Raw genomic sequence first — 72,089 nt, 5'->3', positions numbered from 1 at the left:
GACTTGCTGTGGATGGATTTCATCTACATAACTAGTCATTTTAAAAGTTTTGAGACTGACAGATCTTGGTTTTCACAGTTCCTGCTTTGTGTTTTTTCGATTATTAATCAGATGTGTCTACTGAAGTACAGTTATCAGTATTTTATAAGCTTTTAAACTTTTATTGACCAATACATCAAGTTTATTAAAGACTCAATATTTACAAGGTAGTCCCTTATTTTTCATGATTTCTGCCTCTCGCCCCCTGGCATGTTGGATATCATCTTCTGGGCCATGTCCTGACTGATGATGGCCCATTTTTGCCTAAGCAAGGCTGGGAGTTGGATCACAATTTCTGTATTATCGTTAGTCATCCAGCTTTTTGAGTATTGACCACAGTTTCTCAATGGGATTTAGATCTGGGGAGTTTCCTGGCCATGGACCCAAAATTTCAATGGTCCCTGAGTCACTTAGATAGCACTTTAGCCTTGTGACGTGGTTACTATCATAGTGGAAAAAGCATAGTTCATCACCAAATTGCTTCTGAGCCGTTGTTCTGGGAGGATGATTCTTTATATTTTCTGAAGGTACTTTATTAGAGAAGATATCTAACCTCGGCAACTGCAGTCCAAAGCTTGTACTTCCTGCAAAGAGCATTTCAGAAAAAATAGCCTTTGGAGACCATAGCCAGAGAAGCCTAGTCCAGCTCTGCCCCTTGACCGGCTCTTACCAGCTCTGCCCCCTGGCAGGCTCTTACCAGCTCTGCCCCCTGGCCGGCTCTTACCAGCTCTGCCCCTTGGCCGGCTCTTACCAGCTCTGCCCCCTGGCCGGCTCTTACCAGCTCTGCCCCCTGGCCGGCTCTTACCAGCTCTGCCCCTTGGCCGGCTCTTACCAGCTCTGCCCCCTGGCCAACTCTTACCAGGCTCTGCCCCCTGGCCGGCTTTTACAAGGTCTGCCCCCTGGCCGGCTCTTACCAGCTTTGCCCCCTGGCCAGCTCTTACCAGCTCTGCCCCTTTGCCGGCTCTTACCAGCTTTGCCCCCTGGCTGGCTTTTACCACGTCTACCCACTGGCCGGCTCTCACCAGCTCTGCCCTTGGCCGGCTCTCACAAGCTCTGCTCTTGGCCGGCTCTTAAAAGCACTGCTGCAGGTGATCGACAGGACTCATCACATGTACATGCAATGGAAAGAGCAATCAATGACTTGTACTGGCAAGAGCCAGGTAATCTGCAAAGTATGCTCAGACATGCCAGAGCATTGCAGAGAGCAATCATGAAGCCAGGCTGCAGGGAGATTATTACATTTTCTTCCTTTAGCTGCAGCTCCAGTAAATCAGCCAGATACACTGGAAGTAAAACACTATAGTTCTGCAGATTACCCTTATGTTTGAAGGTAACATTTTTTTTGTAGGTTACAGGTTCCCTTTAAAAAGTGTCAGCAGTTTTGTTCCTGTATGACTGCTTACAGCGCTGGATAGGAGGTCTGTATCATACCTTCTGCAGGCTTTGTAGCAGCAGACTTAAGAATGTATAGTTGTATTCTGTCCGTACTGCTGCTCCCACGTGTGCTTTGAAGGAGATCCCCAACTCTGCATTATGGGCTTCATAGCCTCTTCCTCTGCTTTTAAAGAGGATCGTTCACTTAAAATTTTAATATTATAACTCAAAAGTACCGGTAGATGAGAAAATAAGCAACTTTGTAATACAGTGGGGCAAAAAAGTATTTAGTCATTCAGCAATAGTGCACGTTCCACCACTTAAAAAGATGAGAGGCGTCTGTAATTTACATCATAGGTAGACCTCAACTATGGGAGACAAACTGAGAAAAAAAAATCCAGAAAATCACATTGTCTGTTTTTTTATCATTTTATTTGCATATTATGGTGGAAAATAAGTATTTGGTCAGAAACAAAATTTCATCTCAATACTTTGTAATATTTCCTTTGTTGGCAATGACAGAGGTCAAACGTTTTCTGTAAGTCTTCACAAGGTTGCCACACACTGTTGTTGGTATGTTGGCCCATTCCTCCATGCAGATCTCCTCTAGAGCAGTGATGTTTTTGGCTTTTCACTTGGCAACACGGACTTTCAACTCCCTCCAAAGGTTTTCTATAGGGTTGAGATCTGGAGACTGGCTAGGCCACTCCAGGACCTTGAAATGCTTCTTACGAAGCCACTCCTTCGTTGCCCTGGCGGTGTGCTTTGGATCATTGTCATGTTGAAAGACCCAGCCACGTTTCATCTTCAATGCCCTTGCTGATGGAAGGAGGTTTGCACTCAAAATCTCACGATACATGGCCCCATTCATTCTTTCATGTACCCGGATCAGTCGTCCTGGCCCCTTTGCAGAGAAACAGCCCCAAAGCATGATGTTTCCACCACCATGCTTTACAGTAGGTATAGTGTTTGATGGATGCAACTCAGTATTCTTTTTCCTCCAAACACGACAAGTTGTGTTTCTACCAAACAGTTCCAGTTTGGTTTCATCAGACCATAGGACATTCTCCCAAAACTCCTCTGGATCATCCAAATGCTCTCTAGCAAACTTTAGACGGGCCCGGACATGTACTGGCTTAAGCAGTGGGACACGTCTGGCACTGCAGGATCTGAGTCCATGGTGGCGTAGTGTGTTACTTATGGTAGGCCTTGTTACATTGGTCCCAGCTCTCTGCAGTTCATTCACTAGGTCCCCCCGCGTGGTTCTGGGATTTTTGCTCACCGTTCTTGTGATCATTCTGACCCCACGGGGTGGGATTTTGCGTGGAGCCCCAGATCGAGGGAGATCATCAGTGGTCTTGAATGTCTTCCATTTTCTAATTATTGCTCCCACTGTTGATTTCTTCACTCCAAGCTGGTTGGCTATTGCAGATTCAGTCTTCCCAGCCTGGTGCAGGGCTACAATTTTGTTTCTGGTGTCCTTTGACAGCTCTTTGGTCTTCACCATAGTGGAGTTTGGAGTCAGACTGTTTGAGGGTGTGCACAGGTGTCTTTTTATACTGATAACAAGTTTAAACAGGTGCCATTACTACAGGTAATGAGTGGAGGAAAGAGGAGACTCTTAAAGAAGAAGTTACAGGTCTGTGAGAGCCAGAAATCTTGATTGTTTGTTTCTGACCAAATACTTATTTTCCACCATAATATGCAAATAAAATGATAAAAAAACAGACAATGTGATTTTCTGGATTTTTTTTCTCGGTTCGTCTCCCATAGTTGAGGTCTACCTATGATGTAAATTACAGACGCCTCTCATATTTTTAAGTGGTGGAACTTGCACTATTGCTGAATGACTAAATACTTTTTTGCCCCACTGTATATCTTATCAGAGAAATCTGCTTTCTCCTCCTGGTGTGATCATTTGTTCTCAAAAAAATCAGTAAAATCTGCATTCAGTGAATACAGAATGTTACATTCCTGAGATAGAATCTTATCAGCAGCAGCTGCCATTTCCTATGTAGATTGAGGGGGAGGGGAAAGAGGTAGAGCTCCTCCCTGCTCCATAGAATCTTATAAACACTAACTGTCATCGCCTATCTCCGTAATGTCACACTACACTGTGTTCCAAATTATTATGCAAATTGGATTTAAGTGTCATAAAGATTTAATTGTTTTGTTTTCCAAATAAACTCGTGGATGGTATTGTGTCTCAGGGCTCAATGGATCACTGAAATCAATCTTAAATACATGTGATAATTGGTTTTCCAGGTGATTCTAATTAAAGGAAAACTACTTAAAAATGATGTTCCACATTATTAAGCAGGTCACAGTTTTCAAGTAACATGGAAAAGAAAAAGGATCTCTCTGCTGCCGAAAAGCATCAAATAGTGCAATGCCTTGGTGAAGGGATGAAAACATTAGAAATTTCCCGAAAACATAAGCGTGATCATCGTACTGTTAACAGATTTGTGGCTGTATCTGAGCACAGATGTGTTTGTGCTGATAAAGGCATAATGAGGAAGATTTCTGCCAGGCAAGTTCATCGGATTAAGAGAGCAGCTGCTAAAAAGCCATTACAAAGCAGCAAACAGATATTTGAAGCTGCTGGTGCCTCTGGAGTCCCTCGAACCTCAAGGTGTAGGCTCCTTCAAAGGCTTGCTGTGGTGCATAAACCTACTATTCGGCCACCCTTAAACAGTGTTCACAAGCAGAAATGGTTGTATTGGGCCCACACATACATGAAGACTAATTTCCAAACAGTCTTGTTTACTGATAAGTGTTGAGCAACCCTGGATGGTCCAAATGGATGGAGTAGTGGATGGTTGGTGGATGGCCACCATGTCCCAACAAGGCTGCAACGTCAGCAAGGAGGTGGAGGAGTCATGTTTTGGGCCAGAATCATGGGAAACAGCTGGTAAGGCCCTTTAAGGTTCCTGAAGGTGTGAAAATGACCTCTGCAAAGTATATAGAGTTTCTGACTGACAACTTTCGTCTATGGTCTAAAAAGCAGAAACGTGCCTTCAGGAGCAAAATCATCTTCATGCTGACAATGCACCATCTCATGCTGCAAAGAATACCTCTGAGTCATTGGCTGCTATGGGCATAAAAGGAGATAAACTCATGGTGTGGCCACCATCTTCCCCTGACCTCAACCCTATAGAGAACCTTTAGAGGATCATCAAGCAAAAGATCTATGAGGGTGGGAGGCAGTTCACACCAAAACAGCAGCTCTGGGAGGCTATTCTGACTTCATGCAAAGAAATACAAGCAGAAACTCTCCAAAAACTCACAAGTTCAATGGATACAAGAATTGTGAAGGTGACATCAAAGAAGGTTCCTATGTTAACATGTAACTTGGCCTGTTGGGATGTTTTGGCGTTAAATAGCTTTTTTGTTCAGTGAATGTGACCTCCTAATGCTGCAAATTCCACAAATGAGCATTTTCAGTTCTTTAAAACATATCGAATGTTTAAAAATTCTACTGTGCATAATAATTTGGAACAGTGCATTTTGAGTTTTTATTCATTTTGGAGATTATACTGTTATCAGTGGGAGGTTTCTTCAATAAAATTCGATGTATAGTCTAACGGGTGATGACTTTTCTTAGGGTACTGTCACACTCTGCAACTTTCCAACGATCACGACCAGCGATACGACCTGGCCGTGATCGTTGGAAAGTCGTTGTGTGGTCGCTGGAGAGCTGTCACACAGACCGCTCACCAGCGACCAACGATGCCGAAGGCCCCGGGTAACCAGGGTAAACATCGGGTTACTAAGCGCAGGGCCGCGCTTAGTAACCCGATGTTTACCCTGGTTACCATCGTAAAAGTAAAAAAAAACAAACAGTACATACTCACATTCCGGTGTCCGTCAGGTCCCTTGCAGTCTGCTTCCCGCTCTGACTGAGTGCCGCCGTAAAGTGAAAGCAGAGCACAGCGGTGACGTCACCGCTGTGCTCTGCTCTTACTTTCCGGCCGGCAGTCAGTCAGAGCGGGAAGCAGACGGCAAGGGACCTGACGGACACCGGAATGTGAGTATGTACTGTTTGTTTTTTTTTACTTTTACGATGGTAACCAGGGTAAACATCGGGTTACTAAGCGCGGCCCTGCGCTTAGTAACCCGATGTTTACCCTGGTTACAAGCGAACGCATCGTTGGATCGGTGTCACACACACCGATCCAACGATGACAGCGGGAGATCCAGCGACGAAAGAAAGTTCCAAACGATCTGCTACGACGTACGATTCTCAGCAGGGTCCCTGATCGCTGCTGCGTGTCAGACACAGCGATATCGTATGGATATCGCTGGAACGTCACGGATCGTACCATCGTAGCGACAAAAGTGCCACTGTGAGACAGTACCCTTAGACTGACTGTCATTTGCACTGACCATTTAGGAAAATCTGATAAAAATGTAATTTGCATAATAATTTGGAACATAGTGTATACCTTTAGTAACTATAGATTTTAACCCTGAGTTGAGAATTTTAAAAATGACAGCTCATATCAGGATGAGAAAAAGAACTGATTCATCCGATGAGATATATTATAAAGTTTCTTATTTTCATGCGTACTATTGACTTAAAAAAATAAGAATGATGGTTACTCTTTAAAGGAAACATGTCATTTGTAGCATCTAAAGTGTTCCCAGTGCATTGTTAGTGATGCAATGTGCATCACTAAGATGTTTTTTCCATTAAAATCGGCAGTGTAATCCTTATCAAAAACCAAAGTTATATAGTTCTATCCTACCTGACCGCTTAGTCATAGGGACGCTTCATTGCGGTCAGTCAGGGTTGTCCGTGCCCACGGAATTTGAATCATGTCCTGCTGTTTTCGCTAACGTCATTATATATCCCACACTTGCGCAGTTTATTGTCTTGCTGCGCTTGCGCAGTGTGTATTGGGGGAGCTGCGCTTGCGCAGTGTGTATTGGGGGAGCAGCGCTTGCGCAGTGTGTATTGGGGGAGCCGCGCTTGCGCAGTGTGTAATCGGAGAGCTGCGCTTGTGCATTGTCTATCGGCAAGCCGCGCAGCAGTGATTAACGTGCAGCTGCCCTGGCACATCTAAAGTGTTCCCAGTGCATTGTTAGTGATGCAATGTGCATCACTAAGATGTTTTTTCCATTAAAATCGGCCCTGTAATCCTTATCAAAAACCACGTTATACACGGTGTTCCAAATTATTATGCAAATAATATTTCCTCATATTTTCTCTAAATTACCTATCTGAATTGCAGTCATTGTTATTTTCCAGTCATCTACTATCCTAGTATAATTGCAATGTTTTGGAACAAACTGCCTATGAAAACAGTATCTTTTAAAAAAAAATAAACATTCAAAATGCATGTTCCAAATTATTATGCACAGCAGAGTTTTCAACCTTTTTTTTTACTTTGAACAAAAAAATGGTCAATTGTGAAGTTATAAGCATTATCAGCTTCTTACAAAATGAAATCAAACAGTTTTCAAGTGAAAACTTTACTCTAGGTGATGTTACATTTGCACATAGGACCCCTTGTTCGAAAGAAGCTTCTGAACTCTCTCGTCCATTGAATTTGTCAGTTTTTGGATGGTTTCTGCTTCAATTGTTTTGCATGTGGACAGAATACCCTCCCAGAGCTGTTGCTTAGATGTGAACTGCCTCCCGCCATCATAGACACTCCTTTTGATGATGCTCCAGAGGTTCTCAATGGGGTTGAGGTCAGGGGAAGACGGTGGCCACACCATAAGTTTGTCCTCTTTTATGCCCATAGCAGCCAGAGATGCAGATGTGTTTTTTTGCAGCATGAGACGGTGCATTATCATGCCTGAAAATGATCTTGCTGCCGAAAGCACGGTTCTTCCTCTTGAACCATGGCAGGAAGTGTTGTTTTAGAAACTCCACATAGATTATGGAGTTCATCTTTACCCCTTCAGGGATCATAAAGGGACCGACAATCTCTCTCCCCATGATTCCAGCCCAAAACATTACTCCACCTCCTCCTTGTTGGCGCCTTAGCCATGTTTTCATGGGGTGTCCATCAACCAGCCATCCTCCACTCCATCCATCTGGACCATCGAGCGTTGCATGGCACTCATCGGTGAACAAAACAGTTTGGAAGTCAGTCTTCATGTATCGTTTGGCCCACTGGAGCCGTTTCTGCTTGTGTGCAGTGGATAGAGGTGGTCGACAGGATGGCTTACGCACAGCTGCAAACCTCTGAAGGACCCTGCATCTTGTTGTTCTGGGGACGTTGGAGGCACCAGCAGCTTCAAAAACTTGTCTGCTGCTATGACAAGGCATTTTTGCAGCTGCTCTTTTAACCTTACGCAATTGCCTGTTGGAAAGAGTCCTCAATTTTTCCTTATCAGCACGCACACGTGTGTGCTGGGAATCAGCTACATACTTCTTGATTGTGCGATGATCACGATGAAGTGTCTTGGCAATGTTGATTGTAGTCATGCCTTGACCTAAATACTCCACAATTTGTTGCTTCTCAGCAGCCGACACATCCTTTTTCTTTCCCATTTTGGTAAAAAATGTAGGCTGCTTAATAATGTGGAACAGCCTTCTTAAGTAGTCTTGCATTTATTTGGACACACCTGCCAAACTAATTTGCACAGGTATCTGCAATTGCTTTCAGTGATATAAAGAGCCCTGACACACATCACCATCAATGAGTTTAAATGACAAAAAAAATAAATCTAACCTTATCACTCCTAAACTCTTTGTGCATAATAATTTGGAACACAGTGTATAGTTCTATCTTACCTGATCGCTTAGTCATAGGGACGCTTAATTGCGGTCAGTCAGGGTTGTCCTTGCCCACGGAATTTGAATCATGTCCCGCTGTTTTCGCTAACGTCATTATATATCCTGCACTTGCGCAGTTTATTGTCTTGCTGCGCTTGTGCAGTGTGTATTGGGGGAGCTGCGCTTGCGCAGTGTGTATTGGGGGAGCAGCGCTTGCGCACTGTGTATTGGGGGAGCTGCGCTTGTGCAGTGTGTATTGGGGGAGCTGTGTCATGAATCCCAATGGCTAGGGATAGCACAGGACAAGCAAAGTACAAATATATTACGGACGAGCTCTAGGGTGATGGAACCTGGGCTGACCGCTGCCCTACGCCTGACAAACGCAACTAGAGATAGCCAGGGAGCGTGCCTACGTTGGTTCTAGACGCCACGCACCAGCCTAAGAGCTAACTAGCACTGCAGAGAAAATAAAGACCTCACTTGCCTCCAGCGGAATGAACCCCAAAAGATATAGTTGCCCCCCACATGTATTGACGGTGAAATGAGAGGAAGGCACACACATAGAGATGATATATATAGTTTTAGCAAATTGAGGCCCGCTGTAAACTAGAAAGCAGAACGATACAAAAGGGGACTGAGCGGTCAGCAAAAAACCATAATCAAAAAAAACATCCTGAGATTACAAGAACCCATGTGCCAACTCATGGCACATGGGGAGAACCTCAGTCCACTAGAGCTACCAGCTAGCATAGAGACATAATAAGCAAGCTGGACAAAAAACCAAACAACTGAAAATCAGCACTTAGCTTATCCTGAAAGATCTGGGAGCAGGTAGGCAGGAACCAAACAGAGCACATCTGAATACATTGATAGCCGGCAAGGGAAATGACAGAAAGGCCAGGTAAAATAGGAAACACCCAGCCACTGATGGACAGGTGGAAACCAAAGGCCGCAACCCACCAAAGTCACCCAGTACCAGCAGTAACCACCAGAGGGAGCCCACAAACAGAATCCACAACAGTACCCCCCCCTTGAGGAGGGGTCACCGAACCCTCACGAGAACCCCCAGGGCGATCAGGGTGAGCTCTATGGAAGGCGCGGACCAAATCAGTCGCATGAACATCGGAGGCGACCACCCAGGAATTATCCTCCTGACCATAACCCTTCCACTTAACCAAATACTGGAGTTTGCGTCTGGAAACACTAGAATCCAAGATCTTCTCAACAACATACTCCAATTCTCCCTCCACCAGCACCGGAGCAGGAGGCTCAACTGAAGGAACAACGGGCACCTCATACCTCCGCAACAACGACCGATGGAACACATTATGAATAGCAAACGATGCTGGGAGATCCAAACGAAAAGATACAGGGTTAAGAATCTCCGAGATCCTATAAGGACCGATGAACCGAGGCTTGAACTTAGGAGAAGAGACCTTCATAGGGACAAAACGAGAAGACAACCACACCAAATCCCCAACAAGAAGTCGGGGACCCACGCGGCGACGGCGATTAGCAAACTGCTGAGTCTTCTCCTGAGATAACTTCAAATTGTCCACCACCTGATTCCAAATCTGATGTAGCCTGTCCACCACCACGTCCACTCCAGGACAATCCGAAGGCTCCACCTGACCAGAGGAAAAACGAGGATGAAACCCCGAATTACAAAAAAAAGGAGAGACCAACGTGGCCGAACTAGCCCGATTATTAAGAGCAAATTCGGCCAGTGGCAAAAAAGCAACCCAGTCATCTTGATCAGCAGAAACAAAACACCTCAAATAAGTTTCCAAGGTCTGATTAGTTCGCTCCGTCTGGCCATTCGTCTGAGGATGGAATGCAGACGAGAAAGACAAATCAATGCCCATCTTGGCACAAAACGTCCGCCAAAATCTAGACACAAACTGGGATCCCCTGTCAGAAACGATATTCTCCGGAATCCCATGCAAACGAACCACGTTCTGAAAAAATAAAGGGACCAACTCAGAGGAGGAAGGCAACTTAGGCAAGGGCACCAAATGAACCATCTTAGAAAAGCGGTCACACACAACCCAGATAACGGACATTTTCTGTGAAACCGGGAGATCAGAAATAAAATCCATGGAAATGTGCGTCCAAGGCCTCTTCGGGATGGGCAAGGATAACAACAACCCACTGGCCCGAGAACAGCAAGGCTTAGCTCGAGCACACACTTCACAAGACTGCACAAAGGTACGCACATCCCTAGACAAGGAAGGCCACCAAAAAGACCTGGCCACCAAGTCTCTTGTACCAAATATTCCAGGATGACCAGCCAACACAGAAGAATGGACCTCGGAGATGACTCTACTGGTCCAATCATCCGGAACAAACAGTCTTTCTGGTGGACAACGACCCGGTTTATCCACCTGAAACTCCTGCAATGCACGTCGCAAGTCTGGGGATACGGCGGACAATATTACCCCATCCCTAAGGATACCAGTAGGCCCAGAGTCTCCAGGAGAGTCAGGCACAAAACTCCTGGAAAGAGCATCTGCCTTCACATTCTTTGAACCTGGCAGGTATGAAACCACGAAATTGAAACGAGAAAAAAACAACGACCAACGAGCCTGTCTAGGATTCAAACGCCTGGCAGATTCAAGGTAAATGAGATTCTTGTGATCAGTCAAGACCACCACACGATGTTTAGCACCCTCAAGCCAATGACGCCACTCCTCAAATGCCCACTTCATGGCCAAAAGCTCCCGATTACCCACATCATAATTGCGCTCGGCGGGCGAGAATTTTCTAGAGAAGAATGCACATGGCTTCATCACCGAGCCATTAGAACTTCTCTGTGACAAAACCGCCCCCGCTCCAATCTCGGAAGCATCAACCTCAACCTGAAAAGGAAGTGAAACATCTGGTTGACACAACACAGGAGCAGAAGAAAACCGGCACTTAAGTTCCTGAAAGGCCTCCACGGCCGCAGGAGACCAATCAGCAACATCAGCACCCTTTTTAGTCAAATCAGTCAAAGGTTTAACAATACTGGAAAAATTAGCAATGAACCGACGATAAAAATTAGCAAACCCCAAGAACTTCTGTAGGCTCTTAACAGATGTAGGTTGTGTCCAGTCACAAATTGCCTGAACCTTGACGGGATCCATCTCAATAGTAGAAGGAGAAAAAATGTACCCCAAAAAAGAAATCTTCTGGACTCCGAAGAGACACTTTGAGCCCTTCACAAACAGAGAATTGGCCCGCAGAACCTGAAACACCTTCCTGACCTGTAGAACATGAGACTCCCAGTCATCAGAAAACACCAAAATATCATCCAAATACACAATCATAAACTTATCCAGATATTCACGGAAAATATTGTGCATAAAGGACTGAAAGACTGACGGAGCATTGGAGAGTCCAAAAGGCATTACCAAATACTCAAAATGGCCCTCAGGCGTATTAAATGCGGTTTTCCACTCATCACCCTGTTTTATCCGCACCAGATTATACGCACCGCGAAGATCTATCTTAGTGAACCACCTAGCCCCCTTAATGCGAGCAAACAAATCAGTCAATAATGGCAATGGATACTGATACTTGACTGTAATCTTATTCAGAAGGCGATAATCTATACAAGGCCTCAGGGAACCATCTTTTTTTGCCACAAAAAAAAACCTGCTCCCAGAGGGGACAAAGATGGACGAATATGTCCCTTTTCCAAGGACTCCTTAATATAATTCCGCATAGCAGTATGCCCTGGCAGTGACAGATTAAATAAACGACCCTTAGGGAACTTACTGCCAGGAATCAATTCTATAGCACAGTCACAATCTCTATGCGGAGGGAGCGAATTGAGCTTAGGCTCCTCAAAAACATCCCTATAGTCAGACAAACGCAGGGATCTCAGAAGGAGTAGATGAAGCGATTGAAATCGGAGGTGCATCATCATGAACCCCCTGACATCCCCAGCTTAACACAGACATTGTTTTCCAGTCCAGGACAGGATTATGAGTTTGTAACCATGGCAGACCAAGCACTAGTACATCATGTAAATTATAAAGTACAAGGAAGCGAATCACCTCCTGATGAACGGGAGTCATGCGCATGGTCACTTGTGTCCAATACTGCGGTTTATTCATAGCCAATGGTGTAGAGTCAATTCCCTTCAGAGGAATAGGAACTTCCAGAGGTTCCAGACTAAAACCGCAGCGTTTAGCAAATGACCAATCCATAAGACTCAGGGCAGCGCCCGAATCCACATAGGCATCGACGGAAATGGAAGACAGTGAAAAAATCAGAGTCACAGACAAAATGAACTTAGGCTGCAGAGTACCAATGGCAAAAGATTTATCAACCCTTTTTGTGCGTTTAGAGCATGCTGATATAACATGAGCTGAATCACCACAATAGAAACACAATCCATTTTTCCGCCTATATTTTGCCGTTCACTTCTGGACTGAATTCTATCACATTGCATAGTCTCAGGTGCCTGTTCAGAAGACACCGCCAACTGGTGCACGGGTTTGCGCTCCCGTAAACGCCGATCAATCTGAATGGCCATAGCCATAGACTCATTCAGACCTGTAGGCGTAGGGAACCCCACCATAATATCCTTAATGGCCTCAGAAAGACCATTTCTGAAGTTTGCAGCCAGGGCGCACTCATTCCACTGAGTAAGCACCGACCATTTCCGAAACTTCTGACAATATATCTCCGCTTCATCATGCCCCTGAGAGAGGGCTAATAAAGCCTTTTCAGCCTGAATCTCCAGGTTAGGTTCCTCATAGAGCAATCCCAATGCCAGAAAAAACGCATCCACACTGAGCAATGCAGGATCCCCTGGTGCCAATGCAAATGCCCAATTCTGTGGGTCGCCCCGCAGGAAAGATATTACAATCTTGACCTGTTGAGCAGGGTCTCCAGAGGAGCGAGATTTTAAAGAAAAAAACAATTTACAATTGTTCCTGAAATTCAGGAAGGTAGATCTATCTCCAGAAAAGAACTCTGGAATAGGAATTCTAGGTTCAGACATGGGAGTGTGAACAACAAAATCCTGTATGTTTTGAACTTTTGCCGCGAGATTACTCAGGCTGGAAGCCAAACTCTGGACATCCATGTTAAACAGCTAAGATCAGAGCCATTCAAGGGTTAAGAGGAGGTAAGAAGCAGCTAGACAGCAATTAAGGGCTAGGCAGCAAAACTCTGAAGGGAAAAAAAAAAAAAAAATTTCCCTTAAACACTTCTCTTTCTCCTGCTTCAGCCCAAACAATTAACACTTTGTGGGCCGGCTATACTGTCATGAATCCCAATGGCTAGGGATAGCACAGGACAAGCAAAGTACAAATATATTGCGGACGAGCTCTAGGGTGATGGAACCTGGGCTGACCGCTGCCCTACGCCTGACAAACGCAACTAGAGATAGCCAGGGAGCGTGCCTACGTTGGTTCTAGACGCCACGCACCAGCCTAAGAGCTAACTAGCACTGCAGAGAAAATAAAGACCTCACTTGCCTCCAGCGGAATGAACCCCAAAAGATATAGTTGCCCCCCACATGTATTGACGGTGAAATGAGAGGAAGGCACACACATAGAGATGATATATATAGTTTTAGCAAATTGAGGCCCGCTGTAAACTAGAAAGCAGAACGATACAAAAGGGGACTGAGCGGTCAGCAAAAAACCCTAATCAAAAAAACCATCCTGAGATTACAAGAACCCATGTGCCAACTCATGGCACATGGGGAGAACCTCAGTCCACTAGAGCTACCAGCTAGCATAGAGACATAATAAGCAAGCTGGACAAAAAACCAAACAACTGAAAATCAGCACTTAGCTTATCCTGAAAGATCTGGGAGCAGGTAGGCAGGAACCAAACAGAGCACATCTGAATACATTGATAGCCGGCAAGGGAAATGACAGAAAGGCCAGGTAAAATAGGAAACACCCAGCCACTGATGGACAGGTGGAAACCAAAGGCCGCAACCCACCAAAGTCACCCAGTACCAGCAGTAACCACCAGAGGGAGCCCACAAACAGAATCCACAACAGAGCTGCGCTTGTGCAGTGTGTATTGGGGGAGCTGCGCTTGCGCACTGTGTATTGGGGGAGCTGCGCTTGCGCACTGTGTATTGGGGGAGCCGCGCTTGCGCAGTGTGTATTGGGGGAGCCGCGCTTGCGCAGTGTGTATTGGAGGAGCCGCGCACCAGTTGTTAACGTGCAGCTTCAGTGCGCACGCGTGCTCGTCACACCGCATGTGCAGCTCGCCGATAGCATATTGCCCAAGTTCGCCTTCCCCAACACAAACCGCGCAAGCGCAGGATATACAGTGATGTCGGCGAGAACCACAGGACATAATTAAAATTGGTGGTTGGGGACAACCCTGACTGAACGCAATGAAGCACACCCATATGAATAAGCGACCAGCTAAGATAGAACTATATAAAGTGCTTTTAGATAAGGATTACAGCGACAATTTTAAGGGAAAAAACATGATAGTGATGCACATTGCACTGTGGACACTTTTCATATCTGAACTATAGGGCTGTTTGACTAAAATTTATATAGGGGTCTCATGACCACCAGAAGCAGGTCCAGAATTGTGGGCTACAAGACAACATCACAGGGCTCAACTTGGCAGGCTTTGAGTTCCTGGCAGCTGATCCATTGGACAAGGGTAGAGGCTGCGCATGATGGGAAGTAAAGGAGAAACCAGCACCTAGAGTTCTGACAAAATACTAATGCATGTAAAAAGAGTGGTTGCCAAAGTTAGAGACCATGAGAATTGGGACAGCTCCTGGCTACTAGGCTCGCCTACGCTCCAAGGGCAGCTTTATCTTGCTATAGGCGATCATCATGCTTTTCTACAGATTTTGTGTGAAACTAATTTATCAGAAACTAAAAAGTAAAACACCATAATACATAATATAAAAGAATTTATTAAGAATAAATGGTTATACGACTTCATAGAAAAAAAAAGCTATAGTTACTTATTAGCACAGATGGAGGGCAAAGCTTCTGCATTAGAGATGGAAAGAACCTGCTCTCCTTCCATGCCCTTGGCCACCCACATTTTTTTGTAAAGTGATTTGTGACAGTCTTGTACTTTGGGTTCGTCGACAAGTCCATTGGACACAGGTTTTCCACTGCTCTCACTGACAAACACAGAAGGAGTTTTTGGAAGCAATTCAAACTTTTGCAAAGCGATGGGCCAGAAGTAGCTTTGTCTTGGTCCATGATCAGATTCGCTTACAGTGTCTGTGGGGCTTCTTGGGGTGAGAAACAGGTTTTCGCTCATAGAAGAGCTCCCAAGATGCGTCTGGGCTACTGGGATTTCTTCCATGGATTCCGCAGAATCAGAATGATATTCTGCTGGAGGCCCAGCAGCCTGAACTGGATGCAGGTTAATGGGAGCCAAAACAGGTAAAGACCTTGATGGGAAATTAGGAGACTGAGCAGCCAAACCGAGAGGCGTTGGGGACACCGGAATGTCTAAAAAGAGAAACAACTAAAATGTAATTGATTGTTAGGTTAATTTTCATTAAAGATGTAACAATTTTCAGATATTTGGCATTCCATATTTTTTCAATATGATGCATGCTGGTTGTGTTCTCCCCAACCAAGCCAATGGAGCTGGATGAAACCAGGTTCATAACACAGATTTGTATATTACACCGATCAATTATACCCAGCCAAGTACTTGTGCATGTACAACCTTGAAAAAAAAAAATTAAGTACACCCTATTTGAACTCTATAGTTTAACCTCTCAAAGCATCTAGGCCTTGGAAGGTCATAAAATTATGTAAATACAATATCGGAGTAAAGTATTTAACAAAAAAACAGGCAAAAATGCAGAAGCAGTGTGTGAAAAATGAAGTACACTCCTAATGCATCCATAGGAATCAATAGGGGAAGTAGTAGCCAGATGCTAATAATCAAATACTTGTGATTAATTGTTCATCAGCAAGTGTAACCACCCCTATTAAAGCAGAAGTTTTGTCAGTTTGCTGGCCTCCAACAGTCAGGCGTGTGTTAGTAATGCTAAGGCGTACAATACTTGCTGCCCATCAATTTGGAAAGGGTCACAAGTTTATTTCCAAACAATTTGGTGTTCTTTATTTTTACAGTGGAAAACATTCAAGATAGAAGACAATCTTTCCAAGAGTTTTTTATTGTATCCCTGGAGGGGTGCTTTAAATGTATTTTCACTGCCCCCTGTCTCATACTCACTTTCCAGCGTTTTCATTTGTTTGAGCTGCCGCTCCCATCAGTTTCCAGCAAACCTGCCGGTTGCTGTAGTGTTTCGAGGAGCGGCGCGGAGGTTACTTTTCAAGACAAGTCTACGGGAGCCTCGTTCTGGCTCTCAGACTTGTATTGAGAGATTGTGATGTAACTTCTGACTTCTAGATAGTCATAAGCTGTCACAAGATGGCACCGTGACACCGGACAGGTGGCAAAAACAGTGAAGAAACCAGATAGTGTCTATATGACTGGATGCAGGGGGCTTACTTTTCAAGAGCCACTCCAGGGCTGATAAAAAAACATAAAAACACCAGCTTTAAGTTTTGGCTGCAATGTTCAATGAAAGCTCTCAGTTAGAATGTTACACATTTAAGTTCATGAAAGAATAATTTGAATAAAAGATGGAATAAATATGACTGGTTTGCAAGTGCTGCCAGAAGAAAGCCTTTTCTTTCTAAAAAAAAAAAAAAAAAAAAAAAAAAAATATGGCACTCCAGCTAAACACAGCATACCAACTGTCCCGCATGGTAGTGGAGGGATAATGAGTTGTGCTGGTTTTACAGCCACAGGACCTGAGCACCCTGAAGTCATTGGACCATGAACTCATGTAAGCTTTGATCAAACTGGGTCTTGCAACAGGACATTGATCCCAAGCACAGCAGCAAATCTATATCAGAATGGCTGAAAAAGAATCAACGTGCGGCAATGGCCCAGTCATTGTTCAGACCTCCACCCAATAAAACCTTATGTCCACTGCAAGATGGCTGCGGGACAGGTCCTCGAGGGGAGATGTGTGTCCTTGAGGTGTTCGCCTCGGTGATGCAAACACGTAAAAGCAGGCTCCAGCATGTATAATGCTGAGAGAGTTAATGGGGTTTAGGAGCAGTCAGATTGCTGGGACTGGCTGCTCCCAGATCTCCACATCTAGGTATGGCACAGCCTATATAGCAGCCTCACTGAGGCCTATGAGTGGAAGTGTAAAGACCTCTGTGCCATTCTGTTGTTGCCAAAGAATCAGAGTTGGACTGTTTATTTTTGGTTTGCAGTTATGCCAAAGGAAAGGCCGTTTGTTTTCCCTTATGCTGAAAGTTTATTGTCTAATACTTTTCTGTCTGCACTAAGAAGCTTTGTGCGTGTGTACCCAGCAACTACAAAAGAGCTAAACTCCTACACCAAGAACCTCAGAAGAGTTAGACAAAGTTATTGCTACAAGCTATTACTTCGTGGGGTGTACTTAATTTTTTTACACACGGCTTATGCACTTTCCTCTAGTTTTCTTTAAATAACAACACAGTCTGTCATGTTTAATTTTTCATTTGTGATGTATTTTTTTTATACCTTCTAAAAGATGAATTTTATGATGTTCTGATACTATATAATTCAAGGAGGGTGTACTTCGTTTTTCTCTGGACTGTAGCATGGGAGAAAATATTGATTTAATAAAGATAAAAATATAGAAGTAAACTCGTGAAACAGTTAGGTCAAAGCCTGGTAGGACATAGCGATGTCGTAGAAGGGTTTCTTGGGGTGATCAGAGGAAGGGTCATAAAGAGATTAATAAAAAACCTTTATCCCATAAAATACAGGTTCAATACAGCAATATTTCCTTTATTCGGCATAAATATAACAACACAATGTTGTACTTCTACGTCTCACCCTTGTCTTCATTAGAGGGGGGAATGACATGGAGGCCTGGGGTGTCACCGCAATGTTTATTCGAGTCTTCAGGAGAGATTTTGTTGCTTTTTGTCCTTTTCTTTTTCTTCTTCTGGTGGGAGGTAAAATCACATATATTCCTGAATGTTCACTTTAAATATCAAGTGTGTGTTTTATGAAAATCTTAAAAAAAAAAAAAATGACAGGACTGTCAAATTACTTTTTTCTAATAATAAGCGGAACTACAGCTACACTTTTGAGTTGAGAGTCACATGCAGAAGATTTACAAAAGATATATACAGTGGGGGAAAAAAGTATTTAGTCAGCCACCAATTGTGCAAGTTCTTCCACTAAAAAAGATGAGAGAGGCCCGTAATTGACATCATAGGTAGACCACAACTATGAGAGTTAAAATGAGAAAACAAATCCAGAAAATCACCTTGTCTGATTTGGCAAGATTTATTTTTTCAAATTATGGTGGAAAATAAGTATTTGGTCATTAACAAAAGTCCATCTCAATATTTTGTTATATATCCTTTGTTGGCAATGGCAGAGGTCAAACGTTTTCTGTAAGTCTTCACAAGGTTGGCACACACTACTGGTGGTGGAGGTATGTGGGCCAATTTCGCCATGCAGATCTCCTCTAGAGCAGTGATGTTTTGGGCCTGTCGCTGGGCAGCACGGACTTTCAACTCCCTCCAAAGGTTTTCTATGTGGTTGAGATCTGGAGACTGGCTAGGCCACTCCAGGACCTTCATATGCTTCTTACAAAGCCACTCCTTCGTTGCCCTGGCGGTGTGCTTGGGATCATTATCATGCTGAAAGACTCATCCTGTTTCATCTTCAATGACCTTGCTGATGGAAGGAGGTTTGCACTCAAAATCTCACGATTCATGGCCCCATTCATTCTTTCATGTACATGGATCAGTCTTCCTGGTCCCTTTGCAGAAAAACAGCCCCAAAGCATGATGTTGCAACCCCCATGCTTCAGAGTAGGTATGGTGTTCTTTGGATGCAACTCAGCATTCTGTCTCCTCCAAACACGACAAGTATTGTTTCTACCAAACAATTGTAGTTTGGTTTCATCAGACCATATGACATTCTCCCAATACTCTACTGCATAATCCAAATGCTCTCTAGCAAACGTCAGATGGGCCCGGACATGTACTGGCTTAAGCATGGGGACACATCTGGCACTGCAAGATCTGAGTCCCTGGCGGAGTAGTGTGTTACTGATGGTAGCCTTTGTTACGGTAGTCCCAGCTCTATGCAGGTCATTCACTAGGTTCCCCCCCCCCCCCCGTGTGGTTCTGGGATTTTTGCTCACCATTCTTGTGATCATTTTGACCCTACAGGGTGAGATCTTGCGTGGAGCCCCAGATCGAGGGAGATTATCAGTGGTCTTGTAGGTCTTCCACTTTCTTATTATTGCTCCCACAGTTGATTTAATCACACCAAGCTGCTTACCTATTGCAGATTCAGTCTTCCCGGCCTGGTGCAGACCCCACGCCTCTTTTTTAAATTATTTGTTTAAATAATTAAAAAATATGGCGTGAGGACCCCTCTATTCTTGATAACCAGCCTTGTTGAAGCTGACAGCTGAGGATTTTGCCTGGCTGGTTATGGAAAATACAGGGAAACCCGCGTTTTTTTTTTTACATTTATTTACAGCGCAGGAGCCGGCTAATGAATACACCCATCAGCCGCGCCTGCTCTCGCTGTTATTAGCGGCAGCAGGTTTCAGATGATGGGAGAAGTTGTCCCATCAGCTGACACCAGTGACTGGAGGTAAACTTTATACCTCCGATCACAGCTGAGCACTCACACTGTCTTTTGATAGTGTGGGAACCGCGGCTCTCTGACCAGCTGGGATGATTCAAGTGAATGGGGTCTGGGTTTGGGTACTGTTTTTGTTACTGTTCGGCAGAACTCGCCGGACTTGAACATTCAGGTGTCCACCCATTAAAGTTTATCTCTATCCAGTTGAATTGAAGAGAATCTGTTAGTGGGATCACCCCATCCTAAACTATCTATATTGATATGTAGGTCATAGGAAGCCGAATAAAGTGATATCTATAATTCAATGTTTTATACCAAAGAAATCGACGTTTTCCCTAAATATATGTAAATGATCTGTTAAGATCTATGGGCCGGACACAGATCTCCCTGAGAATTTGCTCCAGAGCTTATCATAAATGAAAGTTACTAGTATGAGACATATAATGACTGACAGTCTGCTTTCCTGATCTACATGTTACACACTGGTAATGCCTCTTTTCATTTTAAAATAAGCCCTAAAAGTAGATTCTCAGGGAGATCTATGTCCGGCCCATAGATCTTTACAGTTCACTTACACACACAAAAAAAAAATGTGGATTTCTCTGGAATAAGACATCAGATCACAGATATCAAGGTATCATTATATTCAATTCTCTATGACCTACATGCCCATACAGACAGCTTAGAAGGGTTTATCCTACTGACAGATTTCCTTTAAGGCTTGTGCACATGGGCAGATAAATGACCATAACAATGGTTATAGCAAGTTGTTTTGTGCTGAATAATCATGAGCACAAAAATTATTCCTTCCACCTCGCACCCCTTTTCTTTAAAAGTTAAGAGACACTTAGGGTGCAGTCAGACGGCCGTAATACTTGTGTGAGGATGGCATCGCAATTCTCGGGCTGGCCAGCGGCTCTCCTGACATGAGTGGGACAGCATGTATATCTATGCAGCAGTCCTGCTCAGGTCAAGAGAGCCGACAGCCAGTCCGAGGATTGCAATGCGATGCTCGAGTTAGTAATATGGCCGTCTTACTGCCCCCTTAAAGTGATTCGTAGTAAGAGCAGCACACCCATTCAGTCTGGCAAAACTGGTAACATAAGAGTGCAACAGTGTCTGATGCAGTTAGCTCTCACCCCCAAAAAAAACATTACAACCAAAGTTGAAAACAAAAATGATTAAAAAAGGGAATCTATCAGTAGGAACTACCCTCCTAAGCCATCTATATGCTTATGTAAGTCAGAGGAAGTTGAATAAAATGATACATTGATATATGCGATCTGATGTCCAGAGAAATCAACATTTTTCTTAAAATGTAAATCAGCTGTTAAGATCTTTGGGCCGAACATTGAGCTCTGGAGGCAGATTCTTTTTAAATAGGTAGAGTTACCAGTGCGATGTGTAATGGCTGCACTCTTGATCTCATTACAGAGCTGTGTGTGATTATACCTGACACATATGCATCTTCCTCTCAGCTCCAGATTCCATCTCACCGGAAGCCAGTGCTACAATATTGCTGCAATACAGCAGAGCTGTAGCAGCTAGTGTGTTTGTTAGGTGACAAATTTCAGTTCTACTCTTCTGTGTTAGTTACATGTCTCACACTGGTAACTCCCTTTCATATAAAATCATCTCTGGAAACAGCTTCTCCGGAAGATCTATGTCCGCACCATAGATCTTAACAGCTCATGTACATATAAGAAAAACACAGATTTCTTCGGAATAAGACATCGGATAACAGATATCAAGGTATCATTTTATACAGTTTTCTATGACCTACATGCCCATTGCACATATAGCTGGCTTAGGAGGGTTCATCCTACTGACAGATTGCACTTAACTCCCCAAACAAATTAGGATTATGAGCAAAATGTGCAGTCTTTTAGCCATTTGCAATAAACCAGTCGAATAAAAATAATTTATAATTTTACGAACCTATCACAAGCAATATTACAAGTGGTTTCTCCAAACGCAACACAAAATTTTACTTTTAATTATTACATCTCTAGAAACATTCAATACAGTTGTTTTTGTATCCTTTGCCTTGTTTTACAAGATAAGAGATTAGTTCAAAAAGTAATTAACAACCAAGTGATATTAGTGAATTGGCAACCGTTGCCCATGAAGAATTGGCTATAATTCCTCAGGAGCGCTAGCAGAAGATGGTGTCTGGCTATGCATATTTGCATCAGGTTATAACAGCCAGCGGGTGTTCTATTAAGTACGGTACTAAAGAAGCATTTTGTGCTGAGTTTGGAGAACCCACTTGTTATATCAGTTGTATTGAGCCATTAACATTATTCTTGTTTTATTGGTTTATTGAAAACAGTAGAAAGTTTGTAAACTTTGCTAATATACATGTATTCTTGGTGACAACCTTCTTTGGTTTTCTCTGTTCTGCTGGTGATGCTTTAAGGTCAAAATCAGGGTTTCTGTCCTCATGGTCAGCATTCGGGGGCACCGGTGAGCTGCAGACAGACACAATATTGTTATAAATGTTAGTGACAGGCTTTACAGCTCATCTGTGTATATCACTTCTGTATCATCAACCCCTGCAAGAAACAGACACCAAAAAAGGTACAGGTGTCTACAATCCAAGGTTGGTGGACATGGCGATCAATGGGCAGATTCTACTCTGCTGGTCCTGGTGCTTTGTAGCGTGGAGTCCTGGCTTCAAATCCCACCAAGGACAACATTTGCGAGGAGGTTGTATGTTCTCCCTGTGTTTGTGTGGGTTTCCTTCGGGTTCTCCGGTTTCCTACCACACTCCAAAGACATACTGATAGGGAATCTAGATTGTGAGCCCCAATGGGAACATTACTGATGTCTGTAAAGAGTTGCGGAATTAATGGCGCTATATAAGTGAGAAAAATATAAAACACATAGGTCATAGATGACCCTTTAGCATCAAATACAGACACAACTGCAGGGAAAATATAAGTTACTGTCACATCTTCACTGAGGTCATCAGTGACTAATTTATACCTTGAGGATGTTTGCTGTCTAAGTTTAGTATCCAAAATGCCTCTCGCATCATAAGGCGTTTTTTCCAACTACCACCTCTCAAGGGATATGGCTCTTTTTATACCAAAGAATTGTAGGTGTGTTGAATCACCATTATGCATAGTAACAAGTGAGTATCGCAATTGATGAATCCTTGAATATGACAAATGTCTCCTTGAGAAGAATAAGTTTTTTGTTTTGTCTCAGTAAAGTCGCACACGTTACATTGATTTCCATTACACTTGATAAAACCTTTGGGTTTTAACTAACAGGTCTTTTTGGTTGGACTTCAAAACAGGCTCCGTGAAAGCATGTTGCCCAGAGCCCGAACTCTTTTTGCCGCAAACATACAGCCCTGAGATATGATTTTTCTAAATGTGTCATCTTGATTGATGACTGGAAGATTTATTTTGGACATTTTTAACTTGATATTGTAGGCTGTGGGAAAAGTGACAGATGTGTTATTAGTTACATCTGATTGAATATTTTTCATATCAGACAGTTGTTGCTTTCTTGTTTTGTTTTTCACTTTGGTAAATACACCCTGAATCAACTGACTTCAATATCCCCTTTCTCGCAATCTGTTATGTATAACATTACTCTCCGCAAGAAAATGGTTGTCATCTGAACAAGCGCACAACATTTCTCCATAGTGGATGGCCCTGGTAGTATGTTTGGGGCGACAGCTTGTCGACTGGAGAATAGTACTGCCCGATATACTTTTCCTGTAAAAGATGTGCTGACACGGCCAGCAATGCAATCTCCTTCCAGAAAAATATCCAAAAATAAAATTTGATTGCATAGTGAATCAGCCATGAATTTGAAATTAAAAGTATCGTCATTTAGATATACAACACATTCTGAAAATTCCAATGTTCTTCCCACCCACACCAGGAGGAGGTCGTCTACATAGCGACCATACCACCTGATGTGGGTGGAGAAGGGGTTGTCAGGGTGGAAAATTAATTTCTCCACCCGACAAGCCATATAGAGTATGGCAAGGGAGGGGGAGAATTTAGCACCCAATGGTGTTCCACCTACTTGTAAGAAAAACGTAGAATAAAGCATAAAATAGTTATACTTCAACAGATAGTACAGAACAGTAATGTTTGAGATCACTGGAATATGTACTGTAGTTGTCCAGATGTTATTGGATAGCTGTGACCGTAAGTGGATGTGGTATGCAGGAATACAGATTAGCCACATCTAGTGTGACAAAAGTGTATTCCTCCAGTCCATGAAAATTCATCAACTTGTGGAAGGACCGAAGTGCGATCTTTAAAAAAACAAACAAAACAGTATTCTGGTAGTAAATGGTTGTATAACCCCTCATTCAGGGACCCTATTCCTGAAATAATCGGTCTTAAGGGCGGAGGGAAAATACCTTTGTGTGTTTTGGGTAAACCGTGGAATATTGGTATTATAGTATGGTCTGTAAATAGTAAATTTTTGATCCTGGAATCAATGATGCCTGAAGACACTCCCTCATCTAGTATTTGAGATAATGAATTTTTGAAAAAAATAGTGGGATCAGATCTAAGTTCCTTATAGGTACTATTGTCATGTAACATGGGAGGATAGATCTCTATTATATATGTACTAATCGGTTGCTTTTCGTATTCCACTGCATGTTCTCTGCTCCTGCAGCTTTTTATTCTTTGTATGTCGGATTTACAGTATAAAGAAATAGAATAGTGTTTTTATTTCACCTGTGGAAGGGTTGCTCTCGTCACTTTTTTCACTGTTGCTGAGCCACACCACCTGGAGCCATGGCACCCACCGCTTTTCCTCCCATGGACTTTCAACCTGCAAAGCGCGGTAAGCTCTCATACTTTATTCTACATTGATTGTGTTGCCTGGAGCTCCGCTTTTATTGCCTTTTGGAACAATCTAATATCCATTCAGGAGTAATAAGTTTTCACCATTTGGATCCACTAGCCCACCTGAGCTTTTGTATCATAATTATTTCCATTGGGAGGACTGTCACAATTTAACAGTGTGCTTACACATGCAATATACACATGGACTTATGTCATTGACTATTAGGAATGAGAACTGTATATTTCTTTATTAAACCTATATAGCAATTTGGTTCTCAGTAGGTTAAGTGTTTTTGAATATCCATATTGAATTAGGAGCCCCATATAATGCTCCATACAGTTCATGATGGGCCCCATAAGATGCTCCATATTAAAATATGCCCCATATAATGCTGCACAAAGGTTAATAATGGCCCCATAAGATGCTCCATATTAAAATATGCCCCATATAATGCTGCACAAAGGTTGATTATGGCCCCATAAGATGTTCCATAGATTATGCCCCATATGCTGTTGCTGCAATTTAAAAAAAAAAAAAATCACATACTCACCTCTCGCTGCTGTCTTCCGGCTCTCTGACTGTTCAGGCAGAGGGCGCACACTAAATACGTCATTGCACCCTCTGATCTGAACGTCACAGCTGGAGGATGTGGAAGACGGAGCGGTGCCCGGCGGTGGAACGGGTGAATATCGCGCAATGCTCACCCTCCCGTTATACTTACCTGCTCCTGGCGCGGTCCCTGCTGCTCACTGACCAATGGTCTCCGGGTGATGGTAGCTTCTTCCCATGTTCAGCGGTCACATGGTACCGCTCATTAAAGTAATGAATATGTGGCTCCACACCTATGGGAGTGGAATCGCGTCCATATTCATTACTTTAATGAGCGGTACGTGACGGCTGAACACAGGAAGAGCTGCCGGCGCCCGGAGACCATCGGAGATGCAGGGACCGCGCCAGGAGCAGGTGAGTATGTCACAGCCGCCGCTCCCCCTCCCACGCCGACCCCCCGGGAAAATAACTTGAGTATAAGCCGAGAGGGGCGCACTCAGCCAAGAAAAATGGGCTGAAAATCTCGACTTATACTAGAGTATATACAGTATATCTGAATTTATGTCATTTGTTATATGCCGATTCCTGTACATTTCTCTTTTTGTCCTTGCCAAAAAAAAAAAAAAATATGTAGAATTTTTTTGTATCTATTCATTTTCTTCTTTTAACACCACACCTAGTGTGAACAGAGTCTTACAACATGGAGAAACGCCTAGCCAAATTGACACAGGTATTAGTTGACTACCAATCTCCTCCTTCCAACTCCTCCTCAGAATTGAAGAAACTACTCTATAAAAGAGAGAAATTGTCCAACCAAGAATTGCGTACTTGGTGGGACTAGAATTCTTTTTATTATTGTACATTTTTATAGCGCCATTTATTCCATGGCGCTTTACATGTGAAAAAGGGCCAAATATAGACAAATACAACTAAAAATGAGCAAAAAACAAGGCACTAACAGGTACATAAGGAGGGAGGACCCTGCCCGCGAGGGCTCACAGTTTTCTCTGAAAAACTACGCAGACAGAAAAATGATACCATGGGGTCTTCGATTTAAAAAACAAAAACAAAACACACATGCATTTTTTCAGAGGACTTTCTTACTCATTGGAACAATATTCTGTCTGAGTGTTCACTGAAACTCATGGGTCTTATAGTACAAAATGAGGAATCCAGATTGCAACAATTTAAAGAAGAAATTAACAATGTGGACGTATCTCTAAAAACCCATGCCAATAATCCAAAATACACTATGTTTGACCAAAAACTCAAAAATCTCAATAAGTTGGAAGAATCCATGACCAAAACTAAGAAATCTAAATTCAACAGAGATTTGATGGACTACAAAAAATAGAAAGTGTATAATTGTAGGAACAAGACCACTCTTTCATCTGGCAGGATTAAATCCATCATGAAGAGAGACGAAACGTATCTTTCTCATCATCTGAATACAAATGTGCCAGTTTTTCAGATACACTCAATTCAGACCCCAAGTGGCATGAAATCAGTTCCAAAAATCTGTCAAAAAACATCTGAGGAGGAAGGGAGGGAGTAGAGAATGGAGAAAGTATGCCCGGGGAGAATACTGCCCAGGAAGAACAAACGTTTCCATCTGACATAATTCAACACCTTGATAGTGTTTTGATCCAGACACTGGCTATATTATCTATGGATCAGATTGATGTCCTGGTCAGGGGTTTGAACTTTGCCCCCAAGCCAGAATTTTGATTTATTTCTTACCTTACAGGATGAGAATAGATTCGTCCGCAATTTCACTGTAAAAAAAACATTTTTTTTAAGGATGATTTTGATGCACGTGAAACTTCTGAAATGGCCCATAAGGGCTTGTTTCCACATGCGAGAATCACGTCCGTGTCTCGCATGTAGAAACCAAGCTCTGGCGCCGGCACTCAGGAGCGGAGCTGTGCGGCTCCATGTGTTCCTATGCGGCCACACGCTCTGCTCCGGAGTGCAGACACCAGAGCTTGGTTTCTACATGCGAGACACGGACGTGATTCTCGCATGTGGAAACAAGCCCTTATACTAATAAATTCTGCAAGCTTTCCTTCCGGGAACAAACTGCTTTGTTATGTTGCCAACAACTAGAGGCAGGAAACGGCAATCTGAACGGTATTACTGATGGTGAGGTTTCGTTTAAAAGTATAAATCAGACATACTACCCCAACTGGTATTTTATTCAACTAATCCAGGACCGAAGTTTTGGATTGCTTCCTGATCCTGGTTGAACGAGATCTGAAGGCTCTTCACACTCAAACTGGGAGGCCACCATCTCATAAAAATCTGACCACCAAGCAATTGACAGCAATAAAAGAAGCCCATTCAAGGCAGGATGCATGGTTGTCTTAGATGCTACATTATATAGAGAAGTGGTGTCTTCCATGTTGCATGACAATAGTATAAGGAACTTAGATCTGATCTCACTATTTTTTTCAAAAATTCATTATCTCAAATACTAGATGAGGGAGTGTCTTTAAGCATCATTGATTCCAGGATCAGAAAGTTACTATTCACAGACCATCCTATAATACCAATATTCCATGGTTTACCCAAAACACACAAATGTATTTTACCCCCGCCCTAACCACCGATTATTTCAGGGTCCCTGAATGAGGGACTCAGCGAATAGTTAGACAACCAGTAACGACCAGAATACTTGGTTTTTTTGAAACACAGCACTTCAGTCCTTCCACAACTTGATGAATTTTCATGGAGGGAGGAATATACTTTTGTCACACTAGATGTGGCCAAGCTGTATTCCACGTCCACTTGCGGTCACAGCTATCCAATACCTTCTGGACATCTACAGTATATATTCCAGTGACCCTAAACATTACATCATTACTGTTTGTACTATCCTTTGAAGCTTAACTATTTCATGCTTAATTCTACATCAAATATAACCAATGACGCATCTGTTACTTTTTCCACAGCCTACAATATAATCAAGTTAAAAATATTATTAAAAAAAAAAATAAAAATCTTCCAGTCATCAATCCAGATGATACATTTAGAAAAATCATATCTCACGGCTGTAGGTTTGTGGCAAAAAGAGGTCAGATCCTGATATTTTGACAAAAGCTGTTATCAGCAAGAAGCAGATGGATTATTTGACTGTAGAATATCCGACTATTTCAATATCACGGCTGTAGGTTTGTGGCAAAAAGAGGTCGGATCCTTGGCAACATGCTTTCACCGAGCCTGTGCCAAAGTCGGACCAAAAGACCTGTTGGTTAAAACCCAGAGGTTGTTTTCAAGTGTAATGGAAATCAATGTAATGTGTGCGACTTTACTGCGACAAAACTAAAAACTTTGATTCTTCTTAAGGAGACATTTGTCATATTCAAGAATTCATCAATTGTGTACTTGCCATGTAGTATATTCCATTTAAAAAAAAAAAAATATATATATATATATATATATATATATATATATATATATATATATATATATATATATATATATATATATATATATATATATATATATAATTGGATTGTATTCTGGTGCTGTTGAACACTTTGTTACTATGCATAATGGTGATTCAACAACACACCTACAATTCTTTGGTATAGAGAGAGCCATATCCCCCGAGAGGTGGTACCCCAAGGTATGCATTATAGGAGTGATCTATTTTATATATATTAATCTGTCATTCTACGCACAACGTTGCATGTTCTATGTCTCTTATAAAAGGAAACCTGTCAATAGGAATAATGTTGTTAACCTGCAGATATGAGGTTAATCTGCAGGTTAACAGCGTTATTATGCTGTCCGGCGCCAGCACGGAGCTGAATGCAGTGCAGAGATTTTTATTCTCCCCGCCAGCATTCAGTCGCAGGGGTGGTGTCGGTTCAGTCACCGTTCTAAGTATACAGAGAGGCCGCTGTAACCCGGGCAAGCAACCTTAACCAACATCCAGCCGCAATGTAGAGCCGGTGTCAGTCAGGACCGGGGCGCGGTTACAACCGCTGCTGTGCATACTCAGAGCGTCAGAGCGGTCACTGAATCGGCGCCCCCCATAACTTAATACCGAATGCTGGCAGGGAGAATAAGGATCATTTTGTCCTTGCTGCATTTGGCTGCGTGCAGGAGCCGGACAGCATCATAATGCTGTTATCCTGCAGATTAATTACATAGTTCAGGTTAACATCACTATTCCTGGTGACAGGTTCCCTTTAAGATTGGACAACAAAACACTTCATATGTATGAACTAGAGGGTAGATCTCTATTATGTATGTACTGATTGATTTCTTTCTGTATTCCATTGCATGTTCTCTGCTCCTGCATACCTGCGTATTACACATGTCATTATCAGCCTCTTTGTCACTGGCTGTGTTTAGTTTAAAACAGGACCATTGCCATTTCATTACTATGCTATGATTAAGTTTGTCTGGGACACCAGAAACGCGTCAGTTTTTTATCCTTGCATGTCGGGTGTTTTCGTATAAAGAAATAAAATTATGTTTTTATTCCACCTGTAGAAATGATGCTCTCTTCATTTTTTAAACAGTTCTACTCATCTAACGCCCATTCCACTGAAGCCATGGTCTCCTGTAAAAAAACAAACAAAATAAAAATCAACCATGTCCCTCACCTGTACATCATTCTGTCACATGCCGTAATCCATGTCTGGTGACAAACAGATAAACTTAAATCATCACGGTGCTAAGATACGACCGTCCAGGGAGAATTTCTCCAGGTGAACTCACCGCTGCACCGTGAGACTTTTTCTCTCTGTGCTAACAGTGATCTCACCGACGTCCGATAACTGCAGTAACCTTGATGACGTCACAGCCGGTCACTGATGCTGGGCTTGCGGCAGCTCATACTTCTGTGGTTCTCAGCCTGGACGGTTGCATCTTGGCATGATCCAGATTGAAAACTGTTTATCCCAGACATGGAGTACGGCGTGGTACAGAAAGACTGATAGGAGAGGAATATGGTTGTTTTTTTATTTTATTTTATTTTTTTACAGGAGACCATGGCTTCAATTAAACGGGTGTTAGGCGAGTATAACTGTGTTTGTTATTTTTAAATAAAAAAAAGTTAAAATTTCTTTATTTCAAATAAAGGACTTTATGCTGATTGTGTGTTTATTTACAATCCAACCATAGTGGGCTTGATGTCACCGGACTATACAAAGGTGATATCAATCCCACTTGCCACCGCCACAGGGCAAGTGGGAAGAGCCGGGCAAAGTGCCAGAATTCGTGCATCTAATAGATGCACCTTTTGTGGGCGGCTGATATTTTAAGGCCATGTTCACACGTTCCTGATTTCCCTGCTGTTTTTCTGCACTAAAAACCGCAGCTCTTGGCAGAAAACGCAGGTGCGGTTTTTGGTGCGTTTTTGATGCGGTTTTTAGTGCGGTTTTTTATGCAGTTTTCTCTGCAGATTGTCTGTGTTTGACACAAATAAAGCTTTAACTGCAGTGGGGAAAAAAAAAAAAAAAAAAGAAATGATGTCATTTCCTGGTCCAACCCTTTTCTTCTTCCATCCTCCATTTTGGGACTAAACACCAAAATGAGTGGACGTGTTTTGAATGACAGCGCTCCGCAGAGTGCTGAGCGTAGGCCAGATCACAGCCCGCGGATCCAGCTCTATCCAGCTATTTAAGTGCCACGTATTTAAGGCTATGTTCACATTTGCGTTGTGCGCCGCAGCGTTGGCGACGCAACGCACAACGCAAACAAAAACGCAGCAAAACGCATGCACAACGCTGCGTTTTGCGACGCATGCGTCCTTTTTTTGGTTGATTTTGGACGCAGCAAAAATGCAACTTGCTGCGTCCTCTGCGCCCGGACGCGTGCGCCGCAGTGACGCATGCGTCGCAAAATGCAAGTGCAACGCATGTCCATGCGCCCCCATGTTAAATATAGGGGCGCATGACGCATGCGGCGAGGCTGCGGCGCCCGACGCTGCGGCGCAGACCGCAAATGTGAACGTAGACTTAGTGCCACGTATCACGTATTTCAGTGACACGTTTTTAAGTGCAACGTATTTAAGTGCCACGTATCACGTATTTCAGTGCCACGTATTTCAGTGCCACATATTTCAATGCCACGTATCACGTATTTCAGTGCCACGTATTTAAGTGCCACATATCACGTATTTAAGTGCCACATATCACGTATTTAAGTGCCACATATTTCAGTGCCACGTATTTAAGTGCCACGTATCACGTATTTCAGTGCCACGTATTTCAGTGCCACGTATTTCAGTGCCACGTATTTCAGTGCCACGTATCACGTATTTAAGTGCCACGTATCACGTATTTCAGTGCCACGTATTTCAGTGCCACGTATCACGTATTTAAGTGCCACGTATCACGTATTTAAGTGCCACGTATCACGTATTTATGTATTTACGTATTTATGTATTTATGAATCACGTATCACGATCTTCCATGGAGAACAGACACATCCAGAGATATGTCTGCTCTCCACAGCTGCAGCAACACACTGACAGGAGCCATAGTTCCTGTCGGTGTGTCACTGCGCATGCGCGAGCGAGTTTACCGGCGGTCATTGACCCCGGCACTCTCGCTTAACGGCAGTGCTGCGTGGGAAAGTTCAACGCAGCTGTACTGCCGTTAACCGAGACGCCGGAGCCATTGAACTCCGGAACAGTACGCGATACACTGCTAGGAGCTTCGCCCCTGGCAGTGTATCGCCGGAGAGCAGCCGATCGGCGTGGGACACTCGTTTTATGGATTCTGCGGACAGGGAGTATGGATTTGATTTTTTATTTTGGGATTTTTTCTAGGGGATCGAGGGCTTCGCCTACCAGTGTGCTGTTGGCGAGTATATACTCTGTGTTATATGTTGTATGTACTGTGTGTCATGTATGTGTATTGTGTGTGTTTTGTGTAACTTTACAACTGTGCTAAGTCGCCGGACACAGGGACAACTCTCCCATCCTAATACCGGATGGGAGTAGTAGTCCCATACGGCGACTTAGCACAGTGGTGGCACTAGCGTCGCATGGGGATACACACACATACACACACACACATATACACACACACACACACACATATACACACACACACACACACACACCAAATCTATCAAACAGCCAACATCGATCCCCATGCGACGGTATGCCTCCGTCACTTCGGAACACACTCCGCCCACGCACTTCCGCCGACGCACTTCCGCCCGCTTCCCCGCACTTCCTGCTGCAGCGGTTTCTCCACCCATAACCGCAATAAAACCCGCAGATATATTTTTGATCTGCGGGTTTTACTGCGGGTTTGACCTCACAATGGAGGTCTATGTATGGGTGCAGAACCGCTGCAGTTCCGCACAAAGAAGTGACATGGTCCTTCTTTTTTACCGCAGCTATTCAGCGCGGCTTTTTTAGTGAATTTCTGCATCATGTGCACAGCGTTTCCTCTTTTCCATAGGGTTACATTGTACTGTACCCTGCATGGAAAACAGCTGCGGACCCGCAGCGGCAAAATCGCTGCGGTTCCGCGGTAAAAAACACATTGTGTGAACATGGCCTTAGGCTGAGTGAGGATGGATGCGGGCAATATTCTTGGCCCCTTACCAGAATGAGAATAGCAGCCCCAGCTGTCTGCTTTAGCTTGGCTGGTTGTCAAAAAATGAGGGGACCTCATGCCATATGCCATTTTTTTTTTAAATTACCGTATATACTCGAGTATAAGCCGACCCGAGTATAAGCCGACCCCCCTTATTTTGCCACAAAAAACTGGGAAAACTTATTGACTCGAGTATAAGCCTAGGGTAGGAAATGCAGCAGCTACCGGTGAATTTCAAAAATAAAAATAGATGCTTCATACCGTTCATTATTGCCCCTCAGATGCTCCATATAAAGCTGTGCCACATATAATGCTCCATACATTTCATTATGGCCCCATAGATGCTCCATATAAAACTGTGCCATATAGAATGCTCCATACAGTTCATTATGGCCCCATAAGATGCTCCATATAAAACTGTGCCACATATAATGCTCCATACATTTCATTATTGCCCCATAGATGCTCCACATAAAACTGTGCCATATAGAATGCTCTGCACCGTTCATTATTGCCCCATAGATGTTCCATATAAAGCTATGCCATATATAATGCTCTGCACCGTTGATTATTGCCCCATAGATGCTCCATATAAAGCTGTGCCATATATAATGCTCTGCACCGTTGATTATTGCCCCATAGATGCTCCATATAAAGCTGTGCCATATATAATGCTCTGCACCGTTCATTATGGCCCCTTAGATGCTCCATAGAAAGCTGTGCCATATATAATGCTCTGCACCATTCATTATGGCCCCATAGATGCTCCATAGAAAGCTGTGCCATATATAATGCTCTGCACCATTCATTATGGCCCCATAGATGCTCCATAGAAAGCTGTGCCATATATAATGCTGCTGCTGCTGCAATAAAAAAAAAAAAACACATACTCACCTCTCTTCGCTCAGGACGCCGTCGCTTTCAATTTTTACCTGCTCCTCGTGCGGCTCCGTCTCCAGCACTGACGCTCAGCAGAGGGCGCGCACTGACTACGTCACCGCGCCCTCTGACCTGAGCGTCACAGCCAGAGGACGCTGATGACTGAGCCGCACCGGAACGAGGAGCGGTAAATATTGCGCAGCGCTCCCCTCCCCGTATACTTACCTGCTCCTGGCGCGGTCCCTGCTTCTTCCACCGCTGCATCTTCTTCCTGTATTGAGCAGTCACCGTTACCGCTCATTGCAGTCATGAATATGCGGCTCCACCTCTATGGGAGGTGGAGCCACATATTCATGACTGTAATGAGCGGGACCATGTGACCGCTCAGTACAGGAAGATGCAGCGCTGGAAGAAACAGGGACTGCAGGGACCGCGCCGGGAGTAGGTGAATATAACTAGACAGCCCCCGCTCCCCCTCCCCTGCCGACCCCGGGTATGACTCGAGTATAAGCCGAGAGGGGGACTTTCAGCCCAAAAAAATGGGCTGAAAATCTCGGCTTATACTCGAGTATATACGGTATTTATTTAATTTAAAAAAAAATAAAAATAGCGTGAGGGATCAATCTTTTCTTGCAAACCAACTTTGCTAAAGCTGACAGCTGAGGGTTGCAGCCCACAGATGTCAGTTTTGCCTGGCTGGTTATTAAAAATACAGAGGAACCCACGCTGTTTTTTTTAATTATTAGAGAGCAGGCTGATGAATACTCCCATCAGCCGCCACCTGCTCTGTTATTAGTGGCAGAAGGCGTAGGCTGATGGAAGTAGTAGTCTCATCAGCCAACACTAGTGACCGGAGGTAAAAACAGCTGCGGGCTCACGCTGTCATTTGACAGCGTGGGAATCGAGGCTCTATGACTGGTGGTAATGATTTCACCGCCAATCAGAGCAAGTGTGTCCGGTGCTGTCAAGCACATGACAGCATGGCAAACACTGGATGTTTGGGCCCTCCACTCAAGTGAATGGGGTCGGGTACTGCTCTGGTACCGGAACCAAACTTTTTTTTTTTTTTTTTTTTTTTTTTAAATTGTTTGGCCAAACCCGCTGGACCCAAACATCCAAGGGTTCGCCCATCACTAGCTGGCACTGTAAAACGCTGCGTCTTTTCAGCGGCAAAAAACTGGTGAGCATACCTAAGAGATCTCCTATATTTCTGCACCCACCCTGCAATGCCTGTCCTACCTCTAGTGGCTCACAGTTGTTCATAAATTAAAAAAAGACTCACAGAAAAAGAAACAACCTTCCCAACACCAGGTCAGATAACCAATGCACCAACAGGATGCTGCAGACCCCCATGATAAAGGTGAGGGCAGCACGGGTGCAAAGTACTGATGAAACAACCACTCAAAACCTACTATACATGGAGGTGGTGGTTGCCTAGTAGAATATTAACAGATATGAGGATTGCTAGGACGCCAGTCACACACGAAAACACACCATTTTAGTGTACAGTCTCACAAGACAATGAGGACCCTTGATGTGAGTTGTGAGCCTGTGTCTTTTGACCAAAATACCGATCAATGCCTTATGTATTTTATACATCTATTTCTTGCACATTTTTCCATTTTTATGCAGGATGCAGTCAGGTCCTGTAGTGCTGGTTGGGTGGATTGGGGGTGTCTGTCCTTGTGGGGTGCACTTACATAGTGCTGGATGACCCACCTGATCTAGTAGTAACGGTGTCATCAATAGGCTGTAATCCAGACACTGTGCACTACATATCTGTGTGACTTGTGCCCTATACAAGCTTTATCTAATACTAAGCAGCCACCCCCTCCATGAATTGGTAGGTTTGTGAGTGGTTGTGATGTTTTGACCCTGCTGCCCTCTCCTTTTTAATGGGGGTCTGCTGAACCCGGTTAGTGCATTGGTATGATAACCTAGTGTTGGTAAGGCTGTTTCTTTTTTGGTCCTAACTTTAACCCCCTCTAATAATGTGGATAATTTTGCTTTCTCTATACCCATAACTCTGTTTTTGCTACTCCTTTATGTTGAAATCACCACTGATGGCTGCATGGGGTGAATTAAGCCTCCATTGGCGGGTTGAGCCAAAGGTGTAATATGTATGGGCCCTAGACAGATATTGTCAGGAGATAAGGATCCAGCATGTCAGATTTTGTACTGCTGACCCCTTTGGATAGGTCACTGCTAGAGATGTCTGGCAGAGGATCCCATGTGGAGAGCAGGGGAGCGAGCAGAGCAAGGGCTACGTATAGAGAAGGCGGGAGAGCCATCTGGACCGTCGCGTCGTGTAGCCGACAGGTATCCATTGTGTATGGGCCCACTTAGCCATGGACAGTTCCATATTACACCACTAATTCCTGCACTTTGAGACTACAGATATTCCCAATGTGACCACCATGTTACCGAGCAATAAAGAAGTTCAGTAGACTCACTCTGTGTTTAGAGAGCCAGACGATGGACCCTCAATCAGAACATCTGGATTAGTGTAAATAAGACTCCCACCATAACTCTCATTCTATGGAGAAAAGCAAAAACGTAACTAATACAGAGTGTAAAAAGAGAGAAATAAGATAAAGCAGATAAAGAAACAAACCCACTTCTGTGCAGTTACGCCTTTAAAAGGATTTTCCCACAAAGAACATTTTAATCAATAGATCTTGGAATAATAATAATTTCCACAATTGGATGTGTTTAAATATAATGTCCCTGTGCCGAGATAATCTTATAAATGTGCCCCTGCTGTGTACTGTGTAATGGCTGTGTCTGACCGTACAGGGACATGATCTGATCATACCACAGCTCCTGGGCAGGGAGGAACAAAAAGAGAATACAGGTATTACAGCATAGGGTGACAGCTGATTCTTTTTTTTTTTTTTAGGTAAAACACTATTTTAAAACAGGCAGGGAAATGTTTTACCTCACAGAAAGATTCAGCGGTGATCTCATACTGTAATGTCTGTATTCTCTTTTGCTTTCTCCCCTGCCCAGGAGCTGTAGTATGATCAGACCATGTTCCTGTACGGTCAGACACAGTCATTACACAGTACACAGCAGGGGCACATTTATAGGATTATTATCTCAGCATAGGGACATTATATTTAAACACATCCAATTGTGGAAGTTATTATTATTCCAAGATCTATTGATTAAATTAACTTTAAAATTAACCTTGTTTGTAGGAAAATCCCTTTAAGGCTCCCAGACATGAGACTTAAAATGTTAAACCTCCCAAAATTGACTGGTTCGGCTGATGGTGTACTGTACGTGGCCCCTAGAGTTATTGTTTACTGGTCGGCCCTTAGAATTCCAGTCTGACACCGTCCATATTTGTAAGCCAAACTCAGGAGATGAATGTACAGATGGAAACACTAAAACAAAGATGTACATTGTGTGCTAAAGCCAGGCCTGAAATACTAGAAATACTGACGTTAGACCCAAGCGTCACTTACAGTCCCAGCGTCTCCTCTCGGTGGCACCAGGAAAGCAGATCTTTTACGGCCGGTCACTTAAAGGGAACCTATCACCCCGTTTTTTAAAGATTAGATAAAAATAGTGTGAAATAGGGGCAGAGCTGGGCTTTACATTACTGCCTTTTTGGTGCCTTTACACCCCCGTTAGGCTTCCCAAATACCTTTGTGAAGTGGCCGTTTTCTGCTGTCACTCAAGTTGGTCAGGTCGGATGGGCGTGGTCACAGCGCTGTTTGTCCCCCAGGATCCTGCTCATCATTACGTTGGTGGCGTAGTGGTGTGCGCATGTCCAGCAGGCGAATCCACTGCCCAGGAGATGAATAACAGCGCGGTCTTCGCTATTCAGCCGTTTACCGGTTGGCCGCGCCTGCGCAGATGGAGCGCTCTGCTGCCCGGGGCTTCAGGAAAATGGCCGCCGCGATCTCCATCTGCGCACGAGCGGAATCCCGCGGCCATTTTCCTGAAGCCCCGGGCAGCAGAGCGCTCCATCTGCGCAGGCGCGGCCACAGGAAAGATGGCCGCGCTCTGCCCCTATTTCACACTATTTTTATCTAATCTTTAAAAAACAGGGTGATAGGTTCCCTTTAAATTGCCCGGGATTATAAATCAGACACTTCAGATAATGGGAGTTGAAAACATTGTTTTGTCATAGTCTTATTTTCTCATCTCTTACCTGAGCTCGTCCTGTGGGTGGTGTTCCCGCAGGCTCCAGGTCTCTGCAGGCTGACTTCACCTCCTGCTTCTGCCGCTGGTGCATTATATATTCATAAGTGCTAAGTTTATTCCACACTGGAAGAAGAGGAGAAAACACTATCACTTTTCAAGTATCAAGTACGCACACTTATTCAGGCTTATCTAAAAGCTGGGATCATATGAATAATGGAAAACCATCATCTCTACAGCAAAAGAAGTCATAAAAATAATCCTAAATCCACAATGTATTTGCCTTTTAAAATATGCATGTATGTTATTAAAATGCAAAAAAATATGGGAAACAAGAAAAAGTTAATTCTTGTGTTTCTATCTTATTTTTTTCTTGTTATGCCATTTACTGATCTGATTAATTTACTTTACATTTTACTAGATTGGATTCTGAAAGCAGCGATAACAAATTTGTATTTTTTTTCTTTTGTTTTCAATGGGGCAAAATGGGGGGCGATTTAAACTTGTTTTTTTTTTTTAATTTTGTTAATATTTTTGGAAACTTTCTTTTTTACTTTTTACTGGCTTCAATAGTCCCTTTAGGACACTTGAAGGTGCGATCATCTAATCGCCTGTACTATACATAGCAGGGCTTCAGCACTATGTGTAGCAGAAATCATGATCTCCTATGTACGCAGGCCATGGGCTGGCGCTCATAGGAGATTCACAAAGACCGGCACGAGCATCCCCCGCAGACCTTTGGCTGTCATGACAACCCAAAGGTGCCCCAAGATCACAGAAATGCCGATGGGCAGGTCTTGTGATGCGCTTCTAGCCGGCGTGCGTTAAATATCACTGTCAGTTATTGACAGCAGCATTTTATCTGGTTAACATCCTCAATTGGATCTTGGATCCACCCTTGGCTGCTAGAGGCACATGATCTGATCAGCTGTCATGTGCGGGGAAATATGTGGGCTCAGTGTTCGAGCCCACATCAAAAGCAGGGACATAACCTTTGAAGTACATATACGTCGTGAAGGGGTTTTAAAGGCTATGGGGAAAATTAATTTTGCATATCAGTGCTTCACTTTAGTTAATAATATTACACCAAGTTTCAGTTTGCAATCTTCATCCAGTTATTAATTTTCAGTCTCTCTGAAGCAGTTTACAGTCTGATCCAATATGTAAGTTTTTTCTCTTATGGGAGCGTCTCTCCCAGTAATATAGGCTGAGAGTGAGGTCTGTGTGTACCAAGGGTGCTACTATCTTCATTAGGTTTTTATATCACCACAGCTTCTATCTTGCATTAGTATGCTCTACATGTGCTCTCTCTTATTTCTACAACCTATCTTTTCTGCCCTCCATGAGGCTTTACTTTTCCCCCTCTCCACACTTTGAGAGATTTGTGTAGAATTTCACCTCTCCCTTCGCTGCTCACTAACACTAATTTGTAATGTTTGTAATGGAAACCATTACATTAAATATATATAGGGGTGTGTGTGTGTGTGTGTGTGTGTGTGTGTGTGTGTGTGTGTGTGTGTGTGTGTGTGTGTGTGTGTGTGTGTGTGTGTGTGTATATATATATATATATATATATATATATATATTTATATTTAATGAGATATCTAAAACAACATACACACGCTGCTTAATTTTTCTTTGTAGATTTGAAGCAGTTTCAGATCTGCAGCATGTTAATTCTTTCAGTGATTTTGTAGCGATTTTTCACCCACTCAAATTAAATGAATGAGGAAAAAAAAAACCTAAAAAATGCACATATTTTATGTATGCTTTTTCCTGCCAAAAGACTCGTTAATGGTGCAGGGTCTCCAACAAATGATTAACGTTAATGCCACTGAATGGCCGACCACGTGTTGTGCGCTTATTAGCCATTTGTGACTTACAGAGGTAGATGTGAAAGCACAGCAGCTGTCCTATCAGCAGAATAGTAATGAGCCCCATCACTGACACCAGAGCGGCCAGGCCCAGGATGACAGATGCTTGGGTTTCCACCGGGGCTGCGGGCAGGAACACAAACCACACGTCTGAAAAGTTCCGGATGGCTGGAAAACGTGAAGGATGAAAGTTATCATCTGACAACACACCTAGATATAGGAGTAATACACAACAAGTACAACAGTTGTGGGACTGCACTTTATTAAATTCCTAAAATTGGTGTAAATTGGAGAAAAGAGGTTTACTCCCGGTAAGGAAGACCAGAATATGCGGTAACATACTGCACTGCAGTGTCATAAAGAGGTAGCTAATGGACAAGAGGGAAAGCATCTAAGTTCTTCAGGAGGGCAGAGAAAACAGGCAGTAGGGGAAATCGCTATGGAAATGAAGCTGTGCTGATACATAAGAGCTATTTTAGGCAGCAGCATACTGGCCAGAGATATTACATCCAGCACACTCGCACGTGAAAAATGTGAAACTAGGAGCAGGCTACAAAGTGAATATCAGAGGGTCTGGAAATTAAAGAAAAAAATGCAAATTATAAAAAATAGAAGTTATTGCAACTTTCGTTTAACTAAAGGTAACACTAATATATGCAAACATATATTTTTTCCAAGTTAAATGGAGCCAGTGTGTTCAAAGTGACTATATAAACTAAGCACATACAGTTGTGGCCAAAAGTATTGACACCCCTGCAATACTGTCAGATAATACTCAGTTTCGTCCTGAAAATGATTGCAATCACAAATTTTTTGGTATTATTATTTTCATTTAATTTGTCTTAAATTAAACAACACAAAAGAGAATGAAGCAAAAAGCAAAACATTGATCATTTCACACAAAACTCCAAAAATGGGCCAGACAAAAGTATTGGCACCCTCAGCCTAATACTTAGTTGCACAACCTTTAGCCAAAATAACTGCGACCAACCGCTTCCGGTAACCATCAATGAGTTTCTTACAACGCTCTGCTGGAATTTTAGACTATTCTTCTTTGGCAAACTGCTCCAGGTCCCTGATATTTGAAGGGTGCCTTCTCCAAACTGCCATTTTTAGATCTCTCCACAGGTGTTCTACGGGATTCAGGTCTGGACTCATTGCTGGCCACCTTAGAAGTCTCCAGTGCTTTCTCTCAAACCATTTGCTAGTGCTTTTTGAAGTGTGTTTTGGGTCATTGTCCTGCTGGAAGACCAATGACCTCTGAGGGAGACCCAGCTTTCTCACACTGGGCCCTACATTATGCTGCAAAATTTGTTGGTAGTCTTCAGACTTCATATTGCCATGCACACGGTCAAGCAGTCCAGTGCCAGAGGCAGCAAAGCAACCCCAAAACATCAGGGAACCTCCGCCATGTTTGACTGTAGGGACCGTGTTCTTTTCTTTGAATGCCTCTTTTTTCTCTCCTGTAAACTCTACTCTTGCCACAGGTAAGTTACAGGTGCTGTTAATTACACAAATTAGAGAAGCATCACATGATTTTTCGAACAGTGCCAATACTTTTGTTCACCCCCTTTTTTATGTTTGGTGTGGAATTATATCCAATTTGGCTTTGGGACAATTCTTTTTGTGTTTTTTCATTTAAGACAAATTAAATGAAGATAACACCAAAGAATTTGTGTTTGCAATCATTTTCAGGAAGAAACTGAGTATTATCTGACAGAATTGCAGGGGTGTCAATACTTTTGGCCACAACTGTAGATATGCAGGGGATACAGGCCTTATAAAAACTGCACCTTTAGTGTTTTAATCGCTGTCTCCATTCTGTAGAATCTAAAGAGTAACCAAATATGATAATTAGGGTGCCTGGAGCAGCATGGGTGTGGCCAAGAAGCTCAGTGTGCTGCCCCGCCCACTGGTTTTGCATATCCCCGCCTCCCTCATTGGTGATTGACAGCACTGGCTTGTCTGAAACCAGCATTGTCTGTACAGAAAGCTTAGGCCAGTGCTATCAATCACCAGGTTGGGTGCTTAGCTTGTACTGTCAATTTGGGTTGACAAAATCCCTTTAAGGAGTCCACAGCCTTTACATCAATTTCTTTGAACTGCTTTTAGGTTTTCGATATTTTACAAATAGTAATTAAATGGATAAGTGCATTTATAAAGTGTACAAAACGTTTTAGTGCAGAAGAAAAAAAAAAAAAAAAGAGAGAAAAAAAAAGGATCACCTTCGAAATGCAGATCACTCCTCAACACCGCTGGGTCAACGAAGTATGCAACAAATACATAGGATGAGATTGTGCTCAGCAGGACGGTGCCCAGAAATGCAGATATAAGACAGTTGAAGAACAACCTAAAATGTTGAAAAAAAACACATTTAATCTGCAGATATAGGGATAATCTGCAGGTTAATGGCGCTCTGAACCTGCCCGGCGCCCACCCTTACAGCCCCGCTGCAGGGGGGAAATAAACTTTATTCCTCCCGGTAGTATTCGGGCTTCAGTCACGGGGTTGGCGTCGGCGCGCGTTCAGTCACCGCTCTGTGTATAGAGAGCGCCGGCTGTAAACGCACCTCTGGCACTGATTGACAGCCGGCCCTGATGGTGATCTGCTGTCAGTCAGTGCGGAGAGCGTGGTTACAGCCCGTGACCGAACCAGAGACTGGCGCCGCCCTTGTGACTGACCGCCAAATGCTGACTGGAGGAATAAAGTTCATTTCCTCCCGGTAGCGGGGCTCAATGCGCGGATGAAGATCAGGTTCAGAACGCTATTAACCTGCAGATTAACCCCATATTTGCAGGTTAATAGCGTTTTGTCATGTGACAGATTCCCTTTAACTGCATGTTCATCTTACCAGTAATTCTTTCCTCCCACGCAGTTATTGAGCCATTTGCAGTGGTGATCAAAATTACTGACGCATTTATTGCACAAGCTGCAGTGCTTTGACTTTGCGCCCCTGTGGAGACAGGAAAATATGTATAACCCGAGATATGAAAACCATCGGTGACATATAATTCATGCACGTGAGCCGACACTAACAAAAAGATAAAAGAATAGACATCAATGTAGACCCACATAAACATTGCAGCAATTTAATTATTAACCAGTTGAAGACCCGGTACTTTTTATTTCCATGCACTGTAAAATGCTTTCTAATAAGGATATTCAAGTAATATGAGTATCTTTTTTCGGCATGTGTGACACCTAATTTTTATATCACTTTCACAATCATTTTTTTCTATTTTTTGCCAAAACAGTGATACTGGTAGGAAAAAAAAAGGAAATGTGAGTGTTTTTTACTCTTTTTTTTTCTTAGAACTACAAAGGACCACTGAAATACATGGACCCAACAGTTTAGCTTAGAATGGAGGGCAGGTGCATAGTGCACACTCCTCTGCCATAAGTGCAAAAATAGTTAAAGAAATACAGATGCAGCTACAAAATGAAATACAGTAAGTCAAACACTGTAAGTCTCCTGTTTACCAAGGAGACTTACAGTGTCAGCAATACCCCGAGGTACGTTTCGCCTATGCTTCTTCGGAAGGTTCCCTACTAAATCAATAAGGATTGATTACCCACCTGTATTTGCAGTTATACATGGACATAAGTGAATGCATGACGATTATAGCCTCAGAGACAAACATATACAAACTGTGTCAATGTACAACGTCTTTAGTTCTTGCAGTGCATCATGTCTCCCTTTCACTCTTTTTATCATTCTGTTTTTAATATTTTGTAAAAATACTTAATAAAGAATTTTTGAGATATTTACTTAGGCTCCATTAAGTTTTTTATTCCCACCTATTGAGTTTTTTTTTTTTTAATCAGACTTTCCCTGTAACTGGGGATGTTATATTAACCCCAGTTACAGTGGAAATACAACCTGTTTATGGAAAAGGAAGCCACCATGGCTTGGTCATGATGCCCCCCACTGATTTAAAGAACAATGGGAAAAACGCCCCCAACAATACCTACATTATTGTAATTTAAGGACTCCAAGAAAGGTACACAGAACTCACCTAATTTGTGACTGTTGCTGCGCACAGCTCATCTCATCTGTAAGGCTACGTTCACATTTGCGGTGTGTGCCGCAGCGTCGCCGCATGCGTCATGCGCCCCTATATTTAACATGGGGGCGCATGGACATGCGTCGCACTTGCGTTTTGCGCCGCATGCGTCCCTGCGGCGCCCGCGTCCGGGCGCAGAGGACGCAGCAAGTTGCATTTTTGCTGCGTCCAAAATCAATGAAAAAAAGGACGCATGCGGCGCAAAACGCAGCGTTGTGCATGCGTTTTTGTTTGCGTTGTGCGCTGCGGCGCCGACGCTGCGGCGCACAACGCAAATGTGAACGTAGCCTAAGACTAGTACACATACAAGACACAAGAACTTCTACTTACACATCCACCTCACAGATGTAACAATGCATGTTTTCAATGACATGAGCATGCTTGGTCCTATCGAATACAGGCAGTGGACCAGGGGAGCCCTTGGCACGTACATTTTCATCTGCTGGATCAATGGTAACAGCCAAAAAATGGACAATACAATGTAAAGTGAACAGAACGCCCATACACTATAAAGACTGTTAAGGAAGAGTAACAAAGTACACATCAGTAAGCACAACCGTGTGTTGATGGGAAACCTGTTTTTTTCCGTTGGGCGCACTTTTTTTTCTTTTTATTACACTTTGGGGGAGCATCAAGATGACCAAATTTATCATGCAGACATTTTAATAAAATTGGCGCATTATTAGACTGTTAAATCACAGTTCACGCTATCTACAAGAAAAGTAAATCTGCTGTAAAAAATATGTAAGAAGCATCCTAAATTGTGTGATCTAAGGAAGCTCCTCCGCTCCTCGGGGGCAAGGACACATGCACTCTTGTCCAATCAGAGTTACATAATGTCACAACTATCCAATAGGTGTGGATCCCACCTCTGGTCTTCTGATCACCCCTTGCAGCTGGTGCCCGATCAAAAGTGACAGTTGAGGTGGCCACGGATGTACCAGCTCTCTCCATTTACTGACATGGGAGTTTTGCATATATGAGTGCATTTGCACATCTGGGCAATGCAGGTCGGGTCTTCATCGGAAAGAGGCACCAAGGTACGTTCTGGTTCCAGCTCATTAATGTATTTCGCAATACAACCCCTTTAAGGGTGCGCTAGGAGGTAGACTCCAGCCTCCTGACCACTCGGGATTGATCTGAGACGTCAACAATCCTGTGGCAGCTTGTACACTGGTTAATTTCAGTCCATAGACATATCTGTTCAAATATACAGTCCTGTCCGAAAACGTTGGAACCCTTGAAATTGTTACAGAAATTGAAGTATTTCTCCCAAAAAATTATTGCAATTACACGTTTTGTTATTCACATGTTTATTAGAAAAACACACACAAAAAAAGCAAATTGGACATAATTTCACACAAAACCCCCAAAATGGGCTGGACAAAATTGTTGGTGCCTTTCCATTGTGGAATTGTGGGTAATCAACTTTGTTTCAAGCATGTGATGCTCGTTCAAACTTGCCTGTGGCAAGCAACAGGTACGGGCAATATGAAAATCACACCTGAAACGTGTATAAGAAAACATGTATAAGTGCAATAATTTTCTGGGAGAAAAACCTTAGCATCTGAAACAATTTTAAGGGTGAAAACACTTTTGGTCATGACTGTACAAGTAAATCACAGTGTGAATGACGGGAAGAATATATTAAAATGAATGTTCTTTCCTCATTCAGTATCCGATCATGGAGGGCACGCCCCTGTACACACGAGGAGAGGTACTGCTGACAGTAATATTAGTTATGACAGCAAAAACGCACTTTATTATAGGTACATAGCATGGGTTCAAAGAGACACAGTTTTACAGCTCACCTAAACATGATGCCCAGGATAAGAAAAACATGGCTGCTTTCCTGCAGAGACAGTGCCACCCCAGATAATGGTTGTGCCTGGTATTACAGCTTAGCACCATTCATTTCAATAGACACACCCCATAGTCACGATGAGAGGGGTGATGTTTCTGAAAGCCAATGGTTATGTCAACCTTTAACCTGCGGGCCCCACCCATCACTGAGGAACACAATCTCTCTCAAGGAAGGAGATCGAACTGTAGACAGCGCCCAGCGATCCATCATTGTATTTGGACTCTTGAAAATACCTTTGTAATTAGTTTTGCGCACAATTATTTTTAACAGTTTTATTTTATATGCATTGTCTCCTCCCAAAGTCACAGTAAGTGACACTCTGATCACTGCGCTGCCTGACTACTGACCTGTCTGCAGCCCGTAACCTGCATTTACAGCAACCTGTAATCTGTCAGCCTGGATTCCAGAGCACAGAATAATGTATTAATCATTGTTATTATAGGAATGCTTATGGGAGAACCTCGTACCATAACCGCAAAGAACTGCTAATATGTGTATTTTCCGGCATATAAGACGACTTTTTAACCCCTAAAAATTGTCCCAAAAGTCGGGGGTCGTCTTATACGCCGGGTACGGGTGTACAGAGCGATCCTGGATGGTTCCCAGGGTCTGAAGGAGAGGAGACTCTCCTTCAGGCCCTGGGATCCATATTCATGTAAAAAATAAAGAATAAAAATACAAAATATGGATATACTTACCCCTCCGACGGACCCTGGACCTCAGCGGTGCAAGCGTCTGCCTCCGTTCCTAAGAATGCAGTGAGTGAAGGACCTTCGATGACGTCGCGGTCACATGAGCGGTCACGTGAGCGGTTGCGTGACCGCGACATCATCGCAGGTTCTTCACTCACTGCATTCTTAGGAACAGAGGCAGACACTTGCACCGCTGAGGTCCAGGGTACGTCGGAGGGGTGAGTATATCCAGATTTTTTATTTTTATTCTTTATTTTTTACATGAATATGGATCCCAGGGCCTGAAGGAGAGTCTCCTCTCCTCCAGACCCTGGGAACCACACGCCGTATAAGATGACTGGGCGTATAAGATGACCCCCATCTTATACGGCGGGTATATCCCAAATTCCATATTTTAGATGGAAAAGTTGGGGGTCGTCTTATACGCCCAGTCTTATACACCAGAAAATACGGGGTATATATATATATATATATATATATATATACATATATATATATATATATATATATATATATATATATATATATATATATATATATATATATATATATATATTTTGTAGCATGGCTAAAGGGTGTGTAGTCGACGGGAGATATGTGTGGAGGTAAAACCCTCCTGAGTGTGTTAAGGATACAGGACTGAGCCTGGTGGACTGGACACTTTGTTTTTCTTTTCCTGAACTAAAGGCTATTTGCTTGCTGTTATTTTGCCATGTGGTTTATGAAGTAATAAACCCTGTGACTTTTAAAGGAACATGCCTCCTGAGTGTCAGCCGTCGCACCTGAGTGAGTGAAATCCCTACAATACAAATATTATATATACATATATATATATATATATATATATATATATATATATATATATATATATATATATATATATATACACACACTCACCGGCCACTTTATTAGGTACACCATGCTAGTAACGGGTTGGACCCCCTTTTGCCTTCAGAACTGCCTCAATTCTTCGTGGCATAGATTCAACAAGGTGCTAGAAGCATTCCTCAGAGATTTTGGTCCATATTGACATGATGGCATCACACAGTTGCCGCAGATTTGTCGGCTGCACATCCCAAAGATGCTCCATACAAGGCAGGATGGATCCATGCTTTCATGTTGTTTACGCCAAATTCTGACCCTACCATCCGAATGTCGCAGCAGAAATCGAGACTCATCAGACCAAGCAACGTTTTTCCAATCTTCTACTGTCCAATTTCGATGAGCTTGTACAAATTGTAGCCTCAGTTTCCTGTTCTTAGCTGAAAGGAGTGGTACCCGGTGTGGTCTTCTGCTGCTGTAGCCCATCTGCCTCAAAGTTCGACGCACTGTGCGTTCAGAGATGCTCTTAGGCCTACCTTGGTTGTAACGGGTGGCGATTTGAGTCACTGTTGCCTTTCTATCAGCTCGAACCAGTCTGCCCATTCTCCTCTGACATCAACAAGGCATTTCCGCCCACAGAACTGCCGCTCACTGGATTTTTTTTCTTTTTCGGACCATTCTCTGTAAACCCTAGAGATGGTTGTGCGTGAAAATCCCAGTAGATCAGCAGTTTCTGAAATACTAAGACCAGCCCTTCTGGCACCAACAACCATGCCACGTTCAAAGGCACTCAAATCACCTTTCTTCCCCATACTGATGCTCGGTTTGAACTGCAGGAGATTGTCTTGACCATGTCTACATGCCTAAATGCACTGAGTTGCCGCCATGTGATTGGCTGATTAGAAATTAAGTGTTAACAAGAAGTTGGACAGGTGTACCTAATAAAGTGGCCGGTGAGTGTATATATATATATATATATATATATATATATATATATATATATATATATATATATATATATATATATATATATATATATATACATATATACATATATACATACACATATACACACACACATACACAGTACAGGCCAAAAGTTTGGACACACCTTTTCATTTAAAGATTTTCCTGTATTTTCAGGACTATGAAAATTGTACAGTCACACTGAAGGCATCAAAACTATGAATTAACACATGTGGAATTATATACTTCACAAAAAAGTGTGAAACAACTGAAATTATGTCTTACTAGCTGAAGAGCCCGGCGTTGCCTGGGCGTAGTAAATATCTGTGGTTAGTTATAGCACCTCACTTCTCTTATTTTCCCCATCACGCCTCTCATTTTCCCCCCTCACATCTCTCATTTTCTCCCTCACACCTCTCATTTTCCCTCTCACTCCTCATTCCCCCCTCACTCCTCTCATTCCCCCCTAACACTTGTCATTTCGACCTCACATCTGTCATTTTCCGATCACTCCACTATTTTCCCTCACTCCTCTCATTTTGCACTCACACCTTTTCATTTTCACCTCACACCTCTCATTTTCACCTCAGTATATACATGTTTGTCATCTCCCTTATATATAGCATACACCTGTATGTCATCTCCTGTATATAGTATATACCTGTATGTCATCTCCTCTGTATATAGTATATACCTGTATGTCATCTCCCCTGTAAATAGTATATACCTGCTGTATGTCATCTCCTCCTGTATATTGTATATACCTATGTCATCTCTTCTGTATATACCTGTATGTCATCTCCTCCTATATATAGTACATACCTGTATGTCATCTCCTGTATATAGTATATACCTGTATGTCATCTCCTGTATATAGTATATACCTGTATGTCATCTCCTCCTGTATATAGTATATACGTGTGTCATCTCCTTCTGTATATAGTATATACCTGTATGTCCTCTCCTCCTGTAAATAGTATATACCTGTAAGTCATCTCCTCCTGTATATAGTATATACGTGTCATCTGCTCCTGTATATAGTATGTACCTGTATGTCATCTCCTCCTGTATGTAGTATATATGTGTGTCATCTCCTCCTTTATGACTTTTGTGTTTCGACTTTTATGTGGCGAGGTTGGTGTATGTGTGGTGAAATGTGTGCCGAGGGTGATATGTGTTCAAGCACTTGATAGTGTGTGGCGCATTTTGTGTGTGTGTTCATATCCCCGTGTGTGGTGAGTATCCCATGTCGGGGCCCCACCTTTGCAACTGTACGGTATATACTCTTTGGCGCCATCGCTCTCATTCTTTAAGCCCCCCTTGTTCACATCTGGCAGCTGTCCATTTGCCTCCAACACTTTTCCTTTCACTTTTTCCCCATTATGTAGATAGGGGCAAAATTGTTTGGTGAATTGGAAAGCGCGAGGTTAAAATTTCGCCTCACAACATAGCCTATGACACTCTCCACATTCTCCACACCAGGTATGTGGATCGCTGAGATGGGCGAATGGTTGGTTTCGGCCCAACGGAGAATGTGGGACACCTCGAGCATGGCCGTCTTGCTGTGGGTTCCCCCTTGACGGTTGATGTACGCCACCGCTGTGGCGTTGTCGGACTGGATTCTGATGGGCTGACCTGCAAGGAGATGGTGAAAACTGAGCAAAGCTAGTCTGATCGCTCGAATTTCCAAGATATTGATGAGGCGACTCAAGTGGACCAACGACCCTGTGCCGTGTGGGGTTTGAAAACTGCACCCCAGCCCAGGAGGCTGACATCGGTGGTCACCACCAGCCAACGCACTGGTAGGAAGGACTTTCCTTGGTTCAGGGAGGACTTCACCACCTGAGGGTCTGTCTGACCTGTGGGGACAGACTGAAAAGGCGGTCGAGAGACGAAGCGAAGGAACTGTTGATGAGGAGGAAAAATTGGGATGTGGAGGTAAGCACCTTTGATGTCTATGGATGCTAGGAACGCTCCTTTTTCCATGGACGCGACTACAGAGTGGAGATTCCATTCTGAAGTGCCAAATTTTGACAAATTTGTTCAGAATTTTTAGATCTAGAATCGGATGCAACGATCCGTCCTTTTTTGGGACCACGAATAGGTTCAAGAAAAACTCTTTGAATCTTTGGTCTTGGGGAACCGGAATGATGACTCCATCCTTTTGTAGTGCCCGTATGGCCTGGAGAAAAGCAGTTGTCCTTAGTTTGGGAGGACACGACTGGAAAAAGCGTGTCGGGGGGGGGGGGGGAGAGAAGATTCTATTTTGTATCCGGAGGACACCAGTTCCCTGACCCATTCGGCGGCGGCGGCAGGCGGCTGCACAGAGGCCGGGTCACAATCCGCACATAGTGGGGTATTGTGAGGTCGGAGCAGGGCCGTTTTGCAAGTGGCACAGGAAGTGTAGAACACTGTGTGCTTCTTGTTAATCTTTTTGGTCTCCTTAGGTTGAGACATAGTAAGGCAGGATCTGCGCTATGGTGCAGGGAAGGGGTTAAGCTTTCTTGATGCAGCTTACCCACGGTCCTGTGCCTGTGTCCCCGGGGAGGAATTGTAGCCGCGGCGGTCCTGTCAGTCAGCGTGCCACCTTGGGGGTCTGTTATCCCCGCAGAGAAGAAAGTAATATGGCCCCCGAGATTTGCAGGGGCGCCTCTCGTCCCAGCCAGGAAGGGCCGGAATGGGGGGGCGGAGCTATGGCCGTGGGCGGAACTGCGGCCTAGACTGGCTGAAAAGCCGGGGACTAAATTTTTAGGGCCTGCCGGCGATGTGCAGCTACAGCCGCGACGGAACGCTGCTGACCGCCGCTGACCCCCGGCACTTCTCCCCAGGGACCCGGACCGCACCTCTGCCACAGATGGGAGCACGGTATGTACTCACAGTGCTTGTCTCCTATCACTGTGAAGGTGCTGATCCATGCACTTTAAACGCCATCCATTCTTACTCTGTCCCCCAAGGGGGGCTTTAGTCTTGGGGCTGTGTGACGCCATGGTTGGTGTGGGCCTTGTCTCAGGTACTGCAGGATCCACTGTGTCAGGCCCCGGAGAGGAACATGAGAGCCGGGCTCTATGTGCTCGCCGTCTTGCAGAGGGGGGGAGATCTGTCCATAAAAGGAACCGTCGCCCCATAAAATTAGGAGTGCCCCAGACGTCGCAGGAGAGGGACGGGGAGATATACTCTCCGTGCTCGCCTGTTGATGGTTCGGGGGAGAGCGGACCCTATAAAAGGAATCCGTCGCCCCCTTCACTCCGTTAAATAAAAATTTACAGAAAAATTAAAATTAAAATAAAAAAGTTGGGGTCTGAAAACAGACCCAAGTGCCTCCTACAGACACTAAGCAAGAACTGGTTTTATCCTGACCAGTGAAGGGGTGTATACTGCAGAGGAGGAGTTAATCTTTCTGTGTTAACTTAGTGTCCTCCTAGTGGCAGCAGCATAACACCCATGGTCCTGTGTCCCCCAATGAGGCGTAGGAGAAAGCAGCTAAGTAAAGAAAAACGAGTGGCCATCATTACATTAAGAAATGAAGGTCAGTCAGTCGGAAAAATTGGGTAAACTTTGAAAGTGTCCCCAAGTGCAGTGGCAACACTACAACAACTGTTAAGAGGAGACTTTGTGCAGCAGGCCTTCATGGTAAAATAGCTGCTAGGAAACCACTGCTAAGGTCAGGCAACAAGCAGAAGAGACTTGTTTGGGCTAAAGAACACAAGGAATGGACATTAGACCAGTGGAAATCTGTGCTTTGGTCTGATGAGTCCAAATTTGAGATCTTTGGTTCCAACCACAGTGTCTTTGTGCGACGCAGGAAAGGTGAACGGATGGACTCTACATGCCTGGTTCCCACCGTGAAGCATGGAGGAGAAGGTGTAATGGTGTGGGGTGCTTTGCTGGTGACACTGTTGGGGATTTATTCAAAATTGAAGGCATACTGAACCAGCATGAGTACCACAGCATCTTGCAGCGGCATGCTATTCCATCCTGTTTGCATTTAGTTGGACCATCATTTATTTTTCAACAGGACAATGACCCTAACAACACCTCCAGGCTGTGTAAGGGCTAATTGACCAAGAAGGAGAGTGATGGGGTGCTACGCCAGATGACCTGGCCTCCACAGTCACCAGACCTGAACCCAATCGGGATGGTTTGGGGTGAGCTGGACCGCAGAGTGAAGGCAAAAGGGCCAACAAGTGCTAAGCATCTCTGGGAACTCCTTCAAGATTGTTGGAAGACCATTTCCGGCGACTACCTCTTGAAGCTCATCAAGAGAATGCCAAGAGTGTGCAAAGTAGTCAAAGCAAAGCAAACACACAGCAATGAATTTATATTTGTGGTATGTAAAAATAGATATAAGTACATATATATATATATATATATATATAGGTATACATCTTCGATGGATGATGGAACTTTTCTGTCATATACAGTTAGGTCCATATATATTTGGACAGAGACAACATTTTTCTAGTTTTGGTTATAGACAATACCACAATGAATTTTAAACAAAACAATTCAGATGCAGTTGAAGTTCAGACTTTCAGCTTTCATTTGAGGGTATCCACATTAAAATCGGATGAAGGGTTTAAGAGTTTCAGCTCCTTAACATGTGCCACCCTGTTTTTAAAAGGACCAAAAGTAATTGGACAGATTCAATAATTTTAAATAAAATGTTCATTTTTAGTACTTGGTTGAAAACCCTTGGCTGGCAATGACTGCCTAAAGTCTTGAACTCATGGACATCACCAGACGCTGTGTTTCCTCCTTTTTGATGCTCTGTCAGGCCTTCACTGCGGTGGTTTTCAGTTGCTGTTTGTTTGTGGGCCTTTCTGTCTGAAGTTTAGTCTTTAACAAGTGAAATGCATGCTCAATTTGGTTGAGATCAGGTGACTGACTTGGCCATTCAAGAATATTCCACTTCTTTGATTTAATTAACTCCTGGGTTGCTTTGGCTTCATGTTTTGGGTCATTGTCTATCTGTACGATGAAACGACGACCAATCAGTTTGGCTGCATTTGGCTGGCTCTGAGCACACAGTATGGCTCTGAATACCTCAGAATTCATTTGGCTGCTTCTGTCCTGTGTCACATCATTAGTAAACACTAGTGACCCAGTGCCACTGGCAGCCATGCATGCCCAAGCCATCTCACTGCCTCCGCCGTGTTTTACAGATGATGTGGTATGCCTTGGATCATGAGCTGTACCACGCCTTCGCCATACATTTCTCTTTCCATCATTCTGGTAGAGGTTGATCATGGTTTCATCTGTCCAAAGAATGTTCTTCCAGAACTGTGCTGGCTTTTTTAGATGTTTTATAGCAAAGTCCAGTCTAGCCTTTTTATTCTTGATTCTTATGAGTGGCTTGCACCGTGCAGTGAACCCTCTGTATTTACTTTCATGCAGTCTTCTCTTTATGGAAGATTTGGATATTGATACGCCTACCTCCTGGAGAGTGTTGTTCACTTGTTGGCTGTTGTGAAGGGGTTTCTCTTCACCATGGAGATTATTCTTCTATCCTCCACCACTGTTGTCTTCCGTGGACGCCCAGGTCTTTTTGCATTGATGAGTTCACCAGTGCTTTCTTTCTTTCTCAGGATGTACCAAACTGTAGATTTTGCCACTCCTAATATTGTAGCAATTTCTCGGCTTGTTTTTTTCTGTTTTCGCAGCTTAAGGATGGCTTGTTTCACTTGCATGGAGAGCTCCTTTGACCGCATGTTTACTTCACAGCAAAACCTTCCAAATGCAAGCACCACATCTCAAATCAACTCCAGGCCTTTTATCTGCTTAATTGAGAATGACATAACGAAGGGATTGCCCACACCTGTTAATGAAATAGCCTTGGAGTCAATTGTCCAATTACTTTTGGTCCCTTTAAAAACAGGGTCGCACATGTTAAGGAGCTGAAACTCCTAAACCCTTCATCCAATTTTATTCTGGATACCCTCAAATGAAAGCTGAAAGTCTGAACTTCAACTGCATCTGAATTGTTTTGTTTAAAATTCATTGTGGTAATGTCTATAACCAAAATTAGAAAAATGTTGTCTCTGTCCAAATATATATGGACCTAACTGTATCTTATTTGATATATATATACACCATATATACTCGAGTAAAAAGCGGACCCGAGTATAAGCCAAGACCCCTAATTTTGCCACAAAAAACTGGGAAAACTTATTGACTCGAGTATAAGCCTAGGAGTGGGAAATGCAGCAGCTACTGGTAAATTTCAAAAATAAAAAATAAAAGTAAAATTAATTGAGACATCAGTAGGTTAAGTGTTTTTGAATATCCATATTGTATCAGGAACCCCATAAGATGCTCCATACAAAATACACCCCATATAATGATCAATACAGTTCATGACGGGCCCCATATAATGCTGCACAAAGGTTGATTATGGCCCCATAAGATGCTCCATAGAAACATTTGCCCCATATAATGCTGCACAAAGGTTGATTATGGCCCCATAAGATGCTCCATAGAAACATTTGCCCCATATAATGCTGCACAAAGGTTGATTATGGCCCCATAAGATGCTCCATAGAAACATGTGCCCTATATGCTGCTGCTGCGATTTAAAAAAATAAAAAATACATAAAAAATAAAAATAATATGACACTCACTTCTTGTCCTGAGCAGGCAGAGACACCGGCACTTGCGATATTCACCTGTCCCCGTTCCACCGCCGCGCGCCGCTCTGTCTTCTGGCTCTCTGCAGTGACTGTTGAGGCAGAGGGTGCGCACTAAACACATCAATGCTCACCCTCCCCAGTCATAATCGCCCTCCTGGCGCGGTCTGCATGTCCCTGGTTCTCTGATGCGATGGTCTCTCAGGCTCCGGCAGCTTGTTCCTGTGTTCAGCGGTCATTGGTACCGCTCATTACAGTAATGAATATGCGCTCCACGCCCATGGGAGAGGAGTTGCGTCCATATTCATTACTTTAATGAGAAGTACCATGTGACTGCTGAACACGCCTGGAGAGATCGGAGAAGCAGGGGGGGGGGGGGTGGGTGTGCGTGCGTGTGTGTGTGTGTGCGCGCGTGTGCGTGCGTCTATATATATATATATATATATATATATATATATATATATATATATATATATATATATATATATATATATATATACACACACACACATATATTATAGGTATTGACCACCTTTTTTCCGCAAACATAAAAGACAAATCATAAGTATCTGTATTTGAAGGATACGACATAGCCAGCAGCCACCCAATGCCGAGGCAAGAGCGGAACGAGAACGCCAAATCCGATGATAGTGAACAGAAGATAAGTGAACCAGGCCACGAACTGCAATGGGTGCGGAGGCCAACTCCAGCCATTTCTCCGAGAATGTTGTAGGGGCTCTGCTGCAGTGTCCACCCCTTCCTTGTCGGGCACTGTCTTACCAGATGGCTTCCTGCAGATGGTCATCTGGGAAAATGAAGAGGGCAGGTCATTTACACACTCATTTTTCTATACCTTAAATACTTGTAACGTTGGAGTAAACTGCAATTCCACCATTAAATACATAAATTTCTGGTTCCTCTCTCATGCAGGCATGGGGACTCAAATGTATTTTTCGAGCACGTCGAAGACCCACGGTTAGCACCCGAGAATGATCGAATAACACCTTATCCCGTCACATTCACTCATCACCAATCACCGCTCCTGTGCAGTAACTATACAGAAGCCTATTAAAAGTGTGACCAGGGAACTTATAAAATTGGGTTACTCTATAATTAGGGCAGGTTGTTCCTATATATAACACATTCCTAGTAAATATTAACAACAGAACACCCATAAGCTTCATGATGACACACCACGGCGTTACCAGCAATCATTCATGAGCTCATCAGTTACTAAAGTTTTTTTTCTAAATATTCCTAAATATCACATTTGTGCTACATGATCATTACAAGCCCTCCATACCAGCAATCTGTGCCAGGCAGAGCAGGCCAAGCCCCACCAAACTCCCTTAAAAAGATATTGACGTGGGGGGGGAATCCAAAAAGTGGCAACATTTTTGGAATCACTGCCTGTCGCACTAAAGTTTTCTAGTGTAAAATATCATTTTTTTCACATGTATATAAAAAATTCTGCTTATCATCTACACTGCTATTTGGTACTCAGAACAATTCTGAATTTACCATAAGGAGTCATAAAAAAAATATATATATTATTTATATAAAATAAAAATAAAAAAATAAAATAAAAAAAATTAAATTAAATACAAAATTCTCTTCCTAAATCAGTCACCATGGATTCATGAATGCATAGAATGAATTATGGAACTTACCAATATCACCTTGATTTCTCGCCTCCAGGAGGCTTCTGACTGGTAGGAAAGTTACTGATATTTCTTCCAGAACGGAGTGTTCTGGCTGACACGCATCTGGGCCTTTCTGGATATAACGATACATGAATATCAGGAGTAGTGCACAGAATATATTATATATAATGGGATAAAAATCAGACTAAAACTGATGGGTGACGTAAAAGGGGAGCAGGAAAGTCCAGGCCGGACAGCCATCCATGCTCTTAGCACAGGGTTAATCCTCTGCAGATTCCACCGCCTGCTCCGGGCCAGACTGCACACAGTGAGGCGTAGTCCTGGTGTCTCATGCTCGGCTCCAGCAACATAAATTATCTTCTATTTCCTTGGAGTCATCGGCTGAAAACCTACAGATATAGAAGAACAGAAATTATCAGAAAAGCATGCAAAACGCTGGGGAGAAAAGTAAAAAGGGAGTCTACATCATTACCTTTATTCAGTAACACGGAAGAGATGAGATAGAACACGCTGATATAAGGGCACGTTCACACTGTGGCCATTAATAATCACAACCTAAAAGAAAAACAAAATGACTACCGTATATACCCTGTAGGAAATAAATAGTAATAGTACATGAAAATGACATTGGGAACTTACTGTAGTTGACACTATTTGGAACAAAAGAGCGTAAAAGCCATCCCACCGTGACACGGTGTACCCAGTCGGGAAAATCCTACCTCTAACCCAAAACTCTATGTGCCAGCCGGCCTCAATAAATGTGGGCAGAGCAGGACCTAGGGCTGACTGTTTAAAGCTAAAAGCACAGCCTAATAATGGGGGAGCCACACCCCTGTATGTACATACTACAAAAAACTAGGGCGACAACGAAGAAATGAGCATGTTGGTGTAAGGGCACATTCACACTGTGGTCATTAACGTCACCTAGAACAAAGACAAAAATGGGTCCTGCTCTGCCCGCTTCTATTGATCCCTGCTGGAACAAAGAAAGTTTTAACACTAGAGATGGGACCATCCGGACTGGGAACGCCTTGTCGCGGTGGGATGGCTTTTACACTTTTTGGATCGAAACAGTGTCATTTTGTTTTTATTCTAGATCACGTCTCCATTCACTGTCACTATTCACTCAGCCATTTCCATATTCCCTTCATTTTACCAGATCTGTGGGGTCCAGATTCCCATTGATCAGATGATTGATCGGGCGATAGCCAAGCAGCAGGATCATGGAGTTCCTACAAAAATTAAAGAGCCAAGCCTGGTCATCTAGAAAGGAAGCGACTGTTACTAATCAACAACCAAGACATTGGGAGCGTTAACAAAAACTACTGAGAAGTGGAGCCGCACTGCGAGCTTTAATAAAAACTACTGAGAAGTGGAGAGCCGCCGTCCACAGCACTAATGACGTCACAATTCCCCCATTCGCTGCCTCACAACTACGATCTGATGGAACAAGTATCACATAAATCCCACAAGTACATACGTTCCGGGATGACAGATAGGGATACGATTCCTGGAAATTCCTCCGGATTTTGCCTTCTCCGTACTGGCAGATAACTAATCCCTAAAGTGCTGCACATTTGTGTGTACAGTCTCTTAGGGAACCAGTTTGGGAAGTGGCCTGCTCAGATTACAGGAGGTGGCCCTGCAGATCTCCTGGTGTACATGCATGAGACAACGAGGCCCAGTATAAAGCGCCTTATCTGCAAGAATCTGTGCCCCTCCATATAAAGTCAGAAGTGCTATTGGGGCCCCCAGTGAGATAGGGGTGCTGGGTTAACCCTGAAAAGACCAAGGAGTGTTTCGCTTTTTCCCTCCCTTCTTCTAACAGATATAACTTCATACATGTCTTTACTCAGGTTTTTGAGGAACGACTTGTAGTTTTGAATCATTCTACTGTATAAAGTACTGAAAAACGGAGGAGGGGGGGGAATTTAATTTTTTTTTTTTTTTAATAAACAGTTCCTCCATTGGTCTGGTTTTGATTTCACAACATTTGTTTTATGGTAAAAATAAACTGACATCATCATTGACCGAGTCAGTATGATAGTGGCGATACCAAGCTTACGGTACTTTTTAATGGTGAAAAAATATACCGAAATATGTGTTTAAAAGAAAAAAAAAAAAAAAAGAAGTTGCGTCCCCATTATCTGAGATCCATAACTTTTTTTTAACTATTCCATCGAGGCACCTATGTGATGGCTTATTGTTTGCGTCGAGTTGACATTATTATTGATGCCATTTTGGGGTGCATATGACAATTTGATTTTTTTTTTTTTTTTGGGGGGGGGGGGGGAGGGGAAGTGGCAAAAAAAAGGCTAGTCTGGCATTTACTTCTTTTCTGCATTGAAAGTATACTTTTTTAACACAAGAATACCAGAATATGTTTAATTTTTAAATTTCTTCATTCTTGAAGGGGGGAAAAGGGAGGTTGATTTAAACATATTATAATATATATATATATATATATATATATATATATATATATATATATATATATATATATATATATATATATTTTTATTTACCCTATTTTATTATTTTTATTCTTGCTTTATTTCTTATTCCCTTTGGGATTTTATTGCTCAGACTATACTCTGCAATGTTGCTGTATATAACAAAATTGCGGTTCTCCCATCTCTCCAGAACGCCCCCTTTACACGGTCAGTACGCGGAGGCAACAAAACTGGCATCTGGGTGCTGTCCATTCAAAATAAAGACTTATTTATTACAATGTGCGAGTTTGATGCACAAATCACCAAGGAAGGATTTTGTTTTTAATAAATGTATAAAATCTTACTGACATGAGCAGCCTCATCAGGAAGACATTTTTCTTTATAACACATGAGGTACATATGGTGATCCCCTTTAATCAGCAATATGTCTATAATAATTCACTTTATGAAAAGATAATCCCGTGTCACCCTAGGGCGTGCGCTTGGCTGACCAATGACCGCCTAGGTCCTGTCCTAACACCCGGGACTGGATTACCATCCATCAGATTTCATGCCGATGGAATCTGGGACTGGGGAACCTAGAATGGATCCCAGGGCGGTCAGTACAATAGTCCTGCAGTTAGTCTGCCCTATGTGACAGTGTATATTGTATACAATTATAGTTCTAAAATAAATATTTAAAACTATTATATCTTAAGGGGATTATTCATTTTTATTTTTAATTTTTTTACAAAATACCCAATTAAAAAGGTTGTTAAAATAATAATAATAATAATAAACAATATTAAAAAAATGTGTGGCCTATTAATAAAAAACAACAACATAATCACGTTCCTCCATCATGTTCTCATACACTTTATGCAGTTAATAGCCCTCTGTGTCTGTACTGCTACATACTTAGGCAGTTAACTGGTTCATGCAGCTTTACATGAACACCCGAGCCTTACACTATGGCTGGTCCAAATAACTAAAGCAATTGTTACCATCCACCTCTCGTGTCTCCCCTTTTCCTCATAGATTGTAAGCTTGCGAGCAGGGCCCTCATTCCTCCTGGTATCTGTTTTGAACTGTGATTTCTGTTATGCTGTAATGTCTGTTGTCTGTATAAGTCCCCTCTATAAGTTGTAAAGCGCTGCGGAATATGTTGGCGCTATATAAATAAAATTATTATTATTATTATTATTATTATTATTAATAATAAATAAAAATCACTCAATTCCCCTCTCGTTCTACTGCATCCACTCCGGTCGCAGTAAAAACGTGCCATAGACGATCAGCATGTGATTGCTGTAGCCAATCACCGTCCTCGCAGGCTAGCGATTAGCTACAGCGGTCACACGTTTGGGTTCATAGGTAAATAAATAGCAAAAAAAAATTGTCTATAATAGGGTTTAAAGGGTTTTTTCTCTTACAATAACGTTATGCTTATTTGTTTGCATTTGGCAAAAATAATAAAATCAGAGTTTCTTCATCATCACCGCTGCAGCCTGTCAACACTGTTGGCAGCGATAGAAAGGCTCCCTGGACCCGTAGAGGGTAATTCAATCTGATTTTATTTGCCTTTCATAGATACCCCATGAAATAACAGTATGGCGATGTCCAACAGCCAGATGGTGGCCAAACAGACTATTGAGCTTTTCCCAGCACATATGCTCCAGTGTGCAGGTGGGGTTTCTTTTATGAGCCCCACGAACAGTGCGAAAGCCACATCTGTGACAATATAAAGTTATAGCTACAGAAGTGTGGATAGGCAAAAAATAAAGTATCTAAAACCTAAATATGCAAAGTCATTAGGGGGGGGGTGCAAATTTCTGGTATATAAACCCCTTAATGCTCCAAAATACCAGACAGACAGCTTCACCCTCCTCGGGTCCAGCTCAGGCTCCTGAATGCTGCTACAGCACGTGCCACTGAGCGGTGGTAGGGAGTCAGAGCTAGACCTGGGGAGAGTGACTACTGAGAGTCTGAGACTGACAGCAGCATCTAAATGGCTAACAGCATCTTCATGACAGATACATCTGAAACAGTAAGGAGTTAAATAAAGTGGATCTGTCACACTATAAACCGAATACATTGTTACACCGTTATTACATTCTGCACTCTCTGACAAAGCAGGGAGAAGGGCGAAACCTGCATTGGGTCACAAGAAATTGATGACTTTAGCTATTGTTTTCTTACAAACCTCCTTAATTCTCCTACTTGGCACCTTTAAGTATAAGGGTCAATTAATTCGTTCACTTTGGGATACGTGTCTGGTTGACCCGTTTCGCCCCTGATTCCTCTTTTCTTGTTTTTAGAATGTCCCATATTAAGCTGATGTAATTAATGAGCTACACGGCGCCTTCTTTTCTTTAACGCCATAAAGCGACATGCTGCAAAATTACAATGCGATCTACATGCCCACATCCCAGCTGACTCCATAAATACGACCAACTAGAAAATCTGCAAGGTGTGTGGGTGTGGGGTCCTACCCGTGATGCCCACCCCAGGATATATTCCCATTGCTGTGAATGTGGCGGATTCTGTACGTGTAGGTGGCCCCACTGTCTGGCAATATGTCAGGCCATCATGGTTCCTTCCCCCTGCGCCAAATAAAGAGGTGTCAGACCCCCCAATTGTGTTACAACATCCGGCATTGGCGCATTCACACCCTCAATAATAGGAATTAATAACCCGGCGCACACTGGAGATGGGGAGAAGAAATGCGGAGCAGTTGCCCACAGCAACTTGTGTCTATTAGATGCTGCACTCTCCTGGGTTGCTATGGGCAACTGCGCCCGGTTTGCTGTGCACTAGCCTTGCACACATCTCCCCAGCAGCGCATACATGCAAGTTTACAGTCACTGCTGCGTGGACTCACCTGGTACCGGAGCCTACAGCGATGGTGCTCACACACCGGCCACCTGGGCTGCTGTGTACACAAGGCGGTGACTGGAGCTGTGTACAACGGGAGCAGACGCTGCAACAGGACAACGGTGGCGGAGGAGGACCAAACTAGTGCGAACGCGAGAGCTGAGACTATTTCCCCCGCTGCTGTTTGCTTTAGCTTCTTCTCTGTCAGACTGGGGTTGGGAGGAGGAGGAGACAGGGACTGGGCAGCAGCTGCAGGATGAGCAGAGGCTGAGGCACAGGTTAATAACAGGAGGAGGATTTCCACCTCTCATTAATTCCTGTAGTTCCTACAGTGGGAAAGTAATAATATACACCTGAGGTGGCCAGGTCCAGGTATATGTAAGATAACAGCATAAGGCCGGCCTCACACTCAGCGTATGTAAATACGGTCCGTTTTTTACGGCCGTAATACGCAGAAATGTTCCCAAAATAGTGATCCGTATGTCATCCGTAGGCAGGGTGTGGCAGCGTATTTTGCGCATGGCATCCTCTGTATGTAATCCGTATGGCATCCGTACTGCGATATTTTCTCGCAGGCTTGCAAAACCGACATCTAATGGATTTATGTGCTCAAATGTTCGTTAAAACATATATACAGTATATATATATATGTCATTGAGACACACACACACACACACACACACACACACACACACACACACACACACACACACACACACACACACACACACACACACACACACACACACACACACACACACACACACACACACACACTGAATTTATATTTAATTCAGCGCGAGATATGTGAAAAGCCGGTAATTCAATTGCCGGCTTTTCATTTCTCCTTCTCATACCCGACATGATATGAGACATGGTTTACATACAGTAAACCATGTCATATCCCTTTTTTTTTTTTGCATATTCCACACTACTAATGTTAGTAGTGTGTATGTGCAAAATTTGGGCGCTGTAGCTTGTAAAATAGAGGGTTAAATGGCGGAAAAAATTGGCGTGGGCTCCTGCGCAATTTGCTCCGCCAGAGTGGTAAAGCCAGTGACTGAGGGCAGATATTAATAGCCAGGAGAGGGTCCATGGTTATTGCCCCCCCCGTGGCTACAAACATCTGCCCCCAGCCACCCCAGAAAAGGCACATCTGGAAGATGCGCCTATTCTGGCACTTGGCCACTCTCTTCCCACTCCCGTGTAGCGGTGGGATATGGGGTAATGAAGGGTTAATGTCACCTTGCTATTGTAAGGTGACATTAAGCTAGATTAATAATGGAGAGGCGTCAATTATGTCACCTATCCATTATTAATCCAATAGTACGAAATGGTTAATAAAACACACACATAGAAAACCGCTGCGTATTTCTCGCAAGTCACACTGCTGGTCCGTGTGTAATCCGTATTTTTCTCGCCCCCATAGACTTTCATTGGCTTTTTTTGCGCAATACGGTGACAAACACAGCATGCTGCGATTTTGTACGGCCGTAGAGGACCGTATAATACGGATCTGTAAAATACGGCTGATAGGAGCTGGGCCATAGAAAATCATTGGGCCGTGTGTTATGCGTATTTTACGGGTGTATTTTCTGCGCTCATACGTCCGTAAAACTCGCCAGTGTGACGCCGGCCTAAGAAGTCAGCAGCACTGACTCACACACATGGCCTCTGACATGGCCAAGCTTTTAACCACTTAAGTGTGCAATCATGGAATGCCACCTTTTTTTTCCTGCTCTTTCTGTGACCAAAACCCCACATTTCTAGCATTAAATATATATTTTTTTATGTGAACGATGGGGTATTGCATATCGGCCCCCTATTGATGTGACCAGTGGCGGATTATAATGAGGTCAATCTGGGCGGTAGCCCAGGGCCCAGTGGTGTTAACGCTAGCAGTTTAACGCTATTGACGTGCGGGCGCGCGCCCGCACGTCAATAGTTAACAGCCGCCAGCCAATCGGAGGCTGGCGGCTAACGTCAGCCGCAGCGCGAATGTCGCCGGCGACTGATGTCTTTGTCAGTCGCTGGCAAGTGCGCGCTGCTGGAGGGAGCTTTGCCGAATGAGCGCGGACAGGTGAGGAGAACTGGTTTTTTTCTTTTTTTTATTGCGAACAGCAATCCGGGGGGCCCGGGCCAGAATGCTGGAAGCACTGGAGGCAGAGATGCTGGACACTCTGGGGGCAATATGCTGGATACACTGGGGGCAATATCCTGGACACACTGGGGGCAATATGCTGGACACACTGGGGCAGAGATGCTGGACACACTGGAGGCAGGATGCTGGATACACTGGGGGCAGAATGCCGTACACACTGGGGGCAATATGCTGGAGACACTGGGGGCAGAATGCTGGACACACTGGGGGCAATATGTTGGACACACTGGGGGCAATATGCTGGACACACTGGGGGCAGAATGCTGGACGACATACTGGGGGCAGAATGCTGGATGACACACTGGGGGCAGAATGCTGGACGACACACTGGGGGCAATATGCTGGACAGACTGGGGGCAATATGCTGGACACACTGGGGCAGAATGCTGGACGACACCCTGGGGGCAATATGCTGGACACACTGGGGGCAATATGCTGGACACACTGGGGACAGAATGCTGGACACACTGGGGCAGAATGCTGGACACACTGGGGGTAATATGCTGGAGACACTGGGGCAGATTGCTGGACACACTGGGGGCAATATGCTGGACACACTGGGGGCAATATGCTGGACACACTGGGGGCAGGATGCTGGACACACTTGGGGCAGGATGCTGGACAAACTGGGGGCAATATGCTGGACACACAGGGGGCAGGATGCTGGACACACAGGGGGCAGGATGCTGGACACATTGGGGCAGAGATGCTGGACACATTGGGGGCAGAGATGCTGGACACATTGGGGCAGAGATGCTGGACACTGGGGGCAGAGTTGCTGGACACTGGGGGCAGAGATGCTGGACACTGGGGGCAGAGATACTGGACACATTGGGGGCAGAGATGCTGGACACATTGGGGGCAGAGATGCTGGACACTGGGGGCAGAGATGCTGGACACACTGGGGGCAGGACCGTTCTTCCAAGAGCCAAAACTTTTTTTATTTTTCCGTCCTCGTATTCAGGCTTGTTTTTTTTGTGGGACGCCATTCATTTTACCACACAATGTACTAAAAAAAGGCAAAAAAATCAAATTGCGGTGAAATAGTAAAAACCCTGCAATTCTGCAATTGTTTTTTGGGTTTTGTTTTCGTGTGGTAAAAATATGATTGTCCAGCTCAGTACAATTACAGCGATACCAAACTGTTTAGGTTTTGTGACAAAGAAGAAAAAAATATGTCCTACACACCTTTAGTATTAAATGAATGCACAGGAGAACAAGTACGCTATGTGGCCTATATGCTAACATATAGTATATATATATATATATATATATATATATATATATATATATATATATATATATACTAGCTGAAGAGCCCGGCGTTGCCTGGGCATAGTAAATATCTGTGGTTAGTTATAGCACCTCACTTCTCTTATTTTCCCATCACGCCTCTCATTTTCCCCATCACATCTTTCATTTTCCCCCTCACATCTCTCATTTTCTCCCTCACACCTCTCATTTTCCCCCTCACTCCTCTTATTTTCCCCCTCACTCCTCTCATTCCCCCCTAACACTTGTCATTTCGACCTCACATCTGTCATTTTCCGATCACTCCACTATTTTCCCTCACTCCTCTCATTTTGCACTCACACCTTTTCATTTTTCACACCTTTTAATTTTCACCTCACACCTCTCATTTTCACCTCAGTATATACATGTTTGTCATCTCCCTTATATATAGTATACACCTGTATGTCATCTCCTGTATATAGTATATACCTGTATGTCATCTCCCCTGTATATAGTATATACCTGCTGTGTGTCATCTTCCCTGTATATAGTATGTACCTGTATGTCATCTCCTCCTATATATAGTATATACATGTATGTAATCTCCTGTATATAGTATATACCTGTGTGTCATCTCACCTATATATAGTATATATCTGTGTGTCATCTCCTCCTGTATATAGTATATACCTGTATGTCATCTCCTCCTATACATAGCATATACCTGTATGTCATCTCCTCCTGTATATACTATATACCTGTAGGTAATCTGCTCCTGTATATTGTATATACCTGTGTGTCATCTCCTCCTGTATATAGTATATACCTGTATGTCATCTCCCCTATATGTAGTATATACCAGTGTGTCATCTCCCCTGTATATAGTATATATGTGTGTGTCATCTCCTCCTGTATATAGTATATACCTGTGTGTCATCTCTCCTGTGTATAGTATATATCTGTGTGTCATCTCCTCCTGTATATAGTATATACCTGTGTGTCATCTCCCCTGTAAATAGTATATATCTGTATGTCATCTCCTCCTGTATTAGACCTCGTTGTTGTGAATTCCGCTCTTGGGCTCCCTCCGGTGGTTGTAAGTAGCACTTTTGTGAATTCTGCTCTTGGGCTCCCTCCTGTGGTTTTGAGTGGTATAGCTGCTTCTTGGATTTAGCATCAGCAGCTGCTTCCACTGATCGTCTTTCTGGCTCGGCTATTTTAGTCTGGCCTTATCCCTCAATCAATGCCACTTGTCAATTGTTCCTGCTTGGAGCCACTGCTCTTTTGGATTTCTCTGACACTCTGTCCAGTTCAGCAAATATAAGTCCTTGCTTGTCCTTTTGCAGTCCACTTGTTGTGGACTTTATTGTTCAGCACATTCTATGTTTTGCTCATTTGTCCAGCTTATCAGTATGGATCTATTCAGCTAAGCTGGAAGCTGTGGGCTGCAGATTTTGCCCTCCACACCTTTAGTCAGGTCTGGAGATTTTTGCATATCTCTGCGGTGGACTTTTCCTAGTTTTTATTACTGACCGCACAGTGTTCTTTCCTGTACTATCTATCTAGCTAGAAGTGGCCTCCTTTGCTAAATCTTGTTTCATACTACGTATGTCATTTCCTTCTCCTCTCACAGTCAATATTTGTGGGGCGCTGTTCTATCCTTTGGGGATCTTCTCTGAGGAGAGATAGCTTTCCTATTCCTACCTTTAGGGGTAGCTAGTTCTCCGGCTGTGACGAGGTGTCCAGGGAGTGACAGGAACATCCCACGGCTACTGCTAGTGTTGTGTTAAGATCAGGAACTGCGGTCTGTATAGTTACCACCTGCTCAGAGCTAGTCGCATGTCGCTCCTAAATTACCAGTCCATAAGACTCGTTCACACGTTATTTGGTCAGTATTTTTACCTCAGTATTTGTAAGCTAAATTGGCAGCCTGATAAATCCCCAGCCAACAGTAAGCCCACCCCCTGGCAGTATATATTAGCTCACACATACACATAATAGACAGGTCATGTGACTGACAGCTGCCGGATTCCTATATGGTACATTTGTTGCTCTTGTAGTTTGTCTGCTTATTAATCAGATTTTTATTTTTGAAGGATAATACCAGACTTGTGTGTGTTTTAGGGCGAGTTTTGTGTGTCAAGTTGTGTGTGTTGAGTTTTGTGTGGCGACATGCGTGTAGCAACTTTTTGTGTGTCGAGTTGCATGTGACAGGTTAGTGTAGCAAGTTGTGTGCAGCAAGTTTTGCGCATGGCGAGTTTTGTGCGTGGCGAGTTTTATGTGTGGTGCCTTTTGAGTATGTGCAATTTTTGTGTGAGGCAACTTTTGCATGTGTTGCAACTTTTGTGCATGTGGCAATTTTTCCGCATGTGCAAGTTTTGCGTGTGGCGAGTTTTCCATGAGGTGAGTTTTGCACGTGTGGTGACTTTTGCATGTGGAGAGTTTTGCGTGTGGCGAGTTTTGAGCGGCGACTTTTGTGTTTCGACTTTTATGTGGCGAGGTTGGTGTATGTGTGGTGAAATGTGCGCTGAAGGTGGTATATGTGTTCGAGCACGTGGTAGTGTGTGGCGCATTTTGTGTGTGTTCATATCCCCGTGGTGGTGTGGTGATTATCCCATGTCGGGGCCCCACCTTAGCAACTGTACAGTATATACTCTTTGGCGCCATCGCGCTCATTCTTTAAGTCCCCCTTGTTCACATCTGGCAGCTGTTAATTTGCCTCCAACACTTTTCCTTTCATTTTTTCCCCATTATGTAGATAGGGGCAAAATTGTTTGGTGAATTGGAAAGCGCGGGGTTAAAATTTCACCTCACAACATAGCTTTGACGCTCTCAGGGTCCAGACGTGTGACTGTGCAAAATTTTGTGCCTGTAGCTGCGACGCCTCCAACACTTTTCCTTTCACTTTTTCCCCATTATGTAGATAGGGGCAAAATTGTTTGGTGAATTGGAACGCGCGGGGTTAAAATTTCACCTCACAACATGGCCTATGACGCTCTCGGGGTCCAGACGTGTGACTGTGCAAAATTTTGTGGCTGTAGCTGCGACGGTTCAGATGCCAATCCTGGACATACACACATACACACACACATTCAGCTTTATATATTAGATATATATATATATATATATATATATATATATATATATATATATATATATATATATATGTATACACACAGTACACTGCGAGTAATGAGCACATGAACTCCCAATATTGCTGTAAACGTCGAAGGTACCTCAAGATTTTTGATGAAAGAGTGCAAAAGTCATCCAACCACAACAAGGTGACCTTTTAATATGGATAGTCTCTAACCACTAAGTCAGGTAGACAAGACTTGGCACTCTAGTATGATGTAGATGCAAATTTATTACATGCAAGCAATCCAAAAATGTAAAAGTTTAAGCCATAAAATGACCTTCATCAGTATAAAAACAAAATATGTATACATACCAAAAAATCAAAATAATAACGCTGCCAATTTCCGCTTTTGCGTTTTCTTTTTTCCTCCCTTTCTTACCAGAGCTATAACTTTTTTTAAATTTTCTATCCACATAGACATATGTGGTCTTGTTTTTTTTGCGGGATGAAATGTACTTTTGAATGACACTACGGTATTCATTTTACCTCATAGTTTTCTGGAAAATGGGAAAAGAATTCCATGAGGGTGAAAATTGTGAAAAAAGCGCAAATCTGGAATTGCTTTTTGGGAATTCATTATTCGTTTGTACATTGTGTGGTAAAAATGACCTTGCGACAAAGGTGGACATTGACAGCTTGGGGCCTCTGTGCAAGAGATGTGTCTGTGCCCCCCCCCCCCTCTTTTTATGGCGACACACACATACATGTATATATATTACATAGTCTGCTTTATTATGTATATTGCCGCCCCTTATTACACAGTGCCCCCTCTTGTTATGTACAGCACCATCCCTTACATATTGGATTATATAGAGCCCTGTCTTTATTACATACCATCCTGTCTTGTTAGATGTATAATGCAATGACGGCTGATGGAGCATGGGAAAGCTTCTTTTCTAATGGAGGAGGCTGTTGGACTGGTCATCTGGTCACCGGTTCCATCTTCAGCAGTGATTTTATATCTAACAAGAGAGGGGACTACTATGCAATAAGAGAGGGCGCTGTGAATAACAAAAATAACAAGAATACATTATGTAAGAGACGGCTCTGTACATAAAAACAGAGGAAGCTATGTAATAAGGGACGGCACCATATCTAACTAACTAGAGAGGATGGTACGCAGAGGCATAGCTAGGGTTTTGGTTCAGGGGGAGCGAAGCTTCTGAGTGGGCCCCTAACCAGGTAACCTTGATTACAGCTGGGTGATGCGCCCTGATACTGGAGGAGAACCTCAGTAGATGACCGCGCTGTTACTGAAGATAATCTCTATACAAAGACCAACATGGATATTACTGCCATATGGTCAGTGGTAGATACCAGCCCTACAGAACATATAAGAGATCACTGCACAGTTACAGATGGTGACTTACTGCTGACGTCCTTTATGATGGAATCCTTCACTTTTCCCATCTGTCCCAGACCGACATGACAGCTTCTCCAGCCAGGACTCGTCTGCAGAGAATACAACAAAGACACATTCACTCCTCATAGTCCAGCCCCATCATCATCTATTCCCAACCTGCACAAACTCCTCATCCTGCTGATACCCCAATACGCTGCTGCCGTATGTGTCCCTATTACTGCCCCTGATACCCCAATACTGAGCAGCTGCTGCCGTCTGTGTCCCTATTACTGCCCCTGATACCCCAATACTGAGCCGCTGCTGCCGTATGTGTCCCTATTACTGCCCCTGATACCCCAATACTGAGCCGCTGCTGCCATATGTGTCCCTATTATTGCACCTGATACCCCAACTCTGAGCTGCTGCTGCCGTATGTGTCCCTATTACTGCACCTAATACCTCAATACTGAGCTGCTGCTGCTGTATGTGTCTGGAGCGCCCCCCAAGCGCAGGGCAGCGGGGTACTCGGTACTGGGTCTCTCGGTTCTGGGGATGTCACGGTGGCCTGACCCGGTCCGTGGCCCTGCTAAAGGGTGCCCAATTAAAGATGTAGGTGACGGTGTAGGTCGCAGTAAATAACGAGGACACAGGGTTGCAGTCTCTTTACCTCTTTACTGAAGGCTTCAGCATCCGCAATCCAGAGCACTGTTAACAGGGCTGGCTGAGACCGGCCGGTCCGAAGGCACATCCAGAGTTCCCTTTGCAGGTGGAAATCAGTAGCCTACCTACTAGCGCCTGGGTGTTGTAGTACTTCCCTGCTGAGCACCACGGGATAGTCCTCACAACTGTCGTGTATGTTTCTGTTCTTTCTCTCCGTCCCCCAAATGATATGGATAGGACGCACCCGTATGACGGCCTGGAGTTATTTTATAGGGACCCTAGAGACGCCCCTCTCCCACAATTGTCTCCGTTGTCTTCATTAGGTGTAAAAGGTGAGACAGCCAACCTAAAGTTAACGCTCTCCTCTCACTAGATGTTACCTGGGCAAAACCCAGTCAGCTTCTTTCTAACTTCCTGTCCAACCCCCAGTTTTACCAGAGTGTGAGGAGTGGCCTAATACATAGAACCTTTTGCTCCCCCTGGTGGCCAGAGTGTGAAGTGTAATGTGTGACTGTGATACCTGGTCAGGTGAACTCTTTTAGTGCAATCAGACGTACCATCACTCCCCTTAGCAGCAGAGCAACGTTACTGCAACGACCAGGTCTCTGGGGCGCTGCACTCCCCCCCCCCCCCCCCCCCGTTAAATCCAGTACTCCCGGACTGGGAAAGAAGAACAACAATACATGTTAGCAAAAGACATACAAAATTTTGAAATGCTGTAAACAAGTAAATTTTAACAGTGCTTCCCTTTATGGGAGGTGAGGACACTTGAACGTTACAAACAAAAACATATTTACATGGTGCTTAAGATTTTAAGTAACACTTATTAAATAACTGACTATAAATAACTATCATTACCCAGCCGGGCATTCTATCTACTAAGTGCAAATTTGGAACAATAATCTAACTCTTCCTTTAAGGGAGTAAGGGCAGGTACCCACTAAAGGCATACTATAAAACACCATAGTACAAATTAACTTCTCTTTATCTTCCTAAGTACAAATTCACCAACCATCTTCTTATGGCTTTCCGGAGGACTCACTAACCCCTACGGCTTCACTTTATTGAAACTCAATTTTCAACTTTCCTTTGTCCTCAATCTCTAAAGTACGTCATTAAACATTTTTCTATTACTAACTAATTACGTACTATTCCTATGTAAACATTATTACCATTTAACTTTCTTAAGGCAACGTTATATTTTGGCTAAGTGCAACAATGAACATTCCCTTTAAGAGGGACATCTCAAGTCTCTTTGAGGTAGTGCAAACTATCAATTTGCAAGTCTGCGGTAAACAAGAACTTCTGCGCTGTATCCAGGAACAGTCTCTTCAAAAAGCTCTTTTCTTTGTAAAACCAGTAGGGGGCACCTTTAAGAAGGTGCAAACTATATACAGCAACAGTTTGTGAATCATTCACCGTCCTTGATTCGGCAGTCTTTTAGAACACTGATGAACTTGTGCAAAAACAAACATAAAACAATAGGGATCCCGGGTAAACGAAGGGATCCCTTTAATAACTAACCCTGGTCGCGTTTTAGCAGCAAAAACAGGAAAAACAGTTTTAAAGAACTATTTACAGTTTCGTTGCTCCACGGCTTACTCCGGTAAATCAGGAGGTGGCCTCCATCAGGGCCTTACCTGACAGGTGGCCCTCAGCAGTTTAGGAAGGCTTGACTCCAAGTCCACTCCCGGCGCCAGGTGCACTCCATGAGTTTGTCCTTTCCGCATGACCAGGTTGTGCGCTGCAATGTGTGTCTGAGTGGGCCGGTGGATAACGCCGGCAGCGGCAGCTACTGCAGCCGCTTCAGCGGCGAGCTCTTCTCCTTCGGCTCTAGATACCGCCAGGACGGCTGTACATCTCTGCATATATCGGGCCCACCAGCGACTCCCCTTGAGATATCGGCGATAAGTCACCACGTCTCCAG

General features: G+C 43.5%; 1 protein-coding gene across 3 annotated transcripts; it reads right to left on the bottom strand.

Annotated features, from left to right (window-relative positions):
• Window positions 1–15,020: 15,020 nt before the first annotated feature.
• ZDHHC1 (zDHHC palmitoyltransferase 1) lies at window positions 15,021–61,838 on the bottom strand. 3 transcript variants are annotated; one of them, XM_077288196.1, is made up of 14 exons: window positions 61,635–61,838; window positions 57,478–57,553; window positions 56,794–56,876; window positions 56,328–56,710; window positions 55,244–55,462; window positions 44,122–44,196; window positions 42,478–42,579; window positions 41,852–41,976; window positions 39,636–39,794; window positions 37,763–37,878; window positions 36,054–36,136; window positions 22,158–22,248; window positions 17,999–18,110; window positions 15,021–15,591 (listed from the first exon to the last, which is right to left on the bottom strand). In XM_077288196.1, the coding sequence occupies exons 5-14, from the start codon at window positions 55,369–55,371 to the stop codon at window positions 15,086–15,088; spliced, it is 1,497 nt and encodes a 498-aa protein (XP_077144311.1). In that variant the 5' UTR covers window positions 55,372–55,462; window positions 56,328–56,710; window positions 56,794–56,876; window positions 57,478–57,553; window positions 61,635–61,838; the 3' UTR covers window positions 15,021–15,085. The 3 variants fall into 3 exon arrangements, with proteins under 3 accessions (XP_077144311.1, XP_077144308.1, XP_077144309.1); XM_077288193.1 differs by having other exon boundaries at window positions 44,021–44,196; window positions 61,635–61,813; XM_077288194.1 differs by lacking the exon at window positions 61,635–61,838 and adding an exon at window positions 57,802–57,906 and having other exon boundaries at window positions 44,021–44,196.
• Between the last annotated feature and the right edge of the window lie 10,251 nt (window positions 61,839–72,089).

This window comes from Ranitomeya variabilis, chromosome 2 (assembly GCF_051348905.1).
Source record: "Ranitomeya variabilis isolate aRanVar5 chromosome 2, aRanVar5.hap1, whole genome shotgun sequence".
Taxonomy (NCBI): Eukaryota; Metazoa; Chordata; class Amphibia; order Anura; family Dendrobatidae; genus Ranitomeya; species Ranitomeya variabilis.
This window is presented reverse-complemented; position numbering and strand designations above follow the sequence as displayed.

What these genes read in the sequence shown, in the direction of transcription:
- ZDHHC1 (XM_077288193.1), bottom strand. Translation starts at nt 55,462, where the DNA reads ATGACCATCTGCAGGAAGCCATCTGGTAAGACAGTGCCCGACAAGGAA. An exon ending in CACCCACAGGACGAGCTCAG is followed by an intron (nt 36,137 to 37,762) that starts GTAAGAGATGAG and finishes TTTTCTCCATAG; the next exon opens with AATGAGAGTTATGGTGGGAG. An exon ending in AACAGAGAAAACCAAAGAAG is followed by an intron (nt 18,111 to 22,157) that starts GTTGTCACCAAG and finishes ACCTCCCACCAG; the next exon opens with AAGAAGAAAAAGAAAAGGAC.